Source organism: Callithrix jacchus, chromosome 8 (assembly GCF_049354715.1).
Source record: "Callithrix jacchus isolate 240 chromosome 8, calJac240_pri, whole genome shotgun sequence".
In the NCBI taxonomy this organism is placed as follows: Eukaryota; Metazoa; Chordata; class Mammalia; order Primates; family Cebidae; genus Callithrix; species Callithrix jacchus.
The window spans coordinates 54,536,256-54,608,344 of record NC_133509.1 but is presented as its reverse complement, the minus strand read 5'-3'; the positions used below and the strand labels follow the sequence as shown (position 1 = coordinate 54,608,344).

At 38.6% G+C, this 72,089-nt stretch overlaps 1 protein-coding gene across 1 annotated transcript; it reads right to left on the bottom strand.

Moving 5' to 3' along the window:
• Positions 1-46,440: 46,440 nt before the first annotated feature.
• LOC100391487 (olfactory receptor 4K1) lies at positions 46,441-47,955 on the bottom strand. The gene has a single exon (XM_035262176.3). It carries the CDS (start codon positions 47,944-47,946, stop codon positions 47,020-47,022), a length of 927 nt encoding a protein of 308 aa, XP_035118067.1. The 5' UTR covers positions 47,947-47,955; the 3' UTR covers positions 46,441-47,019.
• Between the last annotated feature and the right edge of the window lie 24,134 nt (positions 47,956-72,089).

Genomic DNA, 72,089 nt, shown 5'->3' with positions numbered 1-72,089 from the left:
AAGACTTAAACATAAGACCTGCCACGATAACAACCCTAAAAGGAAATGGAGTAGGCAAGGACTTCATGGACAAAACACCAATAGCATTGGCAACAAAAGCCAAAATAGACAAATGGGACCTAATGAAACTCCACAGCTTCTGCACAGCAAAAGAAACAGTCACTAGAGTGAATCAGCAACCAACAGAATGGGAAAAAATTTTTGCACTTTACCCATCTGACAACGGGCTGATATCCAGAATTTACAAAGAACTCAAACAGATTTACAGGAAAAAAGCAAACAAGCCCATTCAAAAGTGGGCAAGGGATATGAACAGACACTTTATGAAAGAAGACATGTATGAGGCCAACAATCATATGAAAAAATGCTCATCGTCACTGGTCATCAGAGAGATGCAAATCAAAACCACATTGTGATACAATCTCACGCCAGTTAGAATGGCGATCATTACAAAATTTGGAGACAACAGATGCTGGAGAGGATGTGGAGAAAAAGGAACACTTTTACACTTTTGGTGGGAATGTAAATTAATCCAACCACTGTGGAAGACGGTGTGGCGATTCCTCAAGGCCTTAGAAATAGAAATTCCATTTGACCCAGCAATCCCATTACTGGGTATATATCCAAAGGACTACAAATCGTTCTACTACAAGGACACATGTACACGAATGTTCATTGTAGCACTGTTTACAATAGCAAAGACCTGGAATCAACCCAAATGCCCATCGATGATAGACTGGATTGGGAAAATGTGGCACATATACACCATGGAATATTATGCAGCGATCAGAAATGATGAGTTTGTGTCGTTTTTAGGGACATGGATGAATCTGGAGAACATCATTCTCAGCAAACTGACACAAGAACAGAAAATGAAACACCGCATATTCTCACTCATAGGTGGGTGATGAAAAATGAGAACACATGGACACAGAGAGGGGAGTACTAAACACTGGGGTCTATAGAGGGGAAAAGGGGAGGGCCAGTGGGAGGGGGAGGTGGGGAGGGATTGCCTAGGGAGAAATGCCAAATGTGGGTGAAGGGAAGAAAGCAAACAAAACACTGCCATGTGTGTACCTATGCAACTGTATTGCATGCTCTGCACATGTACCCCAAAACCTAAAATGCAATAAAAAAATAAATAAAAAAAAAGACAAACAAAGTTAACAATAATTCTTAGATGTTTTCAGAATTTTGTCAAATCATTCAGGTTTTGAGTCCAATACACTAGGGCAGGCTAGACTATCCTCCCAATACATAAAATATACATTATTTTGTTTCATAGTATTTACTACTGAGAAAGAGGCACAGTTCTTGCAAGATCATTGAATGTTAGGGGCAGCATAAAAATTGCTTGATAATACTACTTTAGATCAATTTTAGGTTGATTCATAGATTTTCCAGTTTTCAGTGTGTTCCTGTGCTAATTCTGGTCTTCAGTCCAAACTGTCCTTCCATTCAGGCTATGTCAACCAGGAATCCAATGAAATTGAGATAGCCATGATAATTAATGACATTGTGTAGATTATTTATAAAAGTCTATTAAATAACCATACTAACTCTTAGGATTCCAGGAAAAAAAACTGCAGAGGACAACTGCTTACAGTTTAAAAAACAGATCTTAGTATGCTGTTGGGCCTTATCAGGGACAAAGTTCCTGACCATTGATTTCCAAGTGACTGCCTATATGACAAGCACTGCTCATCATGAATTATTACCAGATTTATTAAGTGATAATTTCTAGCTGCCACAGCAGAAAGCCATCACACATTGGAAATGGCATATCTAGGACCATGCCGAAGCAGGTATAAAGGCACTAGTAATTGGTATGAACAGGTAGTCTAAATCCCTTATCAAGTATTTCTGTTGCATTAATATATTTTCTTAAGCTAAGTATTATGGGGGGGCAGGGTTCTGTGGATGACTTCATCCTACATCATGGTGCAAGCCAAAAAATGGACTGGTGTTGCATTACAATTCACTCAGATGACCTTCATGGACACCCATGAGGAAGAATTCTCTCATTGGCTAGAGCTATGAACATTGCACTTGTTTATCAGATTTAGGTGGAGAACTAGTCATAAGTAAAAATAAACATGAATTCGTGGATTTTGAAAAATGGCTTTGCTAGCTTGTTAGGAGTCTTGAAAATCAAAATAGGAAATTGGAGGAAAATAGTCTGGGAGGGAAGAATGAGGAGGAACCTAATGTGAATGGGCACAAAGTATAGATTTTTGTACCATGCAATGCCTAACAGAGACCAAAAACATGGGCTCCCTTTTTATCAAGGTTAGTCTCGTACTACTACCACTACAGCTCCTGAATGCTTGGTCTGTTGGGAGAAGGGAGTGATGCTGCAACGTGATTATGGTGCCCATTCCTCCAAGAGACCGCATCCATTTGGTGGTAAATCAACTGTATCACACCTCTTCCTCTGAAGGGCGGGTAGTTATTTGTCTTTATTGGAATTCATTCCCATTCCTTTTTTTTTTTTTTTTTTTTTTTTTGAGATGGAGTTTTGCTCTTGTTACCCAGGCTAGAGTACAATGGTGCGATCTTGGCTCACCGCAACCTCCACCTCCTGGGTTCAGGCAATTCTCCTGCCTCAGCCTCCTGAGTAGCTGGGATTATAGGCACGTGCCACCATGCCCAGCTAATTTTTTGTATCTTTAGTACAGACGGGTTTCACCATGTTGACCAGGATGGTCTCGACCTGTTGACCTCGTGATCCACCCATCTCGGCCTCCCAAAGTTCTGGGATTACAGGCTTGAGCCCCCGCACCCGGCCCGTTCCCATTCCTAAGAGTTTTTCTTCCGTATCTGTAGTCCTTTTCCCCAGACACAATTCCAGGGTACACAGAGTGTTTGATATATTGATATAGGATTCCACAAAAATTGTCTCTAGAATTATAGACAAAGTATTTACAGTGAATAAAGTGGAATTTATTGGATTTACAGGGAAGAGGTATGACATTAGAGACTCATGAGATCCATTTTTTTCTGGGAAGCTTCCAGCCACAAACAATATTGGAATGACCCATCATAGCCTCAGAAAGAGGCTGTTGTTGAGCTCTTATCTGAGGCTATGATAGGTCATTCCAATATGGTTGATACTCAAATTTGTTGAGATGGTGAATTCCAAAATGTAAAATATTCATTGAAACAACAGTTAACTTGCAATTTTGTGTTACCAGTAACTAAAATAGCTTACATACAGATAACAAGGAATAGCCAAAGAATAGATTCGACTTTCTCCCCACCATTATCCACTTATGGAATTTGTGCTTCCTGTCCTAGCAATTCTAGGATTTACTATGATCTTGGTTATTTATTTATTTGTTTATTGATAGTGATTTATTGAACATCTTGCTTCTGTGGCTAGATGTATACTTCAGTTATGGAAAGCTTTTAGCCAGGATCTCTTCAGCTATTGCTTTAGTCTTCTGCTCTCTTCTTCCATGACTTCAATTACATTTGCCTTTTCCCCATGTGTCTCTAATGCATGTCTCTTCTTTGCCATTTTTGCCAATTTAAATAACAAAAAAAAGCTTGTTTTTTAAAAATTCCTATTTATTTTACATTTCTTTAAATCAGAAACAGGGCTTTTATTTTTAATTGGGCATTTTTTGTCTCTTAAATTAAAAGGTTACATGTTTTCTGCTTTAAATATAAGTATAAAATGTATGTTTCTAATTAGACTTTCATTGACAATGAATTAACATTTTTTCCCCAAATTGCTTCAAATTATGTTAGCATTTTTTCAATCTGTAAGGTAAAGAGGTCTTACTGTCAGAGTTGTAGAGTATTTCTTTTCTTTTGAACTCCTCATGTATGTGCTCATTCTTCTACTGAGTTATTGATATTTTTTTACTTTCTCGTCTAATAGTATTTTGATTTACAAGGAATTAGTAGTCTGGTCATATGTGTTGCACATATTTTATAGTTCATTTTTATTTAATGTTGATTGTGGTTTCTTTTGATTTATCAAATCTAAACATGATTGTTAAGTCAATCAGTTAATTCTATGCATTACATATCCATGTATTTATGGCTCTCTTAATATGCTTTACGAATTGCAAGATTGTAAAAAAGAACTTCACTTGCATTTTTTTCAAATTTTTAACGTAATCTTTGATCCAATTAAAATTTATTTTGCTTTTATAAGTGTATGCAGTTAGAAATTTTTCTTTTTCCATAAACTTCATTTATATAGTAACCTATATTTCTAAATTATTTTAATTAACTCTATTATTATGAACTATAGTTTATATATATTTGGTTATATTTCTGGATACTATTGTAATTCATTTATTATATATATAATTAAAACTAATACGATATATGCATTTTTAAAATATCACACATTGTGTGTGTGTGTGTGTGTGTGTGTGTGTGTGTGTGTGTGTGTGTGTATGGGAAAAGAGAGAGAGACAGAGAACATAGACCAAAGTATTTCATTTTAGAGTTATTCTTTTTATTAATTAATTTTTTATTGTACTTTAAGTTCTGGGGTACATGCGCAGATATTACAGGATCGTTGCATAGGTACACACATGCCATGGTGGTATGCTGTCTCCATCACCCCGTCACCTACATCAGCCATTTCTCCCAGTGTTATGTCTCCCCAACCTCCCCACCCACCGCTGTCCTTCCCCAGCCCCCCAAACCCCAACAGACACCACTGAGTGATGTTCCCCTCCCTATGCCCATGAGTTCTAATTGTTCAATACCCATCTATGTGTGAGAACATGCAGTGTTTGGCTTTCTGTTCTTGTGTCGGTTTGCTGATAATGATGGTTTCCAGAATCATCCATGTCCATACAAATGACATGAACTCATCTTTTTAATGGCTCCATAGCATTCCATGGTGCCACATTTTCTTTTTTTTTAAAAAAAATTTTTATTGCATTTTAGGTTTTGGGGTACATGAGCAGAACATGCAAGACAGTTGTGTAGGTACACACATGGCAGTGTGTTTTGCTTCCTTTCTCCCCTTCACCCACATTTGGCATTTCTCTCTGATTTCGTTCAGCAGTGGTTTGTAGTTCTCCTTGAAGAGGTCCCTTATGTTCCTTGTGAGTTGTATTCCAAGGTATTTTGTTCTTTTTGTAGCAATTGTGAATGGCAGTTCGTTCTTGATTTGGCTCTCTTTAAGTTTGTTATTGGTGTAGAGGAAGGCTTGTGATTTTTGAACATTGATTTTATATCATGAGACTTTGCTGAAGTTGCTTATCAGTTTCAGGAGTTTTTGGGCTGAGGCAATGGGGTCTTCTAGGTATACTATCATGTCGTCTGCAAATAGAGACAATTTGGCTTCCACCTTTCCTATTTGAATACACTTTATTTCTTTTCCTTGCCTGATTGCTGTGGCTAGGACTTTCAGTACTATATGGCATAGGAGTGGTGAAAGAGGACATCCTTGTCTAGTGCCGGATTTCAAAGAAAATGCTTCCAGTTTTTTGCCCATTCAGTATGATATTGGCTGTTGGTTTGTCATAAATAGCTTTTATTACTTTGAGATACATTCCATCGATACCGAGTTTATTGAGGGTTTTTAGCATTAAGGACTGTTGAATATTGTCAAATGCCTTCTCTGTGTCAATTGAGATAATCATGTGGTTTTTGTTTTTGGTTCTGTTTATGTGGTGAATTACGTTTATAGACTTGCATATGTTGAACCAGCCTTGCATCCTCGGGATGAATCCTACTTGATTATGATGGATAAGTTTTTTGATTTGCTGTTGCAATCGGCTTGCCAATATTTTATTGAAGATTTTTGCATCTATGTTCATCATGGATATTGGCCTGAAGTTTTCTTTTCTCGTTGGGTCTCTGCTGGGTTTTGGTATCAGAATGATGTTGGTCTCATAAAATGATTTGGGAAGGATTCCCTCTTTTTGGATTATTTGGAATAGTTTTAGAAGGAATGGTACCAGCTCCTCTTTGTGTGTCTGGTAGAATTCGGCTGTGAACCCATCTGGACCTGGACTTTTTTTGTGTGGTAGGCTCTTAATTGCTGCCTCGACTTCAGACCTTGTTATTGGTCTATTCATAGTTTCAGCTTCCTCCTGGTTTAGGCTTGGGAGGACACAGAAGTCGAGGAATTTATCTATTTCTTCCAGGTTTACTTGTTTATGTGCATAGAGTTGTTTGTAATATTCTCTGATGATGGTTTGAATTTCTGTGGAATCTGTGGTGATTTCCCCTCTATCATTTTTTTTTTTTTACTTTATAACATGAAAATGGTTTATCTAGCACGAAGATTGCAAAACTAAGGCCCGTAGGCCTGGTATTCATTTTTGTAAATGTAGGCTTATTGGAACACAGCCATGCCCATTTATTTGCATATTTTCTTCTTTTTTTAAATTTTTTATTGGATTATAGGTTTTGGGGTACATGAGCAGAGCATGCAAGACAGTTGCATAGGTACACACATGGCAGTGTGCTTTGCTTTTCTTCTCCCCTTCACCCACATTTGGCATTTCTCCCCAGTCTATCCCTCCCCACCTCCCCCTCCCACTGGCCCTCCCCTTTTCCCCCCAATAGACCCCAGTGTTTAGTACTCCCCTTTCTGTGTCCAGGTGTTCTCATTTTTCATCACCCACCTATGAGTGAGAATATGCGGTGTTTCATTTTCTGTTCTTGTGTCAGTTTGCTGAGGATGATGTTCTACAGATTCATCCATGTCCCTACAAAGGACACGAACTCATCATTTCTGATCGCTGCATAATATTCCATGGTGTATATGTGCCACATATTTCCAATCCAGTCTATTATCAATGGGCATTTGGGTTGATTCCAGGTCTTTGCTATTGTAAACAGTGCTGCAATGAACATTCGTGTACATGTGTCCTTATAGTAGAACGATTTATAGTCCTTTGGATATATACCCAGTAATGGGATTGCTGGGTCAAATGGAATTTCTATTTCTAAGGCCTTGAGGAATCGCCACACTGTCTTCCACAATGGTTGAACTAATTTACACTCCCACCAACAGTGTAAAAGTGTTCCTTTTTCTCCACATCCTCTCCAGCATCTGTTGTCTCCAGATTTTTTAATGATCACCATTCTAACTGGCGTGAGATGGTATCTCAATGTGGTTTTGATTTGCATCTCTCTGATGACCAGTGACGATGAGCATTTTTTCATAATATTGTTGGCCTCATATATGTCTTCTTTTGTAAAGTATCTGTTCATATCCTTTGCCCACTTTTGAATGGGCTTGTTTCTTTTTTTCCTATAAATCTGTGTGAGTACTTTGTAAATTCTGGATATCAGCCCTTTGTCAGATGGGTAGACTGCAAAAATTTTTTCCCATTCTGTTGGTTGCTGATCCACTCTAGTGACGGTTTCTTTTTCCGTGCAGAAGCTGTGGAGTTTCGTTAGGTCCAATTTGTCTATTGTGGCTTTTGTTGCCAATGCTTTTGGTGTTTTGTTCATGAAGTCCTTGCCTACTCCTATGTCCTGGATGGTTTTGCCTAGATTTTCTTCAAGGGTTTTTATGGTGCCAGGTCTTATGTTTAAGTCTTTAATCCATCTGGAGTTAATTTTAGTGTAAGGTGTCAGGAAGGGGTCCAGTTTCTGCTTTCTGCACATGGCTAGCCAGTTTTCCCAACACCATTTGTTAAACATGGAATCCTTTCCCCATTGCTTGTTTTTGTCAGGTTTATCAAAGATTGTAAAGTTGTAGATATATTGTCTTGCCTCCGGTGCCTCTGTTTTGTTCCATTGGTCTATATCTCTGTTTTGGTACCAGTACCATGCTGTTTTGATTACTGTAGCCTTGTAGTATAGTTTGAAATCCGGTAGTGTGATGCCCCCCGCTGTGTTCTTTTTGCTTAGAATTGACTTGGCTATGCGGGCTCTCTTTTGGTTCCATATGAAGTTCATGGTGGTTTTTTCCAGTTCTGTGAAGAAAGTCAATGGTAGCTTGATGGGGATAGCGTTGATTCTGTAAATTACTTTGGGCAGTATAGCCATTTTCACGATATTAATTCTTCCTAACCATGAACATGGAATGTTTCTCCATCTGTTTGTGTCCTCCCTGATTTCGTTGAGCAGTGGTTTGTCGTTCTCCTTGAATAGGTCCCTTACGTTCCCTGTGAGTTGTATTCCAAGGTATTTTATTCTTTTTGTAGCAATTGCGAATGGCAGTTTGCTCTTGATTTGGCTTTCTTTAAGTCTGTTATTGGTGTAGACGAATGCTTGTGATTTTTGCACATTGATTTTATATCCTGAGACTTTGCTGAAGTTGTTTATCAGTTTCAGGAGTTTTTGGGCTGAGGCGATGGGGTCTTCTAGGTATACTATCATGTCGTCTGCAAATAGAGACAATTTGGCTTCCACCTTTCCTATTTGAATACCCTTTATTTCTTTTTCTTGCCTGATTGCTCTGGCTAGAACTTCCAGTACTATATTGAATAGGAGTGGTGAGAGAGGGCATCCTTTTCTAGTGCCAGATTTCAAAGGGAATGCTTCCAGTTTTTCCCCATTCAGTATGATATTGGCTGTTGGTTTGTCATAAATAGCTTTTATTACTTTGAGATATGTTCCATCGATACCGAGTTTATTGAGGGTTTTTAGCATAAAGGGCTGTTGAATTTTGTCAAATGCCTTCTCTGCGTCAATTTAAATAATCATGTGGTTTTTGTTTTGGGTTCTGTTTATGTGGTGAATTACGTTGATAGACTTGCGTATGTTGAACCAGCCTTGCATCCCCGGGATGAATCCTACTTGATCATGATGAATAAGTTTTTTGATTTGCTGTTGCAATCGGCTTGCCAATATTTTATTGAAGATTTTTGCATCTATGTTCATCATGGATATTGGCCTGAAGTTTTCTTTTCTCGTTGGGTCTCTGCCGGGTTTTGGTATCAGGATGATGTCGGTCTCATAAAATGATTTGGGAAGGATTCCCTCTTTTTGGATTGTTTGAAATAGTTTTAGAAGGAATGGTACCAGCTCCTCCTTATGTGTCTGTTAGAATTCGGCTGTGAACCCGTCTGGACCTGGGCTTTTTTTGTGTGGTAGGCTCTTAATTGCTGCCTCAACTTCAGACCTTTTTATTGGTCTATTCATAGTTTCAGCTTTCTCCTGGTTTAGGCTTGGGAGGACACAGGAGTCCAGGAATTTATCCATTTCTTCCAGGTTTACTAGTTTATGTGCATATAATTGTTTGTAATATTCTCTGATGATGGTTTGAATTTCTGTGGAATCTGTGGTGATTTCCCCTTTATCATTTTTTATTGCATCTATTTGGTTGTTCTCTCTTTTATTTTTAATCAATCTGGCTAGTGGTCTGTCTTTTTTGTTGATCTTTTCAAAAAACCAGCTCTTGGATTTATTGATTTTTTGAAGGGTTTTTCGTGTCTCAATCTCCTTCAGCTCAGCTCTGATCTTAGTTATTTCTTGTCTTCTGCTGGGTTTTGAGTTTTTTTGATCTTGCTCCTCTAGCTCTTTCCTGTTTGACAATAGGGTGTCAATTTTGAATCTCTCCATTCTCCTCATATGGGCACTTATTGCTATATACTTTCCTCTAGAGACTGCTTCAAATGTGTCCCAGAGGTTCTGGCACGTTGTGTCTTCGTTCTCATTGGTTTCGAAGAACTTCTTTATTTCTGCCTTCATTTCGTTGTTTACCCAGTCAACATTCAAGAGCCAGTTGTTCAGTTTCCATGAAGCTGTGCGGTTCTGGGTCGGTTTCTGAATTCTGAGTTCTAACTTGATTGCACTATGGTCTGAGAGGCTGTTTGTTATGATTTCAGTTGTTTTGCATTTGTTGAGCAGTGCTTTACTTCCAATTATGTGGTCAATTTTAGAGTAGGTGTGATGTGGTGCTGAGAAGAATGTGTATTCTGTGGATTTGGGGTGGAGAGTTCTGTAAATGTCCACCAGGTTTGCTTGCTCCAGGTCGGAGTCCAAGCCCTGGGTATCCTTGTTGATTTTCTGTCTGGTTGATCTGTCTAGTATTGACAGTGGAGTGTTAAAGTCTCCCACTATTATTGTGTGGGAGTCTAAGTCCTTTTGTAAGTCATTAAGAACTTGCCTTATGTATCTAGGTGCTCCTGTGTTGGGTCCATATATGTTTAGGATCGTTAGCTCTTCTTGTTGTATCGATTCTTTTACCATATGTAATGGCCTTCTTTGTCTCTTTTGATCTTTGTTGCTTTAAAGTCTATTTTATCAGAGATGAGAATTGCAACTCCTGCTTTTTTTTCCTTTCCATTTGCTTGGTAAATCTTCCTCCATCCCTTTATTTTGAGCCTTTGTCTATCCTTGCATGTGAGATGGGTTTCCTGGATACAGCACACTGATGGGTTTTGGATTTTTATCCAATTTGCCAGTCTGTGTCTTTTGATTGGTGCATTTAGTCCATTTACATTTAGGGTTAATATTGTTATGTGTGAATTTGATACTGCCATTTTGATGCTAAGTGGCTGCTTTGCCTGTTAGTTGTTGCAGATTCTTCATTATGTTGAAGCTCTTTAACATTCAGTGTGATTTTGGAATGGCTGGTACTGATTGATCCTTACTATGTGTAGTGCCTCTTTTAGGAGCTCTTGTAAAGCAGGCCTGGTGGTGACAAAATCTCTGAGTACTTGCTTGTTCGCAAAGGATTTTATTCTTCCTTCACTTCTGAAGCTCGGTTTGGCTGGATATTAAATTCTGGGTTGAAAGTTCTTTTCTCTAAGAATGTTGAATATTAGCCCCCACTCTCTTCTGGCTTGTAGTGTTTCTGCCGAGAGATCTGCTGTGAGTCTGATGGGCTTCCCTTTGTGGGTGACCCGCCCTTTCTCTCTGGCTGCCCTTAGTATTGTCTCCTTTATTTCAACCCTGTTGAATCTGACGATTATGTGCCTTGGGGTTGCTCTTCTTGCGGAATATCTTTGTGGTGTTCTCTGTATTTCCTGCAATTGATTGTTGGCTTGTCTTTCTAGGTGGGGGAAATTTTCCTGGATGATGTCCTGAAGAGTATTTTCCAGCTTGGATTCATTCTCTTCGTCCCCTTCTCGTACACCTATCAAACGTAGGTTAGGTCTTTTCACATAGTCCCACATTTCTTGGAGACTTTGTTCATTCCTTTTAGCGCTTTTTTCTCTGATCTTGGATTCTCGTTTTATTTCATTGAGTTGGTCTTCGACTTCAGATATTCTTTCTTCCGCTTGGTCAATTCGGCTATTGAAACTTGTGTTTGCTTCGCGAAGTTCTCGTATTGTGTTTTTCAGCTCCTTTAATTCATTCATATTCCTCTCTAAGGTATCCATTCTTGTTATCATTTCCTCGAATCTTTTTTCAAATCTTTTTTCAAGGTTCTTAGTTTCTTTGCATTGATTTAATACATGATCTTTTAGCTCACAAAAGTTTCTTATTATCCATCTTCTGAAGTCTAATTCCATCATTTCATCACAGTCATTCTCTGTTCAGCTTTGCTCCCTTGCTGGTGAGGAGTTTTGGTCCTTTCTAGGAGGCGAGGTGTTCTGGTTTCGGGTGTTTTCCTCCTTTTTGCGCTGGTTTCTTCCCATCTTTGTGGATTTTTCCTCTGGTCGTCTGCGTAGTTGCTGACTTTTCGTTTGGGTCTCTGAGTGGACACCCAGAATGTTGATGATGAAGTATTTCTGTTGCTTGGTTTTCCTTCTACCAGTCTAGCCCCTTCGCTGTACGACTGCTGAGGTCCGCTCCAGACCCTGCTTGTCTGGGGTGCACCTCTAGTAGCTGTGGCACAGCGAGGGATGCTAACAGTTTCTTATTCTGCTCTCTTTGTCCTAGGATGATGCCTGCCTAATGTCAGTCTTTTGGATATAGAGGGGTCAGGGAGCTGCTTGAGTAGACAGTTTGTACTTTATAGGGGTTTAATTGCTGAGCTGTGTACTCTGTTGTTCATTCAGGGCTGTTAGGCTGCTATGTTTTAATCTGCTGCAACAGAGCTCATTAAAAAACCCTTTTTTTTTTCTCAAATGCTCTGTGTTGAGGGGTTTGGGCTTTATTTTTGGATGTCCGATCAGGTGTCCTGCCCAGCTAGAAGGCAGACTAGCCACTGTTTGGCTGCCGAGGCTCCGCCCTGCTGTTTCGTGATTCGTGCTGTTCCTGCCGACTCTGCTGTGGTCTCCGCCATGCCCTGCGGCGGAGTCTCTTCATTGTAGCGTGTTGCCTCAGCAACTGCAGGCTGCATCAGCAGTGGGCGTGTATCTCATTAGGGACGGGTTGCCTCAGCAACGGCTGGCTGCGTCAGCAATGGGCATGTATCTCAGTTGGTGCGGGTTGCCTCGGCAATGGCTGGCTGCGTCAGCAGTGGGCACGTATCTCAGTTGGGGCTGGTTGCCTCGGCAACAGCTGGCTGCGTCAGCAGTGGGCGTGTATCTCAGTTGGGGCGGGTTGCCTCGGTAGTGGTGGACGCCCCTCCCCCACAGAGCGTCTCGGACCATTTGCTCGGGATAGTTAGAAATCGCAGTTTTGTTCGTCCCACTGGGTATCTCAATCCCTGCAATCCCCTGGGCTGGCCTACTGTCCAAGTCTCATTCAGTCTCAAGTCCAGCCCTCTCAAGTCTCAGGTTCCCGGTTCAACAGGGCACCTGGACAAGCGCACCCTGTGGGGATTGCTGGGTAGGGCCGGCTGCCGCCGCCCCGTCTGCCGGCTTCACCAGGCAGACCTACTGCCTGTCGTCCCGTGTCTTTTTTATACTTGGGAGTTTCCCCGTTCTGTGGGCAACAAAAATCAGTCTGGAAATGCCGCTCTGATTCACCGTTTGTGGATTCAACGAGAAGAGCTCCAATCCTGGGTTGTTCTCACAGCGCCATCTTGAGTCCTCCTTCTCCTTTATCATTTTTTATTGCATCTATTTGGTTGTTCTCTCTTTTCTTTTTAATCAATGTGGCTAGTGGTCTGTCTATTTTGTTAATCTTTTCAAAAACTCAGCTCTTGGATTTATTGATTTTTTGAAGAGTTTTTCGTGTCTCAATCTCATTCAGTTCAGCTCTGATCTTAATTATTTCTTGTCTTCTCCTGGGTTTTGAGTTTTTTGATCTTGCTCCTCTAGCTCTTTCAATTTTGATGATAGGGTGTCAATTTTGGATCTCTCCATTCTTCTCATATGGGCACTTATTGCTATATACTTTCCTCTAGAGACTGCTTTAAATGTGTCCCAGAGATTCTGGCATGTTGTGTCTTCGTTCTCATTGGTTTCGAAGAACTTCTTTATTTCTGCCTTCATTTCGTTGTTTACCCAGTCAACATTCAAGAGCCAGTTGTTCAGTTTCCATGAAGCTGTGCGGTTCTGGGTCGGTTTCTGAATTCTGAGTTCTAACTTGATTGCACTATGGTCTGAGAGGCTGTTTGTTATGATTTCAGTTGTTTTGTATTTGTTGAGCAGTGCTTTACTTCCAATTATGTGGTCAATTTTAGAGTAGGTGGGATGTGTTGCTGAGAAGAATGTATATTCTGTGGATTTGGGGTGGAGAGTTCTGTAAATGTCCACCAGGTTTGCTTGCTCCAGGTCTGAGTTCAAGCCCTGGATATCTTTTTGGTGTTCTCTGTATTTCCTGCATTTGAGTGTTGGCTTGTCTTGCTAGGTGGAGGAAGTTTTCCTGGATGATGTCCTGAAGAGTATTTTCCAGCTTGGATTCATTCTCTTTGTCCCCTTCTTGTACACCTATCAAATGTAGGTTAGGTCTTTTCACATAGTCCCACATTTCTTGGAGACTTTGTTCATTTGTTTTTGCGCTTTTTTCTCTGACCTTGATTTCTCATTTTATTTCATTGAGTTGATCTTCAACTTCTGATATTCTTTCTTCTGCTTGGTCAATTCGGCTATTGAAACTTGTGCATGCTTCGCGAAGTTCTCGTATTGTGTTTTTCAGCTCCTTTAATTCATTCATATTCCTCTCTAAGTTATCCATTCTTCTTATCATTTTCTCAAATCTTTTTCCATATCTTTTTTCAAGGTTCTTAGTTTCTTTGCATTCATTTAATACATGTTCTTTTAGCTCACAAAAGTTTCTCTTAATCCACCTTCTGAAGTCTAATTTCGTCATTTCATCACAGTCATTCTCCATCCAGCTTTGTTCCCTTGCTGGTGAGGAGTTTTGGTCCTTTCTAGGAGGCGAGGTGTTCTGGTTTCGGGTGTTTTCCTCCTTTTTTTGCTGGTTTCTTCCCATCTTTGTGGATTTCTCCACTTGTCATCTGCGTAGTTGCTGACTTTTCGATTGCGTCTCTTAGTGGACACCCAGATTGTTGGTGATGAAGTAGTTCTGTTACTTGTTTTTTTTTCTACCAGTCTATCCCCTTCGCTGTACGACTGCTGAGGTCCACTCCAGGCCCTGCTTGTCTGGGGTGCACCTATAGCAGCTGCAGGACAGTGAGGGATGCTACCAGTTTCTTTTTCTGCTATCTTTGTCCCAGTATGATGCCTGCCAAATGTCAGTCTTTTGGATATAGAGGGGTCAGGGAGCTGCTTGAGGAGGCAGTCTGTACTTTATAGGAGCTCAATTGCTCAGCTGTGAGCTCTGTTGTTCATTCAGGGCTGTTAGGCTGCTATGTTTGATTCTGCTGCAACAGAGCTCATTAAAAAACCCTTTTTTTCTCAAATGCTCTGTCTTTGGGGGTTGGGGCTTTATTTTTGGATATCTGTTGAGGTGGCCTGCCCAGCTAGGATGCAGTCTAGTCACTATTTGCCAGCCGAGGCTTCGCCCTGCTGTTGTGAGGTTTGCCCTGTTTCTGCAGGCTCTGCTCTTCTGCTGTGGTCTCCACCATGGGCTACGCCCTGCGGCGGAGTCTCTCTGTTGTAGCATGTTGCCTCGGCCACGGCAGGCTGCATCAGCATTGGGCGTGTATCTCAGTAGGGGCAGGTTGCTTCAGCAACAGCAGGCTGCATCAGCAGTGGGCGTGTATCTCAGTAGGGGCGGGTTGCCTCAGTAATGGTGGACACCCCTCCTCCACGGAGCATCTCAGGGACCGTTTCCACGGGGAGCATTTGGAATCGCAGTTTTGTCCGTCCCACTGCACTACCCCAAATGCTGTGTCCCTGCAATCCACTGGGCTGGCCCACTGTCCAAGTCCCGTTCAGTCTCAAGTTCAGCCCTCTCAAGTCTCAGGTTGCCGGTTCAACAGGGCACCCAGACAAGCGCGCCCTGTGGTTAGCACTGGGTAGGGCTGGCCGCCACCACCCTGGCTGCCGGCTTCACCAGGCAGAGCCTCTGCCTGGCGTTCCGCGTCTTCTTTATACTTGGGAATTTTCTCGTTTTGTGGGCAACAAAGATCAGTCTCAAAATGCAGCTTTGACTCAGCTCTCCACGGATTCACTGAGAGCTTCAATCCTGGGTTGTTCTCACAGCGCCATCTTGAGTCCTCCCCCCGGTGCCACATTTTCTTTGTCAAGTTTATCATCGATGAGCATTTGCATTGGTTCCAGGTCTTAGCTATTGTAAACAGTTCCACAATGAACATATGTGTGCATGTGTCTTTATAATAGAACAATTTATAATCCTTTGGGTATATATGCAGTAATGTGATTGTTGGGTCTAATGGAATTTCTATTTCTTGATTCTTGAGGAATTGCCACACTGTCTTCCACAATGGTTGAACTAAGTTACACTCCCACCGACAGTGTAAAAATGTTCCAATTTCTCCACATCCTTTCCAGCATCTGTAGTCTCCAGATTTCTTAATGATCACCATTCTAGCTGGAGATGGTATCTCAATGTGGTTTTGATTTGCATTTCTCTAATGACCAGTGGTGATGAGCATTTGTTCATATGTTTGTTAGCCTCATAAATGTTTTCTTTTGAAAAGTGTCTGTACATATCCTCCACCCACTTTTGAATGGGTTTGTTTGTTTTTGTTCTGGTAAATTTGCTTTACTTTTTTGTAGATTCTGGATATTAGCCCTTTGTCAGATGGGTAGATTGCAAACATTTCTTTCCGATTCTGTCGGTTGCCAATTTATTCTAATGATTGTTTCTTTTGCTGTGCAAAAACTCTTAAGTTTAATTAGATCCCATTTGTCTATTTAGGCTTTTGTTGCCGTTGCTTTTGGTGTTTTAGTCATGAAGTCCTTTCTTGTGCCTATGTCCTGAATGATATTGCCTATGTTTTCTTCTAAAGTTTTTATGGTGTTAGGTCTTATGTTTAAATATTTAATCCTTCTGGAGTTAATTTTAGTGTAAGTTGTCATGAAGGGGTCCAGTTTCAGCTTGCTGCACATCACTAGCCAATTTTCCCAACATCATTTATTAAACAGGGAATCCTTTCCCCATTGCTTGCTTTTGTCAGGTTTGTCACAGATCAGATGATTATAGATGTGTGTCATTGCTTCCAAGGCCTCTGTTCTGTTCCACTGGTCTATATCTCTGTTTTGGTACCAGTACCATGCTGTTTTGATTACTGTAGCCTTGTAGTATAGTTTGAAGTCAGGTAGCGTGATGCCTCCAGTTTTGTTCTTTTTGCTTAGGATTATCTTGGCTATGTGGGCTCTCTTTAGGTGCCATATGAAGTTGAAAGCATTTTTTTCCAGTTCTGTGAAGATCAATGGTAGCTTGGTGGGGATAGTGTTGAATCTATAAATTACTTTGGGTAGTATGGCCATTTTTATGAAATTGATTATTCCTAACAATGAGCATTGAATGTTTTTCCATCTGTTTGTGTCCTCTCTTATTTCCTTGAGCAGCGATTTATAGTTCTCCTTGAAGATGTCCTTTACAACCTTTGTCACTTGTATTCCTAGGTATTTTATGCTCTTTGTAGCATTGTGATTGGGAGTTTACTCATGATTTGGCTCTCTGTTTGTATTTTATTGGTGTATAGAAATGCTTGTGATTTCTGCACATTGATTTTGTATCCTGAGACTTCGCAAAGTTGCTTATTAGCTTAAGGAAATTTTTGACTGAGATGATGGGGTCTTCTAAATGTACAATCATGTCATCTGTAAATAGAGACAATTTGACTTTCTTATTTCTTAATTGAATATCTTTAATTTCTTTTTCTTGCCTGATTGCTCTGGCTAGAACTTCCAATGCTTTATTCAATAGGAGTGGTGAGAGAGGGCACCCTTCTCTAGTGCCAATTTTCAAAGGGAATGCTTACAGTTTTTGCCCATTCAGTATGATATTGGCTGTGGGTTTGTCATAAATGGCTTTTATTATTTTGAGATATGTTCCATGGATACCTAGTTTATTGAGAGTTTTTAGGATAAAACGCTGTTGAATTTTGTCAAAGGTCTTCTTCAAATCTATTGAGATAATCATGTGATTTTTGACTTCAGTTCTGTTTTGTGATGGATTACATTTATAGATTTGCATATTTTAAACCAGGCTTGCATCTCCAGAATGAAGCCTACTTGATTGTGTGGATAAGCTTTTGGATGTGCTGTTGCATTCAGTTTGCCAGTATTTTATTGAAGATTTTTGCATCTATGTTCATCATGGATATTGGCCTGAAGTTTTTTTCTTGTTGTGTCTCTGACAGGTTTTGGTATCAGGATGATATTGGTCTCATAAAATTAGTTAGGGAGGATTCCCTCTTTCTGTATTGCTTGGAATAGATTCAGAAGTAGTGGTACCGGCTCCTCTTTGTATGTCTGGTAGAGTTTGGCTGTGAACCCATCTGGAGCTGGACTTTTTTGGTTGGTAGGCTATTAATTGTTGCCTTGACTTCAGCCCTTGCTATTTGTCTATTCAGGGTTTCAACTTCCTGGTTTAGGCTTGGGAGGATGCAAGTGTACAGGAAGTTATCCATTTCCCCCAGGTTTACTGGTTTATGTACACAGAGTTGTTTGTAGTAATCTCTGTTGGTAGTTTGCATTTCTGTGGAATTGGTGATGATATCCCCTTTATCATTTTTTATTGCATCTATTTGATTCTTCTCTCTTTTCTATTTTATTAATCTGGCTAGCAGTCTGTCTATTGTTGATCTTTTCAAAAAAGCAGCTCCTGGATTTATTGAGTTTTTGAAAGTTTTTTTTTTTTTGTCTTTATCTCCTTCAGTTCTACTCTGATCTTAGTTATTTCCTGTCTTCTGCTAGCTTTTGAGTTTCTTTGATCTTGGTCCTCTGGCTCTTTCAATATTGATGATAGGGTGTTGATTTTAGATCTTTCCTTGCTTCTCATGTGTGCATTTATTGCTATAAATTTTCTTCTAGACACTACTTTAAATGTGTCCCAGAGATTCTGGTATGTTGTGTCTTCATTCTTGTTTGTTTTGAAGAACTTCTTTATTTTTGCCTTCATTTCATTGTTTATTCAGTCAATTCAAGAGCCTGTTGTACAGTTTCCATAAAGTTGTGTGGTTCTGAGCTAGTTTCTTAATCTTGAGTTCTAATTTGATCACACTGTGGTCCGAGAGACTATTTGTTATGATTTCCATTTTTTTGCATTTTCTGAGGAGTGATTTACTTCCAATTATGTGGTCAATTTTAGAGTAGGTGTGATGTGGTGCTGAGAAGAATGTGTATTCTGTGGATATGCAAAAGAGTGTTCTGTAGATGTCTATTGAGATTGCTTGGTCCAGATCTGCATTGAAGTTCTGGATATACTTGTTGATTTTCTTTCTTGTTGATCTGTCTAGTATTGACAGTGGAATGTTAAAGTCTCCCACTATTATAGTGTGGGAACCTAAGTCTCTTAGTAGGTCACTAAGAACTTGCCTTATGTATCTGGGTGCTCCTGCATTGGGTGCATATATATTTAGAATAGTTAGCTCTTCTTGTTGCATTGATCAGTTTGCCATTATGTAATGCCCTTCTTTGTCTCTTATTATTTTTGCTGGTTTAAACCAACAAAGACTTTAAAATGGACTTTGAAGTCCATTTTATCAGTGACTAGGATGGCAACTCCTGATTTTTTTTTTTTTGATCTCCGTTTGCTTGATAAATCTTCCTCCATCCCGTTATTTTGAGTCTATGCGTGTCTTTGAACATGAGATGGGTCTCCTGAGTACAGCACACTTGCGAGTTTTGACTTTTTTAAATTGCATTTTAGGTTTTGTGGTACATGTGCAGAACATGCAAGATTGTTGCATAGGTATACACGTGGCAGTGTGATTTACTGTCTTCCGCCCCTTCACCTACATCTGGCATTTCTCCCCAGGCTATCCTTCCCCAGCTCCCCTTCTCACTATCCGTTCCCTATTCCTCCCAATAGACCCCAGTGTGTAGTGCTCCCCTTCCTGTGTCCATGTGTTCTCATTGTTCATCACCTGCCTATGAGTGAGAATATGTGGTATTTCATTTTCTGTTCTTGTGTCAGTTTGCTGAGAATGATGTTCTCCAGATTCATCCATCTCCCTACAAAGGACAGGAACTCATCGTTTTTGATTGCTGCATAATATTTCATGGTGTATATGTGCCACGTTTTCCAAGTCCAGTCTATCATCGATGGGCATTTGGGTTGTTTCCAGGTCTTTGCTATTGTAAACAGTACTGCAATAAACTTTCATGTGCATGTGTCCTTATAGTAGAATGATTTATAGTCCTTTGGATATATACCCTGTAATGGGATTGCTGGGTCAAATGGAATTTCTATTTCTCGGTCCTTGAGAAATCGCCACAGTCTTCCAAAATGGTTGAACTAATTTACACTCCCACCAGCAGTGTAAAAGTGTTCCTATTTCTCCACATCCTCTCCAGCATCTGTTATCTCCAGATTTTTTAATGATCACAATTGTAACTGGCGTGAGATGATATCACAATGTAGTTTTGATTTGCATTTCTTTGATGACCAGTGATGATGAGCATTTTCTCATATGTTTTTTGGCCTCATATATGTCTTCTTTTGTAAAGTGTCTGTTCATTTTGCCCATTTTTTAATGAGCTTGTTTGTTTTTTTCTTGTAAATCTGTTTTAGTTCTTTGTAAATTCTGGATATCAGTCCTTTGTCAGATGGGTAAAGTGCAAACATTTTATCCCATTCTGTTCGTTGCCAATTCACTTTAATGACTATTTCTTTTGCCGTGCAGAAGCTGTGGAGTTTGATTAGGTCCCATTTGTCTATTTTGGCTTTTCCTGCGAATGCTTATGGTGGTTTAGTCATGAAGTCCTTGCCTACTTTTATGTCCTGAATGGATTTGCCTAGATTTTCTTCTAGGGTTTTTATGGTGTTAGGTCTTATGTTTAAGTCTTTAATCCATCTGGAGTTAACTTTAGTGTAAGGTGTCAGGAAGGGGTCCAGTTTTTGCTTTCTGCACATGGCTAGCCAGTTTTCCCAACACCATTTATTAAACAGGGAATCCTTTCCCTATTGCTTGTTTTTGTCAGATTTATCAAAGATTCTATGATTGTAGATATGTTGTGTTGCCGCCAATGCCTCTGTTCTGTTCCTTTGGTCTATATTTCTGTTTTGGTACCAGTACCATGCTGTTTTGATTACTGTAGCCTTGTAGTATAGTTTGAAGTCCGGTAGTATGATGCCTCCCGCTGTGTTCTTTTTTCTTAGAATTGACTTGGCTATACGGGTTCTCTTTTGGTTCCATATGAAGTTCAAGGTGTTTTTTTCCAGTTCTGTGAAGAAAGTCAATGGTAGCTTGATGGGGATAGTGTTGATTCTGTAAATTACTTTGGGCAGTATGGCCATTTTCACGATATTGATTCTTCCTAACCATGAACATGGAATGTTTCTCCATCGGTTTGTGTCCTCTCTTATTTCGTTGAGCAGTGGTTTGTAGTCCTCCTTGAAGAGGTCTCTTATGTTTCTTGTTAGTTGTATTCCTAGGTATTTCATTCTCTTTTTATGGCAATTGTAAATGGCAGTTTATTCTTGATTTGGGTCTCTTTAAGTCTGTTATTGGTGTAAAGAAATGCTTGTGATTTTTTCACATTGATTTAATATCCTGAGATTTTGCTAAAGTTGCTTATCAGTTTCAGGAGTTTTTGGGCTGAGACAATGGGGTCTTTTAGATATACTATCATGTCGTCTGCAAATAGAGACAATTTGGCTTCCTCCCTTCCTGTTTGAATACCCTTTATTTCTTTTTCTTGCCTGATTGCTTTGGCTAGAACTTCCAGTACTATATTGAATAGGAGTGGTGAGAGAGGGTATCCTTGTCATGTGCAGATTTCAAAGGGAATGCTTCCAGTTTTTGCCCATTCAGTATGATATTTGCTGTTGTTTTGTCATAAATAGCTTTATTACTTTGAGATACGTTCCACCGATACCGAGTTTATTGAGGGTTTTTAGCATAAAGGGCTGTTGAATTTTGTTGAATGCCTTCTCTGCATCATTTGAGATAATCATGTGGTTTTTGTTTTTGGTTCTGTTTATGTGGTGAATTATGTTTATAGACTTGCGTATGTTGAACCAGCCTTGCATCCCCGGGATGAATCCTACTTGATCATGATGGATAAGCTTTTTGATGTACTGTTGCAATCGCCTTGCCAGTATTTTATTGAAAATTTTTGCATCTATGTTCATCATGGATATTGGCCTGAAGTTTTCTCTTATTTTTAATTCTCTTCCGGGTTTTGGTATCAGGATGATGTTGGTCTTATAAAATGATTTGGGAAGGATTCCTTTTTTTTCGATTATTTGAAATAGTTTCAGAAGGAATGGTGCCAGTTCCTCTTTTTGTGTCTGGGAGAATTCGGCTGTGAACCCATCTGGACCTGGGCTTTATTGTGTGTGTGGTAGGTTCTTAATTGTTGCTTCAACTTTAGACCTTGTTATTGGTCTATTCATAGTTTCAGCTTCCTCCTGGTTTAGGCTTGGGAGGACACAAGCATCCAGGAATTTATCCATTTCTTCCAGGTTTACTACTTCATGTGCATAGAGTTGTTTGTAATATTCTCTGGTGATGGTTTGAATTTCTGTGGAATCTGTGGTGATTTCCCCTTTATCCTTTTTATTGCATCTGTTTGGTTATTCTCTCTCTTTTTTTTTTATCAGTCTGGCTAGTTGTCTATTTTGTTTATATTTTCAAAAAACCAGCTCTTGGATTTATTAAGTTTTTGAAGGGTTTTTTGTGTCTCTATCTTCCTCAGTTCAGCTCTGATCTTAGTTATTTCTTGTCTTCTGCTAGGTTTTGAGTTTTTTTGATCTTGCTCCTCTAGCTCTTTCAATTTTGACAATAGGGTGTCAATTTTGGATCTCTCCACTCTTCTCATATGGGCACTTATTGCTATATATTTTCCTCTAAAGACTGCTTTAAATGTGTCCCAGAGATTCTTGTATGTTTTGCCTTCGTTTTTGTTGGTTTCGAAGAAGTTCTGTATTTCTGCCTTTATTTATTTATTTATCCAGTCAACATTCAAGAGCCAGTTGTTCAGTTTCCATGAAGCTGTGTGGTTTTGAGTTAGTTTGTGAATTCTGATTTCTAACTTGATTGCACTATGGTCTGAGAGAATGTTTGTTATGATTTCAGTTGTTTTCCATTTGCTGAGGAGTGCTTTACTTCCAATTATTTGTTCACTTTTAGAGTCGGTTTGATGTGGTGCTGAGAAGAATGTATATTCTGTGGATTTGGGGTGGAGAGTTCTGTAAATGTCTATCAGGTTATCTTGTTCCAGGTCTGAGTTCAAGTCCTGGATATCCTTGTTAATTTTCTGTCTGGTTGATCTGTCTACTATTGACAGTGGAGTGTTAAAGTCTCCCACTATTATTGTGTGGGAGTCTAAGTCTCTTTGTAAGTCATTAAGAACTTGCCTTATATATCTGGGTGCTCCTGTATTGTATTCATATATTTTTATGATTGTTAGCTCTTCTTGTTGTATTGATCCTTTTACCATTATGTAATGGCCTTCTTTGTCTCTTTTGATCTTTTTTGCTTTAAAGTCAATTTTATCAGAGAAGAGAATTGCAACTCCTGCTTTTTTTTGCTCTCTATTTGCTTGGTAAATCTTCCTCCATCCCTTTATTTTGAGCCTTTGTGTATCCTTGCATGTGAGATGGGTTTCCTGGATACAGCACACTGATGGGTTTTGGCTTTTTATTCAATTTGCTAGTCTGTGTCTTTTGATTGGTGCATTTAACCCATTTACATTTAGGTTTAATATTGTTATGTTTGAATTTGATACTGCCATTTTGATGCTAGCTGACATTTTTGCCCATTAGTTGATGCAGATTTTTCATTTTGACGATGCTCTTTAGCATTTTGTACATTTTTGGAGTTGGTGGTACTGGTTTTTTTTTTCTATGTGTATTGCCTTTTACAGGAGCTCTTGTAAAGCAGGCCTGGTGTGACAAAATCTCTCAGTACTTGCTTGTTCACAAAGGATTTTATTTTTCCTTCACTTATGAAGCTTAGTTTGGCTGGATATGAAATTCTGGGTTGAATGATCTTTTCTTTAAGGATGTTGAATATTGGCCCCCACTCTCTTCTGGCTTGTAGTGTTTCTGCCGAGAGATCTGCTGTGAGTCTGATGGGCTTCCCTTTGTGGGTGACCCGACCTTTTTTTCTGGCTGCCCTTAGCATTTTCTTCTCCATTTCAACCCTGCTGAATCTGATGATTATGTTCCTTAGGGTTGCTCTTCTTGTGGAATATCTTTGTGGTGTTCTCTGTATTTTCTGGACTTGAATATTGGTCTGCCTTGCTAGGTTGGAGGAGTTTTGACTTTTTATTTAGTTTGCCCATCTGTATCTTTAGATGGGGCATTTAACTCATTTACATTTAAGTTTCATATTGTTATGTGTGAATTTGAATCTGCCTTTTTCATTCTAGCTGGTTGTTTTGATCATTAGTTGATGCAGTTTCTTCATTGCATTGTTGGTCTTTACCGTTTGGTATGTTTTTGCAGCAGCTGATACTGTTTATTCCTTTCCATATTTAGTGCTTCTCTCAGGAGCCCTTGTAAGGCTGCCCTGTTGGTGATGAAATCTCTTAGCATTTGTTTGTCTGTAAAGGATTTTATTTCTCCTTCACTTATGAAGCTTAGTTTGGCCAGACATGAAATTATGGGTTGAAAATTTTTTAATTAAGTATGTTGAATATTGGTCTCCACTCTCTTCCGGCTTGTAGGGTTTTTGCCAAGAGATCTGCTCTAAGTCTGTTGTGCTTCCCTTTGTGGGTGATATGACCTTTCTCTCTGACTGCCCTTAGCATTTTTTTCTTCATTTCAACCCTGGTGCATCTGATGATTATATGCCTTGGGGCTCCTCTTCTTGAGGAATATCTTTGTGGTGTTCTCTGTATTTCCTGGATTTAAATGTTGGTTTGCTTTGCTAGGTTAGAGAAGTTCTCTTGGATAATATCCTGAAGAGTGTTTTCCAGCTTGGAGTCATTCTTCCTGTGACATTCACGTACACTGATCAAGCATACATTAGGTCTTTTCACATAGTTCCATAGTTCTTGGAGGCTTTGTTGATTTCTTTTCACTCTTTTTTCTCTAGTCTTGTCTTTTGTTTTATTTCATTGAGTTGATCTTGAATCTCTGATAGCCTTCCTTCTGCTTGATCAATTTGACTATTAAAACTTGTTTTTGCTTCATAAAGTTCTTGTGCTGTTTTTCTCAGCTGCAAGTCATTTATTTTCTTCTTCAAGCTGGTTATTCTAGTTAGCCTTTTGTCTAACCTTTTTTTCAGGGTTTTAATTTCTTTGCATTGGGTTAGAGCATGTTCCTTTAGATCACAGGAATTTGTCATTACCGACCTTCTGAGGCTGCTTCTGTGAATTAATCAAACTCATTCTCCATCCTGTTTTGTTACCTTATTGGTAAGAAGTTATGATCCCTTGAGGGAGGAAAGGCGTTCTGGTCTTTAATAATTTTATCTTTTTTTTTTTGCTGGTTTCTTCTCATCTTCATGTATTTATCTACTTTTAGTCTTTGAAGTTGGTGATTTTGGGTAGGGTATCAGAGTGAATGTCCTTTCTGTTGATGTTGAAACTATTTCTTTTTTGTTTTTTAGATTTCCTCCTAACAGGCCCCTCTGTTGTAGGTTCACTCCAGACCTTGCTTTACTAGGAATCACCCAATCGGGGTTATGGAGCAGTGAGGATTGCTACCTAATCTTTCACTTTGTAGCTTTGTCTCAGAAGAGTACCCTCCAGATGTCATCCAGAGCTCTCCTGTATGAGGCATTTGTCTGGTTATTCGGAGAGCTTCCTGTGGAGGCAGTCTGTCTTTTGTCTGCCTGCAGAGGTGCTGCTGGGGTGGGTCAGACTCAGCCTGGCTGTTGGGTAGGCTTCTTCTGGCTTTTGTTTACACAGGTGAGATTAGACCCACCTTTGCCATGGCAGACGCTCTTTCCCCCACCAAGCTCAATCGTCCCAAGTCAAGCTTGGACTGACGTGCTGGATGTAGAACTCTCAAGTGAGAGGGCTTCAGTTTGCTGATCTTTGTGGGGATGTGACCTGCCAAGCTGTATCACCTGTCTCCCTGCTTTCATCTCTCCCGCTTTTTGCTGGGCAGGTAGATCTGTCCACAGGTGCTTCAGTGCTAGTCAATACTTCTGCCCAGGTCTGTGCCAACAACTCGTGGGGCTGGACCAGCCAGATCTGTCACTCAGATCAGTGTTGGTAACTCACAGCAATTTTTTCTGCCCAGCAGCTCTCTGGACTGTGGGTTGCAACGGCCTTGGAAGAAGCTCTGTATCTGCACCAGAGTGCCAAGGGGGTAAAGTACCTGGTCCTTCAGCCAGTTTCATTTCCTAAGTGGGGCAGCAACCCACCCTGCCTCAGTTTGCCCTCCTTGTGCTACACCCACTATCCAACCAGACCCATTGAAATGAACCTGGTACCTCAGTTGGAAACATCAAGATCTCTTGCCTTCTACATCTCTCTCACTGGGAGCTGTGCTCCGGAGCTCTTCCTATTCAGCCGTCTTTCCCCCATCTAATATTTTTAATATAAAGTTTAAAAGGAGAAACATCAGGCCAGGCATGGTGGCTCAAGCCTGTAATCCCAGCACTTTGGGAGGCCGAGGCGGGTGAATCACGAGGTTAAGAGATCGAGACCATCCTGGTCAACATGGTGAAACCCCGTCTCTACTAAAAATACAAAAATTAGCTGGGCATGGTGGCACGTGCCTGTAATCCCAGCTACTTGGGAGGCTGAGGCAGGAGAATTGCCTGAACCCAGGAGGGAAAAATTGTGGTGAGCCGAGATCGTACCATTGCATTCCAACCTGAGTAACAAGAGCGAAACTCTGTCTGAAAAAAGAAAGCAGGAACATCTTGGGGGCTGCATATAGGGTTAGTAAGTTTCTTTATTTCAATCGTGACCTGCATTTTCACTCTCATAATGTATTTAATAATTATTGACTATGTATTTTAATGAAGTCTACTTTGGCATTTTTTTAAAATTATGTAATTTGTGTCATATTTAAGAAATTCTTGCATATATATAAGTCAGGAAAACATTCTCCTATATTCTAAAAGATTTATTTTTATTTATATAGAAATATATATTACTCTGAATTATTTTTGTGAATTGTGTGAAATTAGAACCAAGCTTTAGTTGTTGTTTGTTAAAAGTAGGAGTACAGTTGCTGAACATCATATTTTTGTTTCTTCTCTTCATTATCATAGTTCTCATAAATTAGGTGACTATGGTACTTGCTTTTTGTTCTCAGAATATCTAGTGTGTTTTGCTTGCATGTTTCTTTTTTCTTTACCAATACCACCAGATCTCAATATATAGTCTTTTGTTTAACTTTTATTTTTATTTCAGGGGTACATGTAGAGGTTTGTTTTATAGCTAAATTACATGTCACAGACGTTTGTTTCTTTAATTTATTTTTTATTTTTATTTTTTTATTGCATTTTAGGTTTTGGGGTACATGAGCAGAGCATGCAAGACAGTTGCGTAGGTACACACATGGCAGTGTGTTTTGCTTCCTTTCTCCCCTTCACCCACATTTGGCATTTCTCCGCAGGTTATACCTCCCCACCTCCCTCTCCCACTGGCCCTCCCCTTTTCACCCCAATAGACGCCAGTGTTTAGTACTCCCCTCCCTGTGTCCATGTGTTCTCATTTTTCATCACCCGCCTATGAGTGAGAATATGTGGTGTTTCATTTTCTGTTCTTGTGTCAGTTTGCTGAGGATGCTGTTCTCCAGATTCATCCATGTCCCTGCAAACGACACAAACTCATCATTTCTGATTGCTGCATAATATTCCATGGTGTATATGTGCCACATTATTCCAATCCAGTCTATTATCAATGGGCATTTGGGTTGACTCCAGGTCTTTGCTGTTGTAAACAGTGCTGCAATGGACATTCGTGTACATGTGTCCTTATAGTACAACGATTTATAGTCCTTTGGATATATACCCAGTAATGGGATTGCTGGGTCAAATGGAATTTCTATGTCTAAGGCCTTGAGGAATCGCCACACTGTCTTCCACAATGGTTGAACTAATTTCCACTTTCACCAACAGTGTAGAAGTGTTCCTTTTTCTCCAGATCCTCTCCAGCATCTGTTGTCTCCAGATTTTTTAATGATCACCATTGTAACTGGCGTGAGATGGGATCTCAATGTGGTTTTGATTTGCATCTTTCTGATGACCAGTGACGATGAGCATTTTTTCATATGATTGTTGGCCTCATATATGTCTTCTTTCATAAAGTGTCTGTCCATATCCTTTGCCCACTTTTGAATGGGCTTGTTTGTTTTTTTCCTGTAAATCTGTTTGAGTTCTTTGTAATTTCTGGATATCAACCCTTTGTCAGATGGGTAAACTGCAAAAATTTTTTCCCATTCTTTTGGTTGCCGATTCACTCTAGTGACTGTTTCTTTTGCCGTGCAGAAGCTGTGGAGTTTCATTAGGTCCCGTTTGTCTATTTTGGCTTTTGTTGCCATTGCTTTTGGTGTTTTGTTCATGAAGTCCTTGCCTACTCCTATGTCCTGGATGGTTTTGCCTAGATTTCCTTCTAGGGTTTTTATCGTCCCAGGTCTTGTGTTTAAGTCTTTAATCCATCTGGAGTTAATTTTAGTGTAAGGTGTCAGGAAGGGGTCCAGTTTCTGCTTTCTGCACATGGCTAGCCAGTTTTCCCAACACCATTTGTTAAACAGGGAATCCTTTTCCCATTGCTCGTTTTTGTCAGGTTTATCAAAGACTACAGTTGTAGATATGTTGTGTTGCCCCTGGTTCCTCTGTTTTGTTCCATTGGTCTATATCTCTGTTTTGGTACCAGAACCATGCTGTTTTGATTACTGTAGCCTTGTAATATAGTTTGAAATTTGGTAGTGTGATGTCCCCCGCTGTGTCCTCTTTGCTTAGAATTGACTTGGCTATGCAGGCTTTCTTTTGGTTCCATATGAAGTTCATGGTGGTTTTTTCCAGTTCTGTGAAGAAAGTCAATGGTAGCTTGATGGGGATAGCGTTGATTCTGTAAATTACTTTGGGCAGTATAGCCATTTTCACGATATTAATTCTTCCTAACCATGAACATGGAATGTTTCTCCATCTGTTTGTGTCCTCTCTGATTTCGTTAAGCAGTGGTTTGTAGTTCTCCTTGAAGGGGTCCCTTACGTTCCTTGTGAGTTATATTACAAGGTATTTTATTCTTTTTGTAGCAATTGTGAATGGCAGTTCGTTCGTGATTTGGCTTTCTTTAATTTTGTTATTGGTGTAGATGAGTGCTTGTGATTTTTTCACATTGATTTTATATCCTGAGACTTTGCTGAAGTTTCTTATCAGTTTCAGGAATTTTTGGGCTGAGGTGATGGGGTCTTCTAGGTATACTATCATGTCGTCTACAAATAGAGACAATTTGGCTTCCACCTTTCCTATTTGAATACCCTTTATTTCTTTTTCTTGCCTGATTGCTCTGGCTAGAACTTCCAGTACTATATTGAATAGGAGTGGTGAAAGACGGCATCCTTGTCTAGTGCCAGAATTCAAAGGGAATGCTTCCAATTTTTGCCCATTCAGTATGATATTGGCTGTTGGTTTGTCATAAATAGCTATTATTACTTTGAGATACGTTCCACCGATACCGAGTTTATTGAGGGTTTTTAGCATAAAGGACTCTTGAATTTTGTCAAATGCCTTCTCTGCATCAATTGACATAATCATGTGGTTTTTGTTTTTGGTTCTGTTTATGTGGAGAATTACGTTTATAGGCTTGCGTATGTTGAACCAGCCTTGCATTCACAGGATGAATCCTACTTGATCATGATGAATAAGTTTTTTGATTTGCTGTTGTAATCGGCTTGCCAATATTGTATTGAAGATTTTTGCATCTATGTTCATCATGGATATTGGCCTGAAGTTTTCTTTTCTTGTAGGGTCTCTGCCGGGTTTTGGTATCAGGATGATGTTGGTCTCGTAAAATGATTTGGGAAGGATTCCCTCTTTTTGGATTATTTGGAATAGTTTTAGAAGGAATGGTACCAGCTCCTCTTTGTGTGTCTGGTAGAATTCTGCTTTGAACCCTTCTGGACTTGGGCTTTTTTTGTGTGGTAGGCTCTTAATTCCTGCCTCTACTTCTGACCTTGTTATTGGTCTATTCATAGTTTCAGCTTCCTCCTGGTTTAGGCTTGGGAGGACACAGAAGTCCAGGAATTTATCCATATTTTCCAGGCTTACTAGTTTATGTGCATAGAGTTGTTTGTAATATTCTCTGATGATGGTTTGAATTTCTGTGGAATCTGTGGTGATTTCCCCTTTATCATTTCTTATTGCATCTATTTGGTTCTCTCTTTTCTTTTTAATCAATCTGGCTAGTGGTCTGTCTATTTTGTTGATGTTTTCAAAAAACGAGCTCTTGGATTTATTGATTTTTTGAAGGGTTTTTAGTGTCTCAATCTCCTGCAGTTCAGCTCTGATCTTAGTTATTTCTTGTCTTCTGCTAGGTTTTGAGTTTTTTTCATCTTGCTCCTCTAGCTCTTTCAATTTTGACCATAAGCTGTCAATTTTGGATCTCTCCATTCTCCTCCTATGGGCACTTATTGCTATATACTTTCCTCTAGAGACTGCTTTAAATGTGTTCCAGAGATTCTGGCATGTTGTTTCTTCATTCTCATTGGTTTCGAAGAACTTCTTTATTTCTGCCTTCATTTCATTGTTTACCCAGTCAACGTTCAAGAGCCAGTTGTTCAGTTTCCATGAAGCTGTGCGGTATTTTCCAGCTTGGATTCATTCTCTTCGTCACATTCTGGTACACCTATCAAACGTAGGTTAGGTCTTTTCACATAGTCCCACATTTCTTGGAGACTTTGTTCATTCCTTTTTGCACTTTTTTCTCGAATCTTGGTTTCTCATTTTATTTGATTGAGTTGGTCTTCGACTTCAGATATTCTTTCTTCTGCTTGGTCAATTCGACTATTGAAACTTGTGCATGCTTCGTGAAGTTCTCGTATTGTGTTTTTCAGCTCCTTTAATTCATTCATATTCCTCTCTAAGTTATCCATTCTTTTTATCATTTTTTCAAATCTTTTTTCAAGTTTCTTAGTTTCTTTGCATTCATTTAATACATGTTCTTTTAGCTCACAAAAGTTTCTCATTATCCACCTTCTGAAGTCTAATTCCGTCATTTTGTTACAGTCATTCTTTGTCCATCTTTGTTTTCTTGCTGGCGAGGAGTTTTGGTCCTTTCTTCGAGGCGAGGTGTTCTGGTTTCGGGTGTTTTCCTCTTTTTTCGCTTGTTTCTTCCCATCTTTGTGGATTTCTCCACCTGTCCTCTGCGTATTTGCTGACTTTTCAATTGGGTCTCTGAGTGGACACCCAGATTGTTGATGATGAAGTATTTCTGTTACTTGGTTTTCCTTCTACCAGTCTAGCCCCTTCGCTGTACGACTGCTGAGGTCCACTCCAGGCCCTGCTTGTCTGAGGTGCACCTATAGCAGCTGCAGAACAGTGAGGGATGCTACCAGTTTCTATTTCTGCTATCTTTGTTTCAGGATGATGCCTGCCAAATGTCAGTCTTTTGGATATAGAGGGGTCAGGGAGCTGCTTGAGGAGACAGTCTGCACTTTATAAGAGCTCAATTGCTGAGCTGTGATCTCTGTTGTTCATTCAGGGCTGTTAGGCTGCTATGTTTGATTCTGCTGCAACAGAGCTCATTAATAAAACCCTTTTTTTCTCAAATGCTCTGTCTTGGGGGATTCGGGCTTTATTTTTGGATGTCTGTTGAGGGGTCCTGCCCAGTTAGGAGGCAGTCTATTTACTGTTTGCCTGCTGAGGCTCCACCCTGCTGTCGTGTGGTTCGCCCTGTTGCTGCAGACTCTGTTCGTCTGCTGCGCTCTCCACCACGGGCTACACCCTGCGGCGTTGTCTCTCTGTTGTAGTGTATTGCCTCGGCAATGCCAGGCTGCGTCAGCAGTGGGCGTGTATCTCAGTAGGGGCGGGTTGCCTCGGCAACGGCAGGCTGCATCAGCAGTGGGCGTGTATCTCAGTAGGGGAGGGTTGCCTCGTTAATGGTGGATGCCCCTTTTTCACAGAGCGTCTTAGGGACCGTCTGCATGGGGAGCGTTTGGAATCGCGGTTTTTTCCATCTCACTGGGCTACCCCAAACTCTGTGTCCCTGCAACCCCCTGGGCTGGCCCACTTTCCGAGTCTCGTTCAGTCTCAAGTCCATCCCTCTCAAGTCTCAGGTTGCCGGTTCAACAGGGCACCTGGACAAGCACGCCCTGTGGGGAGTGCTGGGTAGGGCTGGCTGCTGCCACCCCGGCTGCTGGCTTCGCCAGGTGGTATCTCTGCCTGGCGGCCCACATCTCTTTTAAAACTTGGGAATTTCCCCATTCTGTGGGCAACAAAGATCAGTGTGGAAATGCAGCTGTGACTCACGTCTTCGTGGATTCAACGAGAGCTTCAATCCTGGGTTGTTCTCACGGTGCCATCTTGAGTACCTCCCAGACATTTGTTATACAGAATATTCTGTTATCCAGGTAATGAGCATAGTATTCAATAGGTGGTTTTGGATTTTCTTCCTTCTCCTACCCTCCTTTCTGTAGTAGGTCTCAGTGTCTATTGTTTTCTTTTTTGTGTTCATTCATACTGAATATTTGGCTTCCACTTATAAGTGACTACTTGTGGTATTTGGTTTTCTGTTTCTGTGTTACTTTACTTAGGATAATGTCCTCCAGCTTCATATTGTTGCAAAGGACATGATCTCATTATTTTTTATGGCTGCATTGTAATTCACGGAGTGTATGGATGGTGTTTTCTTCATCCAGTCTATCATTTATGGGCATCTAGGTTAATTCCATGTCTTTGGAAATACAAAGAGGCAAGAATAGTCAAGGAAATTTCAAAGGATGACATACTCTTCCACACATCAAGTCTTCTTGTATGTCTTCCTTCAAAATTTGAAGAAAAAAGTCTGGATATATGTAGTGTATGTCTTCCTTCAAAATTTCTTTGGATATTCTTGCCTTGTACTTCCATATACATTTTAGAATCAGTATGTCACTTTGCTCAAGTGTATTATTAGAATTTTGATTGAGATTGCATTACATCTAGGGATCAATTTGGGAAAAATTAACCATTTTCAAACAACATTGCTTAATGTACTAGCTAACTTTAATAGCTTAATATAATTTCTCTCTATATATAGGAATGTATATATAAATATATATATAGGAATGTATATACAAATATATATATAAATATGTTTTTAAAATATATAATTTATTACTATTTTGTCTCAAACTGGGTCTGGAATCTTCAGAACGTTGAATAGAAATCACGATAATAGTATTTTCTGTCTCATTCTCAATCTTAGAAGAAACACATTTTAATTGTGATATGTAGCCTCCAGAATTGTGAGAAAATAATTTTCTTTTTTCTTTTAGCCACCCATTTTATAAAAATGTGTTATGGCTTCCCTAGGAAACTAATACAACATCCAAACATTGACACCCAAATCTATTCTTTCCATGTCTTTTTGACTTCAGGAGTGAGAAATCAATTTTCTTTCTTGTTGCTAGAGTATGTTTTCTCCACTATGACATTCATCAAAATCTAGATTGTGGGGGGTGGTGCCAAGATGGCCAAGAGGAGACAACACCAGAATGCAGCTCCCAACAAATGAGACACAGAGGGCTAGAATACATCATGATTCTAAGTGAGGTGCTAGGTTCATTTTGAGGGGACTGGAAGGACTCTGAAAGTAGCCCAGAGAGGGAGCCAAAGCAGGGCACAAGCTGCCCAGGAAGAACAAACCAAGACAGGGCAGTGCATATCCCTACCTGGAATATGAAATGGCTTGGAGGGTTGGGGGAATTCGCCCCCTCAGTGCTCCAATTAGGATCCTGTGCTTACCTCATCCCTCCTGCAGCCCACAGTCCATGAGAGCCCCACCAGATTAAGGGGCATCCTGCATAGTCAATGCAAATCTGAGTGATGGCTCCTGCCTAGTGCTGTAAGTTGTCAGCCAGACCAGGATGGAAGGTTGGGCTAATACCAGTGGGATGGTGTCCCACAGAAAGAGGCAGAGTTGAAATCAGGGAAACGGATCATAAGGCCTGGCCCCACCCCCCACAAAACTCAAACTGAAGCCTGCGTGCCAGAGAGCTTGGTAGCAAATACGCCAGTTTGACCCCAACCAGGAAGATCGATCAGGTTTAGGGAAGGAGAGATGCCATTGGGAAGACAGGGTTAATATCAACTGCAAACAAACCCCAGGGGAAGACCACCCACCCAGCAACCTGATTGAATCCAAGGCAGCCCAGCAGCACCTCTACAGGCCAAAAAATATATAGCTCCAACTGCAACAGAAAGGACGTCCATGCAGAGATTTTTCCTGAAATCACCAACTTCAAATATCAAAGGGAAATAAAACAACAAAGATGGGGGAAAACAGTGCAAAAAGGATGAAGCCTTCAAAGACCAGAACACCTTTTCCCCTCCCAGGGATTGCAACTCCTTATCATCAGGTGAACAAAACAAGACAGACAATGAGTGTGATGAATTGACAGAAACAGGCTTCAGAAGGTGGATAATAACAAACTTCTCTGAGCTAAAAGATTATGTTCTAACCCAATGCAAAGAAACTAAGAACCTTGAAAAAAGGTTAGACAAAATGCTAACTGGAAAAACAAGCTTAGAGAAGAACATAAATGACTTGATGGAGCTGAAAAACACAGCACAAGAACTTCATGAGGCATGCACAAGTTTCAACAGCAGAACATAAATGACTTGATGAAGCTGAAAAACACAGCACAAGAACTTCATGAGGCATGCACAAATTTCAACAGCTGAATAGATCAAGCAGTAGAAAGGATATCAGAGATAGAAGATCAAATCAATGAAATAAAATGAGAAGGCAATATTAGACAAAAAAGAGTGAAAAGAAACAAACAAACCTCCAAGAACTATGGGATTATGTGAAAAGACCTAATCTACACTTGATTGGCATACTGAATATGACAGGGAGAGTGAATCCAAGTTGGAAAACATTCTTCAGGATATTATCCAAGAATACTTCCCCAACCTAACAAGGCAGGCCAACATTCAAATCCAGAAAATATAGAGAACACCACAAAGATATTCATCAAGAAGAGCTACCCCACGGCACATAATTGTCAGATTCACCAGGATTGAAATGAAGGAAAAAATGCTAAGCGCAGCCAGAGAGAAAAGTTGAGTCACCCACAAAGCAAACACCATCAGACTCACAGAGGATCTCTCAGCAGAAACTCTACAAGCTAGAAGGGAGTGGGGCCAATATTCAACATATTTAAAAGAAAGAACTTTCTACCCATTGGAATCTTTAAGGTAAAACTAACCATGGAAATAAAAATAAATAAATTAAAAAATTTTAAAAAAGAAAGAACTTTCGACCCAGAATTTCATATCGAGCCAAACTAAGCTTCATAAGTGAAGGAGAAATAAAATCCTTTATGAACAAGAAATTGTTGAGAGATTTCATTGCTATGAGACCTGCCTTACATGAACTCCTGAAGGAAGGACTAAACATGGAAAGGAACAACTAGTACCAGCCAGTACAAGAACTTACCAAATGGTAACTAAACATAGAAAGGAACAACCAGTACCAGCCACTCTGAAAACATACCAAATGGTAAAGAGCATTGATACAATGAAGAAACTGTGTCAACTAATGGGCAAAACAACCAGCTAGCACCAAAATAGCAGGATAAAATTCATACATGACAATATTAACCTTAAATTTAAATGAGCTAAATGCCCTAATCAAAAGACACAGCCTGGCAAACTGCATACAATGTCAAAACCCATTGGTGTACCATATCCAGGATACCCAGCTAGTATGCAAGAACACACATAGGCTCAAAATAAAGTGGTGGGGAAAGATTTACCAAGCAAATAGAGAGCAAAAAAAAAAAAAAAAAAAAAAAAGCAGGAGTTACAATCCTAGTCTCTGATAAAATAGACTGGAAACCAACAAAGATAAAAAGAGACAAAGAAGGGCATTACATAATGGTAAAATAATCAATGCAACAAGAAGAGCTAACAATCATAAATATATTCGCACCCAATACAGGAGCACCCAGATACATAAAGCAAGTTCTTAACAACATACAAAGAGACTTAGACCCCCACACAATAATAGTGGGAGACTTTAACAATCCACTGTCAATATTAGACAGATCAACAAGACAGAAAATTAATAAGGATATCCAGGACTTGAATGCAGATCTGGACCAAGTAATCCTAATAGACATCTACAGAACTCTCCACCCCAAATCCACAGAATATACATTCTTCTCAGCACCACATCACACCTACTCTAAAATTGACCACATAATTGGAAGTAAATCACTCCTCAGCAAATGTAAAATAATGGAAATCATAACAAATAGTCTCTCAGACCACAGTGTGATGAAATTAGAACTCAGGATTAAGAACCTAACTCAGAACCACACACTTTATGGAAACTGAAAAACTGGCTCTTGAATGTTGACTGGAAGAACAATGAAATGAAGGCAGAATTAAAGATGTTCTTCAAAACAAACGAGAATGAAGACACAACATACCAGAATCTCTAAGACACATTTAAAGCACTATCTAGAAGAAAATTTATAGCAATAAATGCCCACATGAGAAGAAAGAAAAGATCTAAAATCGACACCCTATCATAAAAATTGAAAGAGCCAGAGAAGCAAGACCAAAAAAAGTCAAAAGCTAGCAGAAGACAAGAAATAACTAAGATCAGAAGAGAACTGTGGGAGATAGAGACACAAAAAAACCTGTCAAGAAAATCAATAATTCCAGGAGCTGGTTTTTTGGAAAAATCAACAATAGACAGACTGCTAGCCAGATTAATAAAATAGAAAAGAGAGAAGAATCAAATAGATGCAATAAAAATGATGAAGGGGATATCATCACCAATTCCACAGAAATGCAAACTACCATCAGAGATTACTACAAACAACTCTGTGCACATAAACCAGTAAACCTGGAGGAAATGGTTAACTTCCTGTACACTTGCATCCTCCCAAGCCTAAACCAGGAAGTTGAAACCCTGAATAGACAAATAGCAAGGGCTGAAGTCAAGGCAGCAATAGCCTACCAACCAAAAAAGTCCAGCTCCAGATGGGTTCACAGCCAAACTCTACCAGACATACAAAGAGGAGCCGGTACCACTACTTCTGAATCTATTCCAAGCAATACAGAAAGAGGGAATCCTCCCTAACTAATTTTATGAGACCAATATCATCCTGATACCAAAACCTGTCAGAGACACAACAAGAAAAAAAACTTCAGGCCAATATCCACGATGAACATAGATGCAAAAATCTTCAATAAAATACTGGCAAACTGAATGCAACAGCACATCAAAAAGCTTATACACACAATCAAGTAGGCTTCATCCCAGGATGCAAGGCTTGTTCAACATATGCAAGTCTATAAATGTAATTTATAACTTGAACAGAACCAAAGACAAAAACCACATGATTATCTCAATAGATTCAGAGAAGACCTTTGACAAAATTCAATAGCCCTTTATCCTAAAAACTCTCAATAAACTAGGCATCATTGGAACATATCTCAAAATAATTAGAGCTATTTATGACAAACCCACAGCCAATATAATATCAAATGGTCAAAAACTGGAAGCATTCCCTTTGAAATCTGGCACTAGATAAGTATATATTCTCTCACCACTCTTAGTCAATATAGTATTGGAAGTTGTAGCCAGAGCAATCAGGCAAGAAAAAGAAAAAAGCATATTCAATTAGGAAAGGAGGAAGTTAAATTTTCTCTATTTGCAGACCACATGATTATATATTTAGAAGACTCCACTGTCTCAGCCCAAAGTCTCCTTAAGCTGATAAGCAACTTCAGCCAAGTCTCGGGATACAAAATCAATGTGCAGAAATCACAAGCATTCCTATACACAAATAACAGACTTAAAGAGAGCCAAATCAAGAAGAACTCCCATTCACAATTGCTACAAACAGATTTAAATACCTAGGAATACAAGTAACAAAGGACGTAAGGACCTCTTCAAGGAGAACTATAAACCACTGCTCAAGGAAATAAGGGAGGACACAACATATGGAAAAACATTCAATGATCATGGATAGGAGGACTCAATATTATGAAGGTTGCCATACTGCCCTTAGTAATTTATAGATTCAATGCTATCTCCATCAAGAGACCATTGACCTTCTTCACAGAACTGAAAAAAAACACCTTAAACTTCATATGGAACCAAAAGAGAGCCCACATGGCCAAGAAAATTTTAAGTAAAAAGAACAAAGTTGGAGGCATCATGTTACCTGACTTCAAACTATGCTACAAGTCTACAGTAATCAAAACAGCATGGTACTGGTACCAAAACAGAGATATAAACCAATGGAACCAAACAGAGGCCTCAGAGGCAATGCCACACATCTACAACCATCTGATCTTTGAGAAACCCAACAAAAACAAGCAATAAGGAAAGGACTCCCTGTTTAATAAATAATGTTGGGAAAACTGGCTAGCAATGTGTAGAAAGCTGACACTGGACCCCTACCTTACACTGAAATTAACTCCAGATGGATTAAAGACTTAATCATATAATACCTAACATCCTAAAAACCTTAGAAGAAAACATAGGCAAAACCATTCAGGACATAGGCATAGGCAAGGGCTTCATGACTAAAATGCCAAAAGCATTGGCAACAAAAGCCAAAATAGACAAATGGGACCTAATTAAACTCAAGAGCTTCTGTATAGCAAAAGAAACAATCATTGGAGTGAACCAGCAACCAACAGAATGGGGAAAAAATTTTGCAATCTACCCATCTGACAAAGGGCTAATATCCAGAATCTACAAAGAACTAAAGCAGATTTACAAGAAAAAAACAAACCCATTCAAAAGTGGGTAAAAGATATGAACAGGCAGTTTTCAAAAGAAGACATTTATGAGGCTAACAAACATGAACAAATAATCTGGAAACCATTATTCTCAGCAAACTGACACAGAACAGAAAATCAAACACTGCATGTTCTCACTCATAGGCAGGTGTTGAACAGTGAGAACACATGGACACAGGGAGAGGAGCATCACACACTGAGATCTGTTGGGGGAGAATGGGGGAGAAACAGCAGGGGATAGGGAGGTTTGGGAGGGATAACATGGGGAGAAATGCCAGATATAGGTGACGGGGGATGGAGGCAGCAAACCACATTGCCATGTATGTACCTATGCAATAATCTGACATGTTCTGCATATGTACCCCAGAACCTAAAGTGCAATAAAAATATATATCTACACACACACACACACACACACACACACACGCATATATAACTAGATTATATCTTAATTATTTGTGTTTAATTAATTTCTGTCATACTTTATGCAAATATTTTGATGGAAAAGATTAATTCATATTTGTATAGTTCTGATCATGTATTTTGTGAACAGTGTGCATTTGTTTTTCATTGAATATATTTAATTTGATTTTTTCTTTGGTGCTAATAAGTGACCACTGCAAAATTCTAAATTTAGAGTTGGATATTTTAATAAGCAAAAACAGAAAAAGTGTGCCCATACATCATCAGTTGTGTTTACTTGACAGGCTGAAGTAGCAAAAGGCTATCTGCACAGAATTTATACCCATCTGGCTATCTGTAGAACTGCTTTTCCAAAAGTAATAGCACTGAAGCTCTTTCTATGTTTTATGATTCATAAAGGGCCTTTATTTTCATTATATTGTCTTGTGTCACATAGGTCCTGCAAATGTCACATAAGTAAAATAAAATTTTTAGAAACTTTATTTTACTTATGAGAAGCAGAGTAGTGAAATGACCTCATTTTTGAAGAATACAGTGAACACCTTTTCACTTCCACTAGTAGCAAGAAAAAAATAATGTTACAAAGAATATCATAACTACTTTCATGTTTATTGTATATCCAAAATGTTTTTGGCACCACATAAAAAAGTAACAGACAGTCAAGTTTAACAGATCATTACATAAGACAGTGTACAATGAAGTTGACCATAAACAATCCGAAGCTTAAAAAACAAAAACAGCTAAACAGTATGATGATGATTTCGCAGGGCTGTGTGTCCATATCTAAAAGTTTGCTTCTACCAGGACTTAGCATACAGAGTTAATATTTGTACACATACCCACTATGATAATTCTTATAATTAAAACACTAATCTAGAATGATGACAATCATAGGCTTTATATTTTCCACTAAGCAGTTCCTTTTTTCATTGTTATTATAGAATACATTTAGTCTTTTTATTGCAAGGACTTTTCATAATGCAAACCTCAGGGAGAAGTACATGAGAAAACTTTTAGCTGGGAAATGAAACAATACTTAACAGATGCTTTTAATCACTTGTATTAGATGGACATAAATTTTACTTTTCTCTCTTCTGTTTTCAATCAAATATAAAAGAACAGATTTCAGTTTGGTCTTCAGTAGCAAATAACTTGTGTCATTCTGTGCATTTGTATGTTTTAGATACTTAACTTTTTCTCTGAACTTAAATATTCAACATCTGTCATATTTGCAAACAGTTTCAAAGATATTTGTAATTTTCTGTTAATAATGTGGAATTTATTATAGCCAATGTATTCTACTTTAAAAATAAGTAAGCTTGGGGGAGGACTCAAGATGGCGCTGTGAGAACAACCCAGGATTGGAGTTCTCATTGTGTCTGCGGAGAGGTGAGTCTGAGCTGCATTTCCAGACTGATCTTTGTTGCTCACGGAACGGGGAAATTCCCAAGTGAAGAGGAGACGTGGGACGCCAGGCAGATATTCCGCCTGGCGAAGCCGGCAGCCGGGGTGGTGGCGGCCGGCCCTACCCAGCGCTCCCCACAGGGCGCACTAGTCCGGGTGCCCCATTGAACCGGCAACTGGAGACGTGAGAGGGCTGGACTTGAGACTGAGCTAGACTTGAACAGTGAGCCAGCCCAGGGGATTGCAGGAACAGAGCGTTAGGATTGGCCCAGTGGGACGAAAAAAAACCGCGATTTCAAACAAGCCCCGTGCAGACGGCCCGAGACGCTCTGAGGGGGAGGGGCGGCCACCATTACCGAGGTAACCTGCCCCAACTGAGATACACGCCCATTGCTGACGCAGCCAGCCGTTGCCGAGGCAACCCGTCCCTACTGAGATACAAGCCCACTGCTGACGCAGCCAGCCATTGCTGAGGCAACCCATCCCTACTGAGATACACGCCCACTGCTGACGCAGCCTGCCGTCGCCGAGGCAACCCGCTACAACAGAGAGACTCCGCCACAGGGCGTGGCGGAGAACAGCAGAAGAGCGGAGCCCGGACGAGCCTCACAACAGCAGGGCAAAGCCTCGGCAGGCAAACAGTGGCTAGTCTGCATCCTAGCTGGGCAGGACCTCAACGGACATCCAAAAATAAAGCCCAAACCCCTCAACACAGCATTTGAGAAAAAAAGGGTTTTTTTAATGAGCTCTGTTGCAGCAGAATCAAACATAGCAGCCTAACAGCCCTGAATGAACAACACAGCTCACAGCTCAGCAATTAAACCCCTATAAAGTACAAACTGTCTCCTCAAGCAGCTCCCTGACCCCTCTATATCCAAAAGACTGACATTAGGCAGGCACCATCCTGGGACAAAGATAGCAGAAAAAGAAACTGGTAGCATCCCTCGCTGTGCCACAGCTGCTAGAGGTGCACCCCAGACAAGCAGGGTCTGGAGCGGACCTCAGCACTCGTACAGCGAAGGGGCTAGACTGGTAGAAGGAAAACCAAGCAACAGAAATACTTCATCATCAACATTCAGGGTGTCCACTCAGAGACCCAATCGAAAAGTCAGCAACTACGCAGACGACCAGCAGACAAATCCGCAAAGATGGGAAGAAACCAGCGCAAAAAGAAGGAAAACACCCGAAACCAGAACACCTCGCCTCCTAGAAAGGATCAAAACTCCTCACCAGCAAGGGAACAAAGCTGGACGGAGAATGACTGTGACGAAATGACGGAATTAGACTTCAGAAGATGGATAATGAGAAACTTTGGTGAGCTAAAAGATCATGTATTAAATCAATGCAAAGAAACTAAGAACCTGGAGAAAAGATTTGAAAAAAGATTTGAGGAAATGATAACAAGAATGGATAACTTAGAGAGGAATATGAATGAATTAAAGGAGCTGAGAAACACAATACGAGAACTTCGCGAAGCATGCACAAGTTTCAATAGCCGAATTGACCAAGCAGAAGATAGAATATCTGAAGTCGAAGACCAACTCAATGAAATAAAACGAGAAACCAAGATTAGAGAAAAAAACGCAAAAAGGAATGAACAAAGTCTCCAAGAAATGTGGGACTATGTGAAAAGACCTAACCTATGTTTGATAGGTGTACCAAAAGAGGACGAAGAGAATGAATCCAAGCTGGAAAATACTCTTCAGGACATCATCCAGGAAAATTTCCCCCACCTAGACAGACAGGCCAACACTCAATTGCAGGAAATTCAGAGAACACCACAAAGATTTTCCGCAAGAAGAGCAACCCCAAGGCACATAATCGTCAGATTCAATAGGGTTGAAATAAAGGAGAGAATAGTAAGGGCAGCCAGAGAGAAAGGTCGGGTCACCCACAAAGGGAAGCCCATCAGACTCACAGCAGATCTCTCGGCAGAAACACTACAAGCCAGAAGAGAGTGGGGGCCAATGTTCAACATTCTTAAAGAAAAGAACTTTCAACCCAGAATTTCATATCCAGCCAAACTGAGCTTCAGAAGTGAAGGAAAAATAAAATCCTTTGCGAACAAGCAAGTACTCAGAGATTTTATCACCACCAGGCCTGCTTTACAAGAGCTCCTAAAAGAGGCACTACACATAGAAAGGATCAACCAGTACCAGCCATTCCAAAATCACACTGAATGCTAAAGAGCATCAACATAATGAAGAATCTACAACAACTAACAGGCAAAACAGCCACTTAGCATCAAAATGGCAGTATCAAATTCACACATAACAATATTAACCCTAAATGTAAATGGACTAAATGCACCAATCAAAAGACACAGACTGGCAAATTGGATAAGAAGCCAAAACCCATCAGTGTGCTGTATCCAGGAAACCCAACTCACATGCAAGGATACACAAAGACTCAAAATAAAGGGATGGAGGAAGATTTACCAAGCAAATGGAAAGCAAAAAAAAGCAGGAGTTGCAATTCTCATCTCCGATAAAATAGACTTTAAAGCAACAAAGATCAAAAGAGACAAAGAAGGCCATTACATAATGGTAAAAGGATCGATAAAACCAGAAGAGCTAACGATCCTAAACATATATGGACCCAATGCAGGAGCACCCAGATACATAAGGCAAGTTCTTAAGGATTTACAAAAGGACTTAGACTCTCACACAATAATAGTGGGAGACTTTAACACTCCACTGTCAATACTAGACAGATCTACCAGACAAAAAATCAACAAGGATATCCAGGGCTTGAATTCAGACCTGGAGCAAGCAAACCTGATAGACATTTACAGAACTCTCCACCCCAAATCCACAGAATACACATTCTTCTCAGCACCACATCACACCTACTCTAAAATTGACCACATAATTGGAAGTAAAGCATTGCTCAACAAATGCAAAACAACTGAAATCATAACAAACAGCCTCTCAGACCATAGTGCAATCAAGTTAGAACTCAGAATTCAGAAACAGACCCAGAACCGCACAGCTTCATGGAAACTGAACAACTGGCTCTTGAATGTTGACTGGGTAAACAACAAAATGAAGGCAGAAATAAAGAAGTTCTTCGAAACCAATGAGAACGAAGACACAACGTGCCAGAACCTCTGGGACACATTTAAAGCAGTCTCTAGAGGAAAGTATATAGCAATAAGTGCCCATATGAGGAGAATGGAGAGATCCAAAATTGACACCCTATCGTCAAAATTGAAAGAGCTAGAGGACCAAGACCAAAAAAACTCAAAACCCAGCAGAAGAAAAGAAATAACTAAGATCAGAGCTGAGCTGAAGGAGATTGAGACACGAAAAACCCTTCAAAAAATCAATAAATCCAAGAGTTGGTTTTTTGAAAAGATCAACAAAATAGACAGACCACTAGCCAGATTGATTAAAAATAAAAGAGAGAACAACCAAATAGATGCAATAAAAAATGATAAAGGGGAAATCACCACAGATTCCACAGAAATTCAAACCATCATCAGAGAATATTACAAACAACTCTATGCGCATAAACTAGTAAACCTGGAAGAAATGGACAAATTCCTGGACTCCTGTGTCCTCCCAAGCCTAAACCAGGAGGAAGCTGAAACTATGAATAGACCAATAAAAAGGTCTGAAGTTGAGGCAGCAATTAAGAGCCTACCACAGAAAAAAAGCCCAGGTCCAGATGGGTTCACAGCCGAATTCTACCAGACACACAAGGAAGAGCTGGCACCATTTCTTCTAAAACTATTTCAAACCATCCAAAAAAGGGAATCCTTCCCAAATCATTTTATGAGACCAACATCATCCTGATACCAAAACCTGGCAGAGACCCAACAAGAAAAGAAAACTTCAGGCCAATATCCATGATGAACATAGATGCAAAAATCTTCAATAAAATATTGGCAAGCCGATTGCAACAGCAAATCAAAAAACTTATTCATCATGATCAAGTAGGATTCATCCCGGGGATGCAAGGCTGGTTCAACATACGCAAGTCTATAAATGTAATTCACCACATAAACAGAACCAAAAACAAAAACCACATGATTATCTCAATTGACGCAGAGAAGGCATTTGACAAAATTCAACAGCCCTTTATGCTAAAAACCCTCAATAAACTCGGTATCGATGGAACGTATCTCAAAGTAATAAAAGCTATTTATGACAAACCAACAGCCAATATCATACTGAATGGGCAAAAACTGGAAGCATTCCCTTTGAAATCTGGCACTAGACAAGGATGCCCTCTCTCACCACTCCTATTCAATATAGTACTGGAAGTTCTAGCCAGAGCAATCAGGCAAGAAAAAGAAATAAAGGGTATTCAAATAGGAAAGGTGGAAGCCAAATTGTCTGTATTTGCAGACGACATGATAGTATACCTAGAAGACCCCATCGCCTCAGCCCAAAAACTCCTGAAACTGATAAGCAACTTCAGCAAAGTCTCAGGATATAAAATCAATGTGCAAAAATCACAAGCATTCGTCTACACCAATAACAGACTTAAAGAAAGCCAAATCAAGAGCGAACTGCCATTCGCAATTGCTACAAAAAGAATAAAATACCTTGGAATACAACTCACAAGGAACATAAGAGACCTCTTCAAGGAGAACTACAAACCACTGCTCAACGAAATCAGAGAGGACACAAACAGATGGAGAAACATTCCATGTTCATGGTTAGGAAGAATTAATATCGTGAAAATGGCTATACTGCCCAAAGTAATTTACAGAATCAACGCTATCCCCATCAAGCTACCATTGACTTTCTTCACAGAACTGGAAAAAGCCACCATGAACTTCATATGGAACCAAAAGAGAGCCCGCATAGCCAAGTCAATTCTAAGCAAAAAGAACACAGCGGGGGGCATCACACTACCGGATTTCAAACTATACTACAAGGCTACAGTAATCAAAACAGCATGGTACTGGTACCAAAACAGAGATATAGACCAATGGAACAAAACAGAGGCACCAGAGGCAACACAACATACATAGAACTATACAATCTTTGTTAAACCTGACAAAACAAGCAATGGGGCAAGGATTCCATGTTTAACAAATGGTGTTGGGAAAACTGGCTAGCCATGTGCAGAAAGCAGAAACTGGACCCCTTCCTGACACCTTACACTAAAATTAACTCCAGATGGATTAAAGACTTAAACATAAGACCTGGCACCATAAAAACCCTGGAAGAAAATCTAGGCAAAACTATCCAGGACATAGGAGTAGGCAAGGACTTCATGAACAAAACACCAAAAGCATTGGCAACAAAAGCCAAAATAGACAAATGGGACCTAATGAAACTCCACAGCTTCTGCATGGCAAAAGAAACAGTCACTAGAGTGGATCGGCAACCAACAGAATGGGAAAAAATTTTTGCAGTTTACCCATCTGACAAAGGGCTGATATCCAGAATTTACAAAGAACTCAAACAGATTTACAGGAAAAAAACAAACAAGCCCATTCAAAAGTGGGCAAAGGATATGAACAGATACTTTACGAAAGAAAACATATATGAGGCCAACAATCATATGAAAAAATGCTCATCGTCACTGATCATCAGAGAGATGCAAATCAAAACCACATTGAGATACCATCTCACGCCAGTTAGAATGGCGAGCATTAAAAAATCTGGAGACAACAGATGCTGGAGAGGATGTGGAGAAAAAGGAACACTTTTACACTGTTGGTGGGAGTGTAAATTAGTTCAACCATTGTGGAAGACAGTGTGGCGATTCCTCAAGGCCTTAGAAATAGAAATTCCATTTGACCCAGCAATCCCATTACTGGGTATATATCCAAAAGACTATAAATCCTTCTACTATAAGGACACATGTACACGAATGTTCATTGCAGCACTGTTTACAATAGCAAAGACCTGGAATCAACCCAAATGCCCATTGATAATAGACTGGATTGGAAAAATGTGGCACATATACACCATGGAATATTATGCAGCAATCAGAAATGATGAGTTTGTGTCATTTGTAGGGACATTGATGAATCTGGAGAACATCATCCTCAGCAAACTGACACAAGAACAGAAAATGAAACACCGCAAATTCTCACTCATAGGTGGGTGATGAAAAATGAGAACACATGGACACAGAAAGGGGAGTACTAAACACTGGGGTCTATTGGGGGGAAAAGGGGAGGGCCAGTGGGAGGGGGAGGTGGGGAGGGATAACCTGGGGAGGAAAGCCAAATGTGGGTGAAGGGGAGAAGAAAAGAAAGCACACTGCCATGTGTGTACCTACGCAACTGTCTTGCATGCTCTGCTCATGTACCCCAAAACCTATAATCCAATAAAAAATTAAAAAAAATAAGTAAGCTTGTGAAAATGTATATATAGATACACATATGTATCTATCTATATATATTATGTTGTTGATGACACCAAGTATCTAGAAAATTTTGTAAAAAGCAAAAATTTATGTCAAAAAATCTAAAGGAAAACAGAAAGAAAATACAGGAACAAAGTAGTAAATACAGAAAACTATAAATATACAAATATATAACAGTCAAATTACAAATTCCTAAAACAATACATAAGATAAAAGAATAGCTAAAAATATATAACAATGAGGTGAAATCCATATTGTAAAATATAATAATTTTCTACTACATCATGTATGTTGCAAGGTTAGAAATAAGTTGGGAAAAGATATCAGAATTTCAATATGCCTGTACATTTTGATTGCCAGGTCTAAATATATCATGTACTGAATTGAAGAGAAACATAAGCTTAGTAACATGAATAACATTTTATGCACATAGGATTCTCTAAATCCTTTATAAAATCTTTTAAAATATTACTAAATGTTTTCAAGACAATTTGTACTTCAGAATTATAAACAATGCAAAAATAGTTAACATTATATTTAAATAGAACCAGAGACTGACTTGATGAAATTCCCTTGCATTTAAAACAAGAAATCAATTCTGTAACTCTGTAACCCATATCTCTGGCAAAGATCGTTGGCATGACACTGTGATACACTGGAGGGTCTTCATTCTAATTCAGGATGATGCTTCTTTATAGCAATCCCTAGTTATTTCAGGAGTTCACATGATGATTTCTCAGCTTCCACATGGCTGATTTCACATCTTCATTCCTCAGAGAGTAGATGATGGGGTTCAACAAGGGAGTACAAACAGTGTAAAATACAGAAAGAAATTTGTCCACAGAAAGTCTGCTAAAAGGCCATATATAGAAATAAATGCAAGGCCCGAAGAAAAGAATCACCACTGTGATGTGGGCAGTTAGTGTAGAAAGAGCCTTGGATGACCCACTGGAAGATTTGTGCCGGACACTGATCAAAATGATGGTGTAGGAAATAATTAAAGCCAGAAAACAGCTCAATGAGATCAGGCCACTGTTTGTTAGGGTCATAATTTCCATTTCATATGTGTCTATGCAAGCCAGCTCTATCACCAAGGGAAGGTCACAAAAGAAGCTATCTACCTCATTGGGACCACAGAATGGCAGGTCCACTGTGAAAACCAAGTGGCTCACGGAATGAAGAATGCCCACTGCCCAGGAAATAGACACAAAAATTATACATAGCCTCTGGTTCATAATTGTACTGTAGTGCAGTGGCTTACATATGGCTATAAATCTGTCATATGCCATAGCTACAAGCAACATCATCTCACTCCCAACAAAACTGTGAAGAAGAAATATCTGGGTCATGCAACCCTCAAAGGAGATAGTCTTGTGCTCAACAAAAAAGTCTACAAGCATCTTGGGGGTGGCAAAGTTAGACTGGCAGATATCAATGAAAGAAAGGTTACTGAGCAAGAAGTACATAGGAGAGTTCAAACGGGAGTCAACAGAAATGATGACAATAATTAGGACATTGCCTAGCACTGATGTCACATAGACTATAGAAAAGATGACAAAAAAGAAAAGTTGAAGTTCCCAGGAATTAGACAGTCCCAAAAGTACAAACTCAGACACCAGTGATTCATTTGTGTGAGACATGTATTCAATATGCAGTTACCTAAACAAACAAACAAACAAAAAAAAATCAGTAAAATAACACAATGATTGGCATTACAAAACCCATAGTTCATAAACAAAAGAAAATAGTCAATTATAAACGAAAGAAATATAGTCAATTTAATTAAGTTACATATATTGATGTATGTAAATATTCAATTGACTAATATTTAACACCCATGACTGCTATGAAAGTTGAAAGGGTGTGTAAAGAGGATTAGATATAAATTCTTGTCATAATTATAAAAAAATACTCATACTAAAAAACTAAAATGTAAAATCATAAACAGGAAAGTATTAATGACAGTACAATAGCATAAATATTAATAAGATTAGTTTATGCCAAAGTCATAATATTTTTTACCTTAAATAACTTTTCAGGCTAAAACTTCAAACTGTAAATAAAACTTCATGCTAACTATTCATGCTAAAACTTTTTTAAGGTTTCAAATTAAGTAGCCAGAAATGAAGAAAAAGTCAGTTATTTCAGGCAAAAGGAATAACAGGTATAAAAATACAAAGGTAAAAATATAAAGATGTACTTTATTCAGAAACCTGTGAGTTGAGTGGCCTGGCTGGAGGAGAGGTCATGCTAAGAAACTGTAAAAATTAAATTACAAATGATAAATCAGGAGCAAATCATGAATGCAATTAGTTTTAAACACAAGACTAAATGGAACTGAGAATCATAATGTTTTTGGAAGTATTTTAAGAAACAATAGAAGTGGCTGGGCATGGTGTCTCACATATGTAATACCAGCTCTTTGGGAGGCAGAGGTGAGAACTGCACCTGAGATCTGGAGTTCAAGACCAGCCTGGACAACATGGTGAAACCCCTTCTCTACTAAAAATATAAGAAAATCAGCTGGGCATGGCGGTGGGCGCCTGCAATCCCAGCTATTCAGGAGGCGGAGGCAGGAGACTCACTTGAAACCAGGAAGTGGAGGTTGCATTGAACCAAGATCATGCCACTGCCCTCCAGCCTGGGCAACAAGAACAAAACTCCATCTCAAAAAAACAAAAACAAACAAAGAAACAAATATACAATAGAAGTAATTTGCCATAATAGAGAAGGAAGAGTCAATGATGACAGCTGAAAGTTTCTCTGATGGTCAAAAACATTTCCTTTCAAACTTTTAACAAACAGTTAATCAAAGTGCACACTCTGTCACATAAAAACCAATCAACTATAAATGAAACAACAACCAACAATGTGTTTTCAACCTCTTTCTTTTGACTGTCTTTCATCACTTTCTATACCTGCCTGACAAACTAGAATTTGTCAAAATCTCTAACACCTTTCAGGAATGGTCCTTTTGGAAATACCTCATTTGGTTCATTTCCAATGCATAATAAATTATCAGAAAAGGAAAATTAACTAGTATGTAAATTGCTTCTTAAATGTTTTTTGATATTGAACTCACTGTGGAAACCTAAGTTACTAAAAAATGTAAACAGATCAATGAGGCATGAACTGACCTAACTACAAGTTTCTATTATGGGCTCTCATTTCCATGTGGAAGATTTGGGACAATGCTGGTATGTCTAATCATGTGTACACATGAGCAGGGGAAAGAGGAAGCAAAGAAACATTGAAAAAGAAAGATTTTCCCCTTCGTAAGAGTAAAAGAAATTCCTAAAGCGCTATAGTTATAAATTTTAAAAGATAAAATTTGACACCATAAGGGACTGCTTATAGCATTCAACTCATTGGAGAAAACCTATTAAATATACTTAATATAAGAAAATACTATTTTTATAGATTATTAAGCAAAAAATCATCCTTGACACAGAGCATGCAAAAAAATTTAGATTCTACTACTACTAGTAAAGAATATACACCAGGTCATTATACAATAATAATAATGAACCATTATAATTACAGTAAAAAATGCTCCATAATTGAAATGTCATTTGTGATAAGATTTGCCACTTAAATGAATCACACAGTATTTTCCACATGTCTATTATAGCAAATATTAAGAAATCTGCTTCATAGAAAAATAATAATATTAATAATGTTTATGGCAATTTCTATGTTCTGAGGAGTCTCCTAAACATATGGCATTTGTACTCATTTGATGCTCACAATGCATTTTATAATTGAGGAAACTGAGGCACAGAGAAGGTTAAACTAAGTAAATTCCTGAGTTTACAGTGCTAGGAAGTTGTATGCTTGTAATTATGACTCCTACAGCAGACTGGGAGATGCTTTTGGACAAACAAAGCTAAATCTTATGAGTGATAGAACAGAGTGGTGGGGATCTAAAGTGGGACAGACTTGGATTCAATTTCAGCTCCTAAAATTTGTCATGAAATGAACAGTTCCTTGACTTTTCTCAACTCCTTTTCTAACATGAAATGGCGATGTCCATTGTTACATTTCAGAGTGGAACATAATAGGCATTTACATGGGAGTGGGGATTGATATAGAGATGAAAGACAGTGTTCAAGAAAACAAAGGGGGAGAAAGAGGGAGAAGAGGAGGAGCAGGAGGAGGAAGAAAAGAGAGGGAAAAGGAGAAGGAAGAAGAAAGAATAAAACATGATTAACAAAAAAAAACAATGTTAAACAATGTTAGTGGCATTATTCCTTTTTCAAAAATCATCTTATCTTCAAAAAATATATATTATTAAAATATCCAAATTTCCCACACATTGTATCGTTTTTATATCTAATAAGTGATTAGGTTTTTAGTCTTCATTTTTTTTTAAATATAGGAAACCACTAGAAATTCCTCTCCAGACTAACTTCCTATGATTTTTTTAATGCAAGTGGAATAGATCAGGTTCAATGTTATATCTCATTTTCTTCTTAATAATTAAGGGAGGTACCCACTAGTATAGCCAAATAACATTTGCTACTTTCTAGCTGTGTGCCTGAGCTTAAAAGACAGAACTGGGTTATCCTTAAAGCTAGTTTCATCTCTAAAATTCTAAGTGCAGAGGCAGTTAAGGAAACACGTAGAGTTTATAAAAGTCACTCAGAATTCCTTGGGGGTCCACAGACCACCCAGAAGCTTCTCCATTATTGAATCATTCATTTTGTCATTGCCACTGTACGTCAGAGATAGGAGTGTTTTCAGATCCAGAAATACACCATAAAAAAATTCCCTATTCTTGGTGTAAAACCAAGTTGGATATGAAAGGGTTGCTTTTACATCGATATCTAGCTATGAAACGTGTCAACAGAACTCTGAAACCATAAGCATGAATAACTTTTCTTGTCTTTATTTTAATGTATAATACTTGATTCCGTATAAGCCCCAAAGCAAACAATAAGGAATATCCCACTGACTATTATTCTACTCTGTATAGCTACACCTTTCTTCATTTGAAGCAAATTTTGATAATCAAAAAATATTTGTTAAACTACATAGTCACTGATCAGAATGCATAAAAGGGTCAAAGAAGAGACAGATATTGTTTGTAACATAGGTTCCTCTGTTTATTACATTCTGATCCTCTTCTTATCAAGGTTGCCCAACACCAGTGTGGTGGAAGAAGCATATAGACAGAGAAGTGGAGAACAGGAATGTTCTTCTTCCAAAGAGAGTTTTCAGTTTGACTGAGACAACGATAACTCCCAATTTGCTATCTTCTAGTTGCTGATTTTGCGTCTATAAGAGATCTTATTAATTTTTTTCTAGCGCAACAATATGTTCACAATGAATATAAAATACTTACACTATTTTAAAGGGCTTGAAGTCTTTCACTTCCTCCTTATTTCTCTAATTTGGTGTCCTCTAGTTAGTTTTTCCCCCCACTTTCTGCTATAAGTCTTCATGCTGAAAATATTTGTAATATAGTCTTGACTTGATCCATTTTAACTTGGTTCCCTACACTTTGCAATAGGGAAGCAAGCCTCTCAGGTAATATCCTGAGGTAGTGAGGGCTCTAATTCTCTTGCATCCAACTGAGCAATTACAATATCTTAAGGCAATACAATAAAAAGCCTTTTAACATTATTCTAGAGAACAGATTTTATTGGTGAAGCAAGAAATCACCCTTTAGAGATCTGAGGTCATCTTTCAGTGGGAATAATTATGTTTTACAAAAGAATTTTCCAGGAATGAAAGAGAAAAAAAGTTTTTTTTTTTGCCAACTATTAGATACATATGAAAGCAAAAGATTGCTTGATTTTGACTGAGTATCAGTCAGCAAAGGAAGTATTCCAGTATTCAACCCTAACTTTCTGTTAATAAAACAATCACACAATCTTAAAAATAATCACCTCTCCTCAGGGTGTTTCTTCCAATCACAAGGAACCCACTACTTCATAAGACAGTTCAATCTATGCTCCACTGGTTCTACTGCCTGTAATTGAAAGAGAAAATTTTTAGCAGTTCGACATTATGTTTCTTCAAATATTTAAAGAATCTCTCATTCCCTATAAAAATTTATTTCTTTCCCAAAATACATCAACATAATTTTTCAACTATATTTTATATAATAAGTTTTCTACATCTCCACAGGTTCTGATGTAAGTTTCAAGTGGTCATCTTTAAGTAAATAAACTAAAGGTAAGATTTCCTGTTACTTAGTATTTCTCTCTGTCTTCCCATCTTTTCTCTCTCTGTGTGTGTACCTATTAGTAAAACGTTCACATATGTAAACATTTGTGCACAATGACACATATTGCAGCACTGACTGAAGGCGAGAGATTCTGGAAAAAACCTAAATACATATGTATATAAATTTGAGAGTGGAGTAATATAATATTTTAGTGTGATTAAATACATTATATGATTAAAATTGTTAAGAAATATTTTGTCCATAAGTATATAAGGTTAAAAACATAATGTTGAGGAAAAAATTGTACAATTGTGTTTAAATTTTTAAAAAGAAGAAAAATGGACACACATATGAACTAAAGTTTAAAAATATCCAGACGATAAAGAGAATTTTAAAAAGTGTAGTCTAATTTAGCATCTTAAGGGAGATATACAATGACAGACAATTAAGGGACTATCACAATAGTAAAATAATTTCAGCAGCAATGAATCAAGGAAGACCCAGTGTCAATGAGCATCTGTTTTCCCCGGGCAAGCATAATCTTGACTGTTTTTCATGCTGTCTGGCTTCTAATGGTACTGTTCATTTTCTAAGGCAAATTATCTATATGTAATATCAAACATGCCGATAGGTAAATCCTCCTAATTATTATGTTTTTCTCAGGTGATCAGAAATAGTTTCTTTTGATTGCATGAAATAATTATTATTAAAATAGTCTACAAAGGTTACTAGGAGATAAATTGTGAGAGAGTAGACGGAAAATATTTGCAAGAGAAAAACAACCAGAAGTAACTTTACCGAAAAAAAAGAAATGCCTTCAAAAATCAATAAATACAGTTGTTGTTTTTTTTTAAAAGATCAACAAAATAGACCAATAGCCAGACTAATAACAAGTGAAAAAAATCGAATAGATGCAATAGAAAATGATAAAGGGGATATCACCATCAATTCCACAGAAATACAAACTACCATCAGAGATTACTACAAACAACTCTATGCACATAAACCAGTAAATCTGGAAGAAATGGATAAATTCTTTGACATTTGCACCCTCCTAAGACTAAACCAGGAAGAAGTTGAAACCCTGAATAGACCAATAACAAGGGCTGAAGTTGAGGCAGCAATTAATAGCCTACCAACCAAAAAAAGTCCAGCTCCAGATGGGTTCACAGCCAAATTCTACTAGATGTACAAAGAGGAGATGGTACCATTCCTTCTGAAAATATTCCAAACAATACAAAAAGAGGGAATCCTCCCAAACTCATTTTGGTATCATCCTGATACCAAAACCTGGCAGAGACACAACAAAAAAAGCAAACTTCAGGCCAACATCCATGATGAAGATAGATGCAAAAATCTTCAATAAAATACTGGCAAATGAACTGCAACAGCATCAAAAAGCTTATCCACATAATCAAGTAGGCTTCATCCAGAAGATGCAAGGCTGGTTCAACATATGCAAATCTATAAATGTAATCGATTACAAAAACAGAACCAAAAACAAAGGCCACATGATTATCTCAATAGATAGAAGGCCTTCAACAAAATTCAACAGCCCTTTAGTCTAAAAATCTCAATAAACTAGGTATCGATGGAACATATCTCAAAATAATAAAAGCTGTTTATGACAAACCCACAGCCAGTATCATACTGAATGGGCAAAAATTGGAAGCATTCCCTTTGAAAACTGGCACTAGAGAAGGGTGCCCTCTCTCACCGCTCCTATTCAATATAGTATTGGAAGTTCTAGCTAGAGCAATCAGGCAAGAAAAAGAAAAAGGGTATTCAATTAGGAAAAGAGAAAGTCAAATGGTCTCTATTTGCAAACAACATGATTATATATTTAGAAGACCCTAGCATCTTTGCCCCAAATCTACTTAAGCTGATAAGCAACTTCAGCAAAGTCTCAAGATACAAAATCGACATGCAGAAATCACAAAAATTAATACACACCAGTAACAGATAGAGAGCCAAATCATGATCAAACGCCCACTCACAATTGCTACAAAGAGAATAAAATACCTAGGAATACAATTAACAAAGGAGGTAAAGGGCCTCTTCCAGGAGAGGCAGAAACCACTGCTCAAGGAAATAAGAGAGGACACAAAAGGATGGAAAAATATTTCATGCTCATGGCTAGGAAGAATTAATATTGTAAAAATGGTCATACTGCCCAAAGTAATGTACAGATTCAATGCTGTCGCCATCAAGCAACCATTGAACTTCTTCGCAGAACTGGAAAAAAACATCTTAAACTTCATATGAAACCGAAAGAGAGTCCACATAGCCAAAAAAAAAATCCTAAGCAAAAATAAGCTGGAGGCATCATGCTACCGGACTTCAAACTATACTACAAGGATACAGTAATCAAAACAGCATGGTACTGGTACCAAAACAGAGATCTAGACCTGTGGAACAGAGGCCTTGGAAGCAAAGCCACACATCTACAATCATCTGATCTTTGACAAACCTGACAAAAGCAAGCAATGGGGAAAGGATTCCCTGTTTAATAAATAGTGTTGGGAAAACCGGCTAGCCGTGTGCAGAAAGCTGAAACTGGACCCCTTTCTGACCCCTTACACTGAAATGAACTACAGATGGATTAAAAATTTAAACATAAGATAATACCATAAAAACCCTAGAAGAAAACGTAGGCAATACTATCTAGGACATAGGCATAGGCAAGAACTTCTTGACTAAAACACAAAAAGCAATGGCCACAAAAACTGAAATAGACAAATGGGATCTAATTAAACTTAAGAGTTTCTGCACAGCAGAAGAAACAATCATTAGAGTGAATCGGCAACCAACAGAATGGGGGAAAATGTTTGCAAACTACCTATCTGACAAAGGGCTAATATCCAGAATCTACAAAGAACTAAAGCAGATTTACAGGAAAACAAACAAACAAACTCATTAAAAAGAAGGATGATGAACAAACATTTTTCAAAAGAAATTTATGTGGTCAACAAACATATGAAAAAATGCTCATCATCACTGGTCATTAGAAAAATGCAAATAAAAACCATATAAACATACCATCTCACGCCAGTTAGAATGGCGATCATTAAAAAATCTGGAGACAACAGATACTGGAGGGGATGTGGAGAAAAAGAAACACTTTTACACTGTTGGTGGGAGTGTAAATTAGTTCAACCATTGTGGAAGGCAGTGTGGTGATTCCTCAAGGGATCTAGAAATAGAAATTTCATTTGGCCCAGTAATCCTAATTTTTGGGGTAAAGTTTCTTCTGATTATTTTTCTCTCACAAATATTTCCTGTCTACTCTCACACAATTTATCTTCTAGTAACCTTTGTAGACTATTTTAATAAATCAAAAAAAACTACTTCTAATCATCCTGAGCAAAACATAATTATTAAAAGTATTTAGCATTATCTGTATGTTTGATAGCACATTTAGAGAAGTAGCCTCAGAAAATCAACAGAACCATTAGAAGCCAGACAACATGAAAACCAATTAAGATTACCCTTGCCTGGTAAAAACAGATGCTTGTTGACACTGGGTCTTCCCTGAAACATTGTTGCTGAAATCCAACATTCTTTTACTATTGTGATAGTCCCTTAACTGTCTGTCATTGTATATCTCCCTTAAGATGCTACATTAGACTTTATGCTTTTTAGAATTTTCTTTGTAATCTAGATATTTTTAAACTTTAACTCATAAGTGTCCATTTTTTTGGTTTATAAAAATTTGAACATAAATTTACAATCATTTTTCCCCTCAACATTGTGTTTTTAACCTTACATATTCTTGTACAAAATACTATTTAACAATTTTAATCACTGAATGTATTTCATCACACTAAAATGTTCTATTTCTCCACTCTCAAATTTATATACATATGTATTTAGGTTTTTTCCAGTATCTCTCTCCTTCATTCAATGCTGCAATATGTGTCATTGTGCACAAATGCTTATATATGTGAACGTGTTGCTAATGGAATAGCACTCACAGAATTCCACACTCACAGAATAGATAGGAAGACAGAAACACTAAATAATAGGAAATCTTACCTCCAATTTCTTTACTTAAAGATGACCACTTGAAACTTACATGAGAACCTGTGGAGATCTAGAAAACGTATTATATAAAATATAGTTGAAAAGGGCTGTTGATGTATTTTGGGAAAGAAATACATTTTTACAGGGAATAAATGAGAGCCTTTTAAAATATTTGAAGGCATATAATATCAAAGTGCTAATAGATTTACTCTTTTATTACAGATGGTAGAACCAGTGAAGCATAGAATAAATTGTCTTTTGAAGTAGTGGGCATAAGATTGTGATTGGAGGAAACACCCTGAGGCGAGGTGATCATTTTTGAGATTGTGTGATTGTTTTATTAACAGAAAGGAGTTGAATACTTCCTTTGCTTACTGATACTCAGTTAAAATCAAGTGATCTTTTGCTTTCTTATGTATCCACTATTGGCAAAAACAACAACAACAAACATTTTTTCTTTTCCATTCCTGGAACATTATTTTGTAAAACATAATTACTCCCACCGGAAGGTGACTTCATATCTATAAAGGGTGATTGCCTGCTTCACCAATAAGATGAGTTCTCTAGAATGAGGTTATGAGGCTTTATATCATATTGCCTTAAGATACTGTAATTGCTTGGTTCAGTGCAAGAGGATCAGAGCCCTCACTCACTAACTGAGGACATGACCTGAGAGACTTGCTTCCACATGGCATAGTGTAGGAAACCAAGTTGAAATTGATCAATTTAAGACTATATTAAAAATATTTTCAGCATGAAGACTTATAGCAAAAAGTGGGAAACAGAAACTAGAGGACACCAAACTGGAAAAAATAAGGAGGAAGTGAAAGACTTAGAGCCCTTTTAAAAAGTGTAAATATTTTATATTCATTGTGAACATATTGTTGCACTAGAGAAAAATTAATAAGATCTATTACAGATGCAAAATCAGCAACCAGAAGATAGCAAAGTGGGAGTTGTTGTCTCAAATTGACAACTCCCTCTGGAAGAAGAACATTCCTGTTCTTCACTTCTCTTTCTGCATGATTCTTCCACTGCAATGCTTTTGGGCAACCCTGGTAAGAAGAGGATCAGAATCTGATAAACAGAGGAACATATGTTACTACCATTATCTCTCCATTCTCTGACCCTCTTATGCTTTCTCTTCAGTGACTATGTAGCTATTAGTTTAACAAATATTTACTGACTATCTAAATTTGCCTCAGATGAAGAAATGTATAATTACAGACTGGAGGATATCTTTTATTGTTTTCTTCTAGGCTTATAGGAAAACTAATATTATACCTTAAAATAAAGACAAGAAAAGTTATTCATGCTTATGGTTTCAGAGTTCTGTTGACATATTTTATAGATATATATTAATGTAAAAGCAACCCTTTCATATCTAACTTGGTTTTACACCAAGAATAGGGAATTTTTTTTAATGGTATGTTTCAGGATCTGAAAACACTTCTATGTCTGACATACAGTGGCAATGACCAAATGAATGATTCAATAATGGAGAAGCTTCTGGGTGGTCTGTGGACCCCCAAGGAATTCTGAGTGACTTTTATAAACTCTACGTGTTTCCTTAACTGCCTCTGCACTTAGAATTTTAGAGATGAAACTAGCTTTAAAGATAACCCAGTTCTGTCTTTTAAGCTCAGGCACACAGCTAGAAAGTAGCAAATGTTATTTGGCTATACTAGTGGGTACCTCCCTTAATTATTAAGAAGAAAATGAGATATAACATTGAACCTGATCTATTCCACTTGCATTAAAAAAATCATAGGAAGTTAGTCTGGAGAGGAATTTCTAGTGGTTTCCTATATTTAAAAAAAAATGAAGACTAAAAACCTAATCACTTATTAGATATAAAAACGATACAATGTGTGGGAAATTTGGATATTTTAATAATATATATTTTTTGAAGATAAGATGATTTTTGAAAAAGGAATAATGCCACTAACATTGTTTAACATTGTTTTTTTTTTGTTAATCATGTTTTATTATTTCTTCTTCCTTCTCCTTTTCCCTCTCTTTTCTTCCTCCTCCTGCTCCTCCTCTTCTCCCTCTTTCTCCCCCTTTGTTTTCTTGAACACTGTCTTTCATCTCTATATCAATCCCCACTCCCATGTAAATGCCTATTATGTTCCACTCTGAAATGTAACAATGGACATCGCCATTTCATGTTAGAAAAGGAGTTGAGAAAAGTCAAGGAACTGTTCATTTCATGACAAATTTTAGGAGCTGAAATTGAATCCAAGTCTGTCCCACTTTAGAGCCCCACCACTCTGTTCTATCACTCATAAGATTTAGCTTTGTTTGTCCAAAAGCATCTCCCAGTCTGCTGTAGGAGTCATAACTACAAGCATACAACTTCCTAGCACTGTAAACTTAGGTAATTTACTTAGTCTAAGCTTCTCTGTGCCTCAGTTCCCTCAATTATAAAATGCATATTTGAATGGTTGCTACTTTTTAGGGTTATTTTGAGCATTAAATGAGTACAAATGCATGCCATATGCTTAGGATACTGCTTAGAACATAGAAAATGCTATAAACATTATTAATATTACTATTTTTATATGAAGCACATTTTCTAATATTTGCTATAATAGATGTATGTGCAAAATACTATGTGATTCATTTAAGTAGCAAATCTTATCACAAATGACATTTCAATTATGGAGTATTTTTAAATTGTAATTATAATCATTCATTATTATTATTGTATAATGAACTGGTATATATTCTTTACCAGTAGCAGTAGAATTAAATTTATTTGCAAGCTTTGTGTCAACAATAATTTTTTGCTTAATAACTTATGAAAATGAGTAATATTTTATTCTACTAAATATCCATATTTAATAGGCTTTTTGCAATGAATTGAATGCTCTAAGCAATCCCTTATGGTATCAAATGTTATCTTTTTTTAATTCATAACTGTAGTTCTTTAGGAAATTTTTTACTCTTAGGAATGGGAATATCTTTCTTTTTCAATGTTTCTTTGCTTCCTCATTTCCTCTGCTCATGTATACACATGATCAGACATGCCAGCATTGTTCCGAAATCTACCACATGAAAATGAGATCCCATAATGGAAACTTCTAGTTAGGTCAGTTTATGTGTCATTGATCTGTTTACATTCTTAAGTAACTTAAGTTTCTGCATTCTTCTTAAAACTACATATCATGGCCGGGCACAGTGGCTCAAGCCTGTACCCAGCACTTTGGGAGGCCAAGGTGGGTGGATTACGAGGTCAAGAGATCAAGACCATGGTGAAACCCCATCTCTACTAAAAAATACAAAAATTAGCTGGGCACAGTGATGCGCGACTGTGGTCCCAGCTACTCCGGTGGCTGAGGCAGTAGAATTGCTTGAAACCAGGAGGCAGAGGTTGCTGTGAGCCGAGATTGCGCCACTGCACTCCAGCCTGGCGCCTGGCAACAGAGCAAGACTCTGTCTCAAAAAACAAAAAAACAAAAAAAAAAACAGCTACATGCCATAATAAAATGCAAACATGGAAGCTCCTTAAAGTGTAGGATATAGTGCTTCAACATCCAGGTTAAAATTACATAATAAAAGCTTGAAAAGTTTAAACACTTTTGTTTTTGTTTTTTTTGGGGGTCCTCAGTTTCTTTTTTTTTTTTTAATTTTTTATTGGATTTTAGGTTTTGGGGTACATGAGCAGAGCATGCAAGACAGTTGTGTAGGTACACACATGGCAGTGTGTTTGGCTTCCTTTCTCCCCTTCACCCACATTTAGCATTTCTCCCCAAGCTATCCTCCCCACCTCCCCCTCCAACTGGTCCTCCCCTTTTCCCCCCAATAGACCCCAGTGTTTAGTACTCCCCTCCCTGTGTCCATGTGTTCTCATTTTTCATCACCCGCCTATGAGTGAGAATACGCGGTGTTTCATTTTCTGTTCTTGTGTCAGTTTGCTGAGAATGATGTTCTCCAGATTCATCCATGTCCCTACAAAACACACGAACTCATCATTTCTGATTGCCGCATAATATTCCATGCTGTATATGTGCCACATTTTCTCAATCCAGTCTATTATCAATGGGCATTTGGGTTGATTCCAGGTCTTTGCTATTGTAAACAGTGCTGTAATGAACATTCGTGTGCATGTGTCCTTATAGTAGAACGATTTATAGTCCTTTGGATATATACCCAGTAACGGGATTGCTGGGTCAAATGGAATTTCTATTTCTAAGGCCTTCAAAAATCACCACACTGTCTTCCACAATGGTTGAACTAATTTACACTCCCACCAACAGTAAAAAAGTGTTTCTTTTTCTCCACATCCTCTCCAGCATCTGTTGCCTCCAGATTTTTTAATGATTGCCATTCTAACTAGCATGAGATGGTATCTCAATGTGGTACTGATTTGCATCTCTCTGATGACCAGTGATGATGAGCATATTTTCATATGATTTTTGGCCTCATATATGTCTTCTTTCGTCAAGTGTCTGTTCATATCCTTTGCCCACTTTTGAATGGGCTTGTTTTTTCCTGTAAATCCGTTTGAATTCTTTGTAAATTCTGGATATCAGCCCTTTGTCAGATGGGTAAACTGCAAAACTTTTTTCCCATTCTGTTGGTTGCCGATTCACTCTAGTGACTGTTTCTTTTGCCATGCAGAAGCTGTGGAGTTTCATTAGGTTCCATTTGACTCTTTTGGCTTTTGTTGCCAATGCTTTCGGTGTTTTGTTCATGAAGTCCTTGCCTACTTCTATGTCCTGGATGGTTTTGCCTAGATTTCCTTCAAGGGTTTTTATCGTGCCAGGTCTTATGTTAAAGTCTTTAATCCATCTGGAGTTAATTTTAGTGTAAGGTGTCAGGAAGGGGTCCAGTTTCTGCTTTCTGCACATGGCTAGCCAGTTTTCCCAACACCATTTGTTAAACAGAGAATCCTTTCCCCATTGCTTGTTTTTGTCAGGTTTATCAAAGATTGTATAGTTGTAGATATGTTGTGTTGCCTCCGGTGCCTCTGTTTTGTTCCATTGGTCTATATCTCTGTTTTGGTACCAGTACCATGCTGTTTTGATTACTGTAGACTTGTAGTATAGTTTGAAATCCGATAGTGTGATGCCCCCCGCTGTGTTCTTTTTGCTTAGAATTGACTTGGCTATGCGGGCTCTCTTTTGGTTCCATATGAAGTTCATGGTGGTTTTTTCCAGTTCTGCGAAGAAAGTCAATGGTAGCTTGATGGGGATAGCATTGATTCTGTAAATTACTTTGGGCAGCATAGCCATTTTCACGATATTAATTCTTCCTAACCATGAACATGGAATGTTTCTCCATCTGTTTGTGTCCTCTCTGAAATCGTTGAGCAGTGGTTTGTAGTTCTCCTTGAAGAGGTCCCTTACGTTCCTTGTGAGTTGTATTCCAAGGTATTTTATTCTTTTTGTAGTAATTATGAATGGCAGTTCGTTCTTGATTTGGCTTTCTTTAAGTCTGTTATTGGTGTAGAGGAAGGCTTGTGATTTTTGGACATTGATTTTATATCCTGAGACTTTGCTGAAGTTGCTTATCAGTTTCAGGAGTTTTTGGGCTGAGGCGATGGGGTCTTCTAGGTATACTATCATGTCGTCTGCAAATAGAGACAATTTCGCTTCCATTTCTCCTATTTGAATACCCTTTATTTCTTTTTCTTGCCTGATTGCTCTGGCTAGAATTTCCAGTACTATATTGAATAGGAGTGGTGAAAGAGGGCATCCTTGTCTAGTGCCAGATTTCAGAGGGAATGCTTCCTGTTTTTGCCCATTCAGTATGATATTGGCTGTTGGTTTGTCATAAATAGCTTTTATTACTTTGAGATACGTTCCATCGATACTGAGTTTATTGAGGGTTTTTAGGATAAAGCGCTGTTAGATTTTGTCAAATGCCTTCTCTGCATCAATTGAGATAATAATGCGGTTTTTGTTTTTGGTTCTGTTTATGTGGTGAATTACATTGATAGCCTTGTGTATGTTGAACCAGCCTTGCATCCCCGGGATGAATCCTACTTGATCATGATGAATAAGTTTTTTTATTTGCTGTTGCAATCGGCTTGCCAATATTTTATTGAAGATTTTTGCATCTATGTTCATCATGGATATTGGCCTGAAGTTTTCTTTTCTTGTTGGGTCTCAGCCGGGTTTTGGTATCAGAATGATGTTGGTCTTATAAAATGATTTGGGAAAGATTCCCTCTTTTTGGATTATTTGGAATAGTTTCAGAAGGAATGGTACCAGCTCCTCTTTGTGTGTTTGGTAGAATTCGGCTGTGAACCCGTCTGGACCTGGGCTTTTTTTGTGTGGTAGGCTCTCAATTTCTGCCTCGAATTCTGCTGTTGTTATTGGTCTGTTCATAGTTTCAGCTTCCTCCTGGTTTAGGCTTGGGAGGACACAGGAGTCCAGGAATTTATCTATTTCTTCCTGGTTTACTAGTTTATGTACATAGAGTTGTTTGTAATATTCTGTGATGATGGTTTGAATTTCTGTGGAATCTGTGGTGATTTCCCCTTTATCATTTTTTATTCCATCTATTTGGTTGTTCTCTCTTTTATTTTTAATCAATCTGGCTAGTGGTCTATTTTGTTGATCTTTTAAAAAAAACCAGGTCTTGTATTTATTGATTTTTTGAAGGGTTTTTCGTGTCTCTATCTCCTTCAGTTCAGCTCTGATCTTAGTTATTTCTTGTCTTCTGCTTGGTTTTGAGTTTTTTTCTGATCTTGCTCCTCTAGCTCTTTCAATTTTGACGATAGGGTGTCAATTTTGGATCTCTCCATTCTCCTCATATGGGCATTTATTGCTATATACTTTCCTCTAGAGACTGCTTTAAATGTGTCCCAGAGGTTCTGGCATGTTGTTTCTTTGTTCTCATTGGTTTCGAAGAACTTCTTTATTTCTGCCTTCATTTCATTGTTTACCCAGTCAACATTTAAGAGGCAGTTGTTCAGTTTCCATGAAGCTGTGCAGTTCTGGGTTAGTTTCTGAATTCTGAGTTCTAACTTGATTGCACTATGGTCTGCGAGGCTGTTTGTTATGATTTCAGTTGTTTTGCATTTGCCGAGCAGTGCTTTACTTCTAATTATGTGGTCAATTTTAGAGTAGGTGTGATGTGGTGCTGAGAAGAATGTGTATTCTGTGGATTTGGGGTGGAGAGTTCTGTAAATGTCTATCAGGTTTGCTTTCTCCAGGTCTGAGTTCAAGCCCTGGATATCCTTGTTGATTTTCTGTCTGGTTGATCTGTCTAATATTGACAGTGGAGTGTTAAAGTCTCCCACTATTATTGTGTGGGAGTCTAATTCTCTTTGTAGGTCATTGAGAACTTGCCCTATGTATCTGGGTGCTCCTGAATTGGGTCCAAATATGTTTAGGATCGTTAGGTCTTCTTGTTGTATCGATCCTTTTACCATTATGTAATGGCCTTCTTTGTCTCTTTTGATCTTTGTTGCTTTGAAGTCTATATTATCAGAGATGAGAATTGCAACTTCTGCCTTTTTTTGCTCTCCATTTGCTTGGTAAATCTTCCTCCAACCCTATATTTTGAGACTTTGTTTATCCTGGCATGTGAGATGGGTTTCCTTGATACAGCACACTGATCGGTTTTGAATTTTTATCATATTTGCCAGTCTGTGTCTTTTGATTGGTGCATTTAGTCCATTTACATTTAGGGTTAATATTGTTATGTTTGAATTTGATACCGCCATTTTGATGCTAAGTGGCCGTTTTGCCCGTTAGTTGTTGTAGATTCTTCATTATGTTGATGCTCTTTAGCATTTAGTGTGATTTTGGAATGGCTGGTACTGGTTGTTCCTTTCTATGTGTAGTGCCTCTTTTAGGAGCTCTTGTAAAGCAGGGCTGGTGGTGACAAAATCTCTGAGTTCTTGCTTGTTTGCAAAAGATTTTCTTTTTCCTTCACTTTTGAAGCTCAGTTTGGCTGGATATGAAATTCTGGGTTGAAAGTTTTTTTTCTTTAAGGATGTTGAATATTGCCCCCCACTCTCTTCTGGCTTGTAGTGTTTCTGCCGAGAGATTTGCTGTGAGGATGATGGGCTTCCCTTTGTGGGTGGCCCAACCTTTCTCTCTGGCCGCCCTTAGTATTTTCTCCTTCATTTCAACCTTGTTGAATATAACGATTATGTGCGTTGGAGTTGGTCTTCTTGCGGAATATCTTTGTGGTGTTCTCTGTATTTCCTGCATTTGAGTGTTGGCCTGTCTTTCTAGGTGGGGGAAGTTTTCCTGGATGATGTCCTGAAGAGTATTTTCCAGCTGGGATTCATTCTCTTCGTCCCCTTCTGGTACACCTATCAAACGTAGGTTAGGTCTTTTCACATAGTCCCACATTTCTTGGAGACTTTGTTTATTCCTTTTTGCGCTTTTTTCTCTAATCTTGGTTTCTCATTTTATTTCGTTGAGTTGATCTTCGACTTCAGATATTCTTTCTTCTGCTTGGTGAATTCGGCTATTGAAACTTGTGCGTGCTTCACGAAGTTCTCATATTGTGTTTTTCAGCTCCTTTAATTCATTCATATTCCTCTCTAAGTTATCCATTCTTGTTATCATTTCCTCAAATCTTTTTTCATATCTCTTTTCAAGGTTGTTAGTATTTTTGCATTGATATAATACATGTTTTTTAGCGCACAAAAGTTTCTCATTATCCACCTTCTGATGTCTAATACCATCATTTCATCACAGTCATTCTCCGTCCAGCTTTGTTCCCTTGCTGGTGAGGAGTTTTGGTCCTTTCTAGGAGGTGAGGTGTTCTGGTTTTGGGTGTTTTCCTCCTTTTTTCGCTGGTTTCTTCCCATCTTTGTGGATTTCTCCACTTGTCATCTGTGTAGTTTCTGACTTTTCGATTGGGTCTCTGAGTTGACACCCAGATTGTTGGTGATGAAGTATTTCTGTTACTTGGTTTTCCTTCTATCAGTCTAGCTCCTTCGCTGTATGACTGCGGAGGTCCACTCCAGGCCCTGATTGTCTGGGGTGCACCTATAGCAGCTGTGGCACAGCGAGGGATGCTACCAGTTTCTTTTTCTGCTCTTTGTCCCAGGATGATGCCTGCCAAATGTCAGTTTTTTTGATATAGAGGGGTCAGGGAGCTGCTTGAGGAGACAGTCTGTACTTTATATGAGCTCAATTTCTGAGCTGTGAGCTCTGTTGTTCATTCAGGGCTGTTAGGCTGCTATGTTTGATTCTGCTGCAACAGAGCTCACTAAAAAACCCTTTTTTTCTCAAATGCTCTGTCTTGGGGGGTTGGGAATTTATTTTTGGATGTCTGTTGAGGTGTCCTGCCCGGTCAGGAGACAGTCTGGTCACTATTTGCCTGCTGAGGCTCCGCCTGTTGTTGTGAGGTTCACCCTGTTGCTGCAGACTCTATTCTTCTGCTGCGTTCTCCGCCACGGGCTACACCCTGTGGCAGAGTCTCTCTGTTTTAGCAGGTTGCCTCGGCAATGGCAGGCTGTGTCAGCAGTGGGCGTGTATACCAGTAGGGGCAGGTTGCCTCAGTAATCGTGGATGCCCCTTCCCCATGGAGCATCTCAGGTACCGTCTCCACGGGGTGCATTTGGAATCGTCGTTTTTTCCGTTCCACTGCACTACCTCAAATGCTGTATCCCTGCAATCCCCTGGGCTGGCCCACTGTCCAAGTCCCATTCAGTCTCAAGTTCAGCCCTCTCAGGTCCTCTCAAGTCTCAGGTTGCTGGTTCAACAGGGCACCCGTACAAGCATGCCCTGTGGGGAACACTGGGTAGGGCCAGCCACCGCCACCCCGGCTGCTGGCTTCCCCAGGCAGAGTCTCTGCCTGGTGTCTCATGTCTCCTTTATACTTGGGAATTTCCCCGTTCTGTGGGCAACAAAGATCAGTCTCAAAATGCAGCTCCAACTCACATCTCTGCGGATTGACCGAGAACTTCAGTCCTGGGTTGTTCTCACAGCGCAATCTTGAGTCCAAGTTTATAGTCTTTCTTTAGGTGTGTTAATATCTTTAAACAGGTTAAAATCAACACACATAGTCAAGACTCATGCCAAAAGAACATTGGCATATCTTCTCTTACCCATTATATTATGCTTTCAAAGCTCAACCCTCAAATGTCAGACTTATAAATATTTGTGAGTCAAATATAATGAGTAGAACATTTTTAAAGATATACAAATTGAAAAATAGCAAAAAATAATCAATATAAAAATAATAAAAATGAACCACTACTAGATTAATAAAGAATAAAACAAAAGGATATTACTAAATAGGGCTGAAAAGTTGAAAACATGGAAGCTCTATCTTGTCAAAAATTACTGAGAAACTTTTAGAAAGCAATTTGCTGTATTTATCAAATTATGTCCGTATTCATGAGCTAATAATTGTATTTCTGGGAGTCTATCTTGAATAATTTCTTTCCTGATTCTGTAACATAAAATTAAATGCATATATATGTATATGTATACTGTAGATGATAAACTCTAGAAAATATAATCTCATGAAGAAATGGGTAAAGCAATCATAAGGAGAAAAGAAATATTGAGTTTCTCAGTTCAAGAGATCCAAAATTCACACCCTATTGTCAAAATTGAAAGAGCTAGAGGAGCAAGATCAAAAAAACTTAAAACCCCGCAGAAGACAAGAAATAACTAAGATCAGAGCTGAACTGAAGGAGATAGAGACAGAAAAACCCTTCAAAAAATCAATAAATTCAAGAGCTGGTTTTTTGAAAAGATTAACAAAATAGACAGACCACTAGCCAGACTGATAAAAAAAAGAGAGAACAACCAAATAGATGCAATAAAAAATGATAAAGGGGAAACCACCAGAGATTCCACAGAAATTCAAATCATCATCAGAGAATATTACAAACAACTCTATGCACATAAACTAGTAAACCTGGAGAAAATAGATAATTTCCTGGACTCCTGTGTCCTCCCAAGCCTGAACCAGGAGGAAGCTGAAACTATGAATAGACCAATAACCACGGCAGAAGTCGAGGCAGCAATTGAGAGCCTACCACACAAAAAAAGTTTAGGTCCAGATGGGTTCACAGCTGAATTCTACCAGACACACAAAGAGGAGCTGGTACCATTCCTTCTGAAACTATTCCAAACAATCGAAAAAGAGGGAATCCTTCCCGAATCATTTTATGAGACCAACATCATCCTGATACCAAAACCCGGCAGAGACCCAACAAGAAAAGAAAACTTCAGGCCAATATCCATGATGAACATAGATGCAAAAATCTTCAATAAAACATTGGCAAGCCGATTGCAACAGCAAATCAAAAAACTTATTCATCATGATCAAGTAGCATTTACCCCGGGGATGCAAGGGTGGTTCAACATACACAAGTCTATAAATGTAATTCACCACATAAACAGAACCAAAAACAAAAACCACATGATTATCTCAATTGACACAGAGAAGGCATTTGACAAAATGCAACAGCCCTTATGCTAAAAACCCTCATACGTATCGATGGAACGTATCTCAAAGTAATAAAAGCTATTTACAACAAACCAACCACCAATATCATACTGAATGGGAAAAACCTGGAAGCATTCCCTCTGAAATCTGGCACTAGACAAGGATGCCCTCTCTCACCACTCCTATTCAATATAGTACTGGAAGTTCTAGCCAGAGCAATCAGGCAAGAAAAAGAAATAAAGGGTATTCAAATAGGAGAGGTGGAAGCCAAATTGTCTCTATTTGCAGACGACATGATAGTATACCTAGAAGACCCCATCGCCTCAGCCCAAAAACTCCTGAAACTGATAAGCAACTTCAGCAAAGTCTCAGGATATAAAATCAATGTCCAAAAATCACAAGCCTTCCTCTACACCAATAACAGACTTCAAGAAAGCCAAATCAAGAACGAACTGCCATTCACAATTGCTACAAAAAAATAAAATACCTAGGAATACAACTCACAAGGAATGTAAGGGACCTCTTCAAGGAGAACTACAAAACACTGCTCAACGAAATCAGAAAGGACACAGACAGATGGAGAAACATTCCATGTTCATGGTTAGGAAGAATTAATATCGTGAAAATGGCTATACTGCCCTAAGTAATTTACAGAATCAACGCTATCCCCATCAAGCTACCATTGACTTTCTTCACGGATCTGGAAAAAACCACCATGAACTTCATATGGAACCAAAAGAGAGCCCGCATAGCCAAGTCAATTCTAAGCAAAAAGAACACAGCGGGGAGCATCACACTACCGAATTTCAAACTATACTACAAGGCTACAATAATCAAAACAGCATGGTATTGGCACCAATGCAGAGATATAAACCAATGGAACAAAACAGAGGCATTGAAGGGGACACAACATATGTACAACCATACAATCTTTGATAAACCTGACAAAAACAAGCAATGGGGAAAGGATTCCCTGTTTAACAAATGGTGTTGGGAAAACTGGCTAGCCATGTGCAGAAAGCAGAAACTGGACCCCTTCCTGACACCTTACACTAAAATTAACTCTAGATGGATTAAAGACTTAAACATAAGACCTGGCACCATAAAAACCCTAGAAGGAAATCTAGGCAAAACTATCCAGGACATAGGAGTAGGCAAGGACTTCATGAACAAAACACCAAAAGCATTGGCAACAAAAGCCAAAATAGACAAGTGGGACCTAATGAAACTCCACAGCTTCTGCACAGCAAAAGAAACAGTCACTAGAGTGAATCGGCAACCAACAGAATGGGAAAAAATTTTTGCAGTTTACCCATCTGACAAAGGGCTGATATCCAGAATTTACAAAGAAGTCAAACAGATTTACAAGAAAAAAACAAACAAGCCCATTCAAAAATAGGCAAATGATATGAACAGACATTTTACAAAAGAAGACATATATGAGGTCAATAATCATATTAAAAATGCTCATCATCACTGGTCATTAGAGAGATGCAAATCAAAACCACATTGAGATACCATCTCACGCCAGTTAGAATGACGATCATTAAAAAATCTGGAGGCAACAGATGCTGGAGAGGATGTGGAGAAATAGGAACACTTTTACACTGTTGGTGGGAGTGTAAATTAGTTCAACCATTGTGGAAGACAGTGTGGTGATTCCTCAAGGCCTTAGAAATAGAAATTCCACTTGACCCAGCAATCCCATTGCTGGGTATATATCCAAAGGACTATAAATCGTTCTAGTATTAGGACCCATGCACACGAATGTTCATTGCAGCACTGTTTACAATAGCAAAGACCTGGAATCAACCCAAATGCCCATTGATGATAGACTTGATTAAGAAAATGTGGCACATATACACCATGGAATATTATGCAGCAATCAGAAATGAGGAGTTTGTGTCGTTTGTAGGGACATGGATGAATCTGGAGAACATCATTCTCAGCAAACTGACACAAGAACAGAAAATGAAACACCGCATGTTCTCACTCATATGCGGGTGATGAAAAATGAGAACACATGGACACAGAGAGGGGAGTACTAAACACTGGGGTCTTTCAGGAGGAAAGGGGAGGGCCAGTGGGAGGGGGAGGTAGGGAGGGATTGCCTGGGGAGAAAGCAAACAAAACACACTGCCATGTGTGTACCTATGCAACTTTATTGCATGCTCTGCACATGTACCCCAAAACCTAAAATGCAATAAGAAAAAATAAAAAAGAAATTACTGTTGTAAAGAAAACTTTCATAAACAAAGAATATAAAAGGTATGTATGGCTGAAAACCTTACATCTAATTCTAAAGGACTTTAGAGGTCAACTACTTCAGTGGTTTTCAAATTTATCTGATCACCGAAATTCCTGAAGACTTTTTTTTTTCTTTTCAAATTTTATTTTAGATACAGGGGATACATGTGTAGATTTTGTACAAGGGAATATTGTGTGATACTCACACATGTGATGAGATTTATACTCCAAACCTCACATACTGAGTATGGATCTCATAGGTAGTGAGCATAGTACCTGATAGGTAGTTTTTAAACAAGCTCTCTTTTCACCCTCTAGTAGTCCACATGTCTATTGTTACCATATTTATATTTATGAGCTCATTGTTTAGTTCCCACTTGTAAGTAAGAACTTGCAGTACTTGGTTTTCTGTTCCTGAGTTAATTTGCTAAGGAGTATGGCCTCCAGGTTTATCTATGTTGCTGCAAATAACATGGTTTCATTCTTTTTTTAGCTGCATAGTAGTCCATGGTGTATATTTATAATTTTTAAATATCCACTTTATTATATCATTGATGGTCACCTGAGTTGATTCCATGTCTTTGCTACTGTGAACACACATACAAATACATGTGTGTTTTTGGTAGAATGATTTTTTTTTTACTGAATATATGCCCAGTAAAAATGGATATAAAATAACACAATAACATTTGGAAAATTAGCAAATAGAAGTCCAACAACATATTCATAATATCCATTGGATCAAAGAGAGAACTACAAGGGAAATTATAAAATGCTTTAAGATGAAAATGAAAACACAACATACCAAAACATATGTAAATCTTTATGACTTTGGATTAGGCAATTTCTCTGGTATGACACCTAAAACACAAGTAACTAAAGAAAAATAGATATTTAATTTTATCAAAATTAAAAACTGTTGAGGTTTTTTTTTTAAATTTTTTATTGGATTATAGGTTTTGGGGTACATGAGCAGAGCATGCAAGACAGTTGCGTAGGTACACACATGGCAGTGTGCTTTCTTTTCTTCTCCCCTTCACCCACATTTGGCTTCTCTCCCCAGGCCATCCCTCCCTACCTCCCCCTCCCACTGGCCCTCCCCTTTTCCCCCCAATAGACCCCAGTGTTTAGTACTCCCCTTTCTGTGTCCAGGTGTTCTCATTCTTCATCACCCACCTATGAGTGAGAATATGCGGTGTTTCATTTTCTGTTCTTGTGTCAGTTTGCTGAGGATGACGTTCTCCAGATTCATCCATGTCCCTACAAACGACACAAACTCATCATTTCTGATTGCTGCATAATATTCCATGGTGTATATGTGCCACATTTTTCCAATCCAATCTATTATCAATGGGCATTTGGGTTGATTCCAGGTCTTTGCTATTGTAAACAGTGCTGCAATGAACATTCGTGTACATGTGTCCTTATAGTAGATCGATTTACAGACTTTTGGATATATACCCAGTAATGGGATTGCTGGGTCAAATGGAATTTCTATTTCTAAGGCCTTGAGGAATCGCCACACCATCTTCCACAATGGTTGAACTAATTTACACTCCCACTGTTGAGGTTTAAATGACACCATCCAAAAAGTTCAAAGAAAACTCACCAAATGAAAAAAAAATTGTAATGTCTGACATGGGTCTTATATCCAGAATACATAAAGATCTCTCAAAAATAACAACCCACTTAAAAATGGGCAATGGATTTGAAGAGACTTTTCTCCAAACAAGACATGCACATAATCTTAAGTATATAATATTGCTCAACACCATTAGTCATTAATAAAACGGAAATTTAAACTACAATGATATACCAATTCACAACTATTAGGATAGTTGTAAGTAATTTTAAAAATGGAAGATAACAGATGCTATCAAAATTGTCAAGAAGGCCAGGCGCGGTGGCTCACGCCTGTAACCCCAGCACTTTGGGTGGCAGAGGTGGGTGGATCACGAG

Bases quoted from the DNA above. Each gene is read 5' to 3' on its own strand.
- LOC100391487 (XM_035262176.3), bottom strand. From the start codon at position 47,946: ATGTCTCACACAAATGAATCACTGGTGTCTGAGTTTGTACTTTTGGGA.